General features: G+C 37.9%; 3 protein-coding genes across 4 annotated transcripts; 2 read left to right on the top strand and 1 right to left on the bottom strand.

The window, feature by feature from the left end:
- Nucleotides 1–27394: 27394 nt before the first annotated feature.
- LOC107790100 (CASP-like protein PIMP1) lies at nucleotides 27395–29350 on the top strand. Its single transcript, XM_016612004.2, has 3 exons — nucleotides 27395–27817; nucleotides 28883–29015; nucleotides 29136–29350. The coding sequence occupies exons 1-3, from the start codon at nucleotides 27603–27605 to the stop codon at nucleotides 29319–29321; spliced, it is 534 nt and encodes a 177-aa protein (XP_016467490.1). The 5' UTR covers nucleotides 27395–27602; the 3' UTR covers nucleotides 29322–29350.
- Nucleotides 29351–30437: 1087 nt separating this feature from the next.
- On the top strand, nucleotides 30438–31131 carry LOC142168388 (RING-H2 finger protein ATL70-like). Its single transcript, XM_075229076.1, has one exon. The coding sequence runs from the start codon at nucleotides 30515–30517 to the stop codon at nucleotides 31040–31042; it is 528 nt and encodes a 175-aa protein (XP_075085177.1). The 5' UTR covers nucleotides 30438–30514; the 3' UTR covers nucleotides 31043–31131.
- Nucleotides 31132–36495: 5364 nt separating this feature from the next.
- Nucleotides 36496–47904, bottom strand: LOC107763970 (nuclear pore complex protein NUP1). 2 transcript variants are annotated; one of them, XM_016582485.2, is made up of 9 exons: nucleotides 47454–47904; nucleotides 44959–45005; nucleotides 44559–44674; nucleotides 43574–43763; nucleotides 43175–43477; nucleotides 43005–43091; nucleotides 42253–42909; nucleotides 40416–40798; nucleotides 36496–39185 (listed from the first exon to the last, which is right to left on the bottom strand). In XM_016582485.2, exons 1-9 carry the CDS (start codon nucleotides 47728–47730, stop codon nucleotides 36857–36859), a joined length of 4389 nt encoding a protein of 1462 aa, XP_016437971.2. In that variant the 5' UTR covers nucleotides 47731–47904; the 3' UTR covers nucleotides 36496–36856. The 2 variants fall into 2 exon arrangements, with proteins under 2 accessions (XP_016437971.2, XP_075083912.1); XM_075227811.1 differs by lacking the exon at nucleotides 47454–47904 and having other exon boundaries at nucleotides 44559–44658.
- Nucleotides 47905–72089: the final 24185 nt, after the last annotated feature.

Here is a 72089-nt window from a genome sequence, read left to right as displayed (position 1 = left end):
TACATCTGGCTGGATACACAAATTTTCGTAGTTTAAACCTTTAACACCCTTCCAACCTTCAACACTCTCGACTCTGCCTGTCAGTTTCTTGAGTTCATCCACCATGTTCCGAATGAGCAGGTCTTTCTCGGTCAGCTCAGGTATGTATAGGGTTTGTTGCGGGGTATGAGGTAAGGTTTCCACGTATATCGTGTTTACTTGATGAGTTACTGGAACTTGGGTATATGGGTGATCATTGGTTGAGATTTGAGGGGGATCGAGAGTAGGTTATGGTGCATTTTGAGGAGTGTGATAAGTGGTGGTTTGCGGATATTGTGTCGGGTGATGGTGGTGGTGTTGAGGGGTTTGCACTGGTGGTGGTTAAGGTTTTGTGGAGGTACGGGATTGTGATACTGGTGCGGTGCCAGAGGATTTGGAGCTATGGGTGGTGGATTCTGGTTTTGTGTGTTTTGTGGTGGTGTTTGGTTCTTAGTGGTTGTGTTTTGCGGGTTGATATCGGAAATATTTAGAGTAAGGGAAAGGCTTTCCAGATTTTGGACATGCTCAAGCTCACCCTGCAGCTCCAATATTTTCTGCTCCAAACGTAAGACCAACTCATTTTTTCCTGGCATACTTCTCCCGTCTAAGGTTTCAACATTTTTTGCCACAGTAGCATTGTCTTTTTGAATACCACTTAAATCATCCATATTCCCTTTGCCTTTGCCGTTACTTTTCGGGTCACTATGTGGAGGAGGAGGTAGAGGACCTTTGGATCTGGTGTGGTATGCCGATGATGTCAGTATGTACGAGCCAACCTTTAGGAATGATAATAATCAAAAGAAAGAAAAATAAAAGGTAATTAAGTCAGTAAGACGAAGTAAAAGAGTATTTGCAATATTTAAACATGTATCATATAAGGTCATGCAACAATTCGCGTCCTAACTTTGGGGACCTCATTGTGCCTGAGGTAGGACTAAGCGACACATAAACTTGGAGAAAATTCATGCCAACGTTTGCCTTATTTCATCAGTGCGAAAATATGCCAAATCAATCTTTCACTAAATTGACAATAATAATAAAGTTACTAATGGCATTAATCCTTATTACACCGAAATCTAATCTAATCTAGAAAGCAGTAAAGGATATTATCTCCTAGTTTACTTGGTCTCTGAAGGACCTTCTCCATGCTTGGCTCTCTTGACCCCATCAATCACATTCCCCATATAGTAGTACATATGAATGGCGTGATACCTGTCTGGTTCAATAGTCTCTCCTTCCATGATGATCTTTTGGTTCCACATGTGTTGCGCTTCAAACTTGAATGGGATGATACCCCCTTTGAAATCTGCTTTATCCTGAACCATGATGGAAACCCGAGGAATGACTTGTTTCCTTCCAGCTTTCCACATCACCCTTATAGGAGCATAAGGGTAGATGCCTCGCAGCCCGATCAGTACTAAGTGAGTAGTTCCTTTGGATCTGATAATGAACTCACTACTTGGAAACCATTCAAACATCCAATGCATTTGCTCATATATCAGATTGCTGAAAAAACGCACCTAGCCTACAATATTTCCAGGCTTTGCAAACCTGTTTGGAATGAATGTCATCTTCTTTGGATGATGACTAGCTATGTAGTCATTCAGTGGACTTCGCAGAAGCTCCTAGCAATACTCACCCCTTTGAAAGTGTTCCAGCAGCCAAACTTATAGCAAGAGATTACAACCTTCAAAGTGTACATACCTATGCTTGCACAGATCGAGAGCACGGTACATCTCAACTAAGATCATCGGGATGATAGTGTACTTTTACCCCTTGATACCCTCCTTTAAGGTCGTGGCGACCATGGCTAAGAGAGTATGAATTCTTCCCCCTTGCATCGGAAAGATAACAGACCCAAGAAGCAGACTATGAAAACATAAACTCGGCGGTGCACCCATCCCAAAGAGGTAATAGATAGCTCCTCATGATGAAGGCGATATGATTTGATATGCCCATAATGCTCATAGAGAAATTCAAAGGGGATGTATGATTTCTTCAGACAAACCAGTTCATCATTCTTCTTAAAACCCAACATTTTCAGAAAACCGCGTGGAGTATGATTCTCTGGCACCAATAGTCCTGGACTATCCCATAGTAACTTGAAGAAACCCCCTATTTCTTCCAGGAGATGAGTCATTTCTATATTGCCAAATAGAAAAATAGCTCTCTTCTCATCCCAGAACATGGTGGCAGCCTCGATCAGTTCCATGTTTGGTTGAATGTTCAGCAAAGATGCCAGGTTACCTAATACCCTTCTCATATGATTTTTATTACAGGGCGCACGGTCATTCCACCAGTCAATTAGCAAAGGAAGGATATTCTGGACCATAGCGAACCTGGGGATTTCATGTTTCATTTTCTACAAACAAATAAAAGTTAGCCCTTCCCCCTCCACCCCCACCCCCCCAAATTCGACTCTTTACGCAATAATGATCAACATTTTGACACGTTTTCTCCAAGTAATGCACATAGTATGATGGTGTCCTTTGGGATTATGGAAATCCCGTTGGACTTTGGGCAAGGTTCATCTAAGCGGGTTGTTATGTTAATAACGTCTCAATCTGTACTAGGTTTAGCATGATGCATATACAGTTCAAATCGGAGTGTGGTTTTCTAGAAAGGTCTAGACTAGTACTCTCAAGTGGACAACTTAAGAGGGAAAGATTGCACCGTTGATCGACTAGTCTACCGCAAATAAGCCTTTCTGGTTTAAAAGGGTATTTTCAGGGTGCGGATCGGATAAAAAACGAATCGAGTTTGGGCTTGGAAGAAGTGATGAGGCAGCTGGGATCTGTTGCAATCACACCTGCGTAGAAAGGGCTGCAGGTGCGAGCCCGCAGAACCGGCGTCATGGTCGCAGAAGCGGCATTTGGACAGAGTTGGGACGGCCACAGATGCGAGGTAATTTCTGCATCTGCGAGCCCGCAGATGCGACGAGTGTTCCACAGAAGCGGAAGAGGCCAGTTGGGTGAATGGCTGCAGGTGCGGAGTTTGGATGTGCAGATGCGTATCCACAGAAGCGGAGGAGGCACCGCATAAACGGGGATGGGCCTTTGGTGCTGGACCGCATGAGCGGTCGGGGCTTCGCAGAAGCGAGACCGCAAGAGCGGATTTTGTCCGCAGAAGCGGACTTGGCTTGGCTTAGTGGGAACCGCACCTGCGATGAGAATTTTTGCAGGTGCGGAGCTGCAGAAGCGGCTAATGGACCGTAGGTGCGAAGATCGGGCTTGGTAGTGTGTTCTTTTAAAATGGGGGTTTGGCACAATTCCACTTCATTTCGTCCATGGGAACCGATTTTGGAGCAATTTTGGAGTGCCATCTTCATCATCTATTGTGGGGTAAGTGATTTCTTCACATTATGAGTTAAATACATGATTTATATATGGATTTAAGCATGAGAATTTGTAAAAATTTGGGATTTTGATGAAAAACCTAGAAATTTGTATTTTTGGATTTTTACCACGAATTTAGATATGGAATTAGGAATAAAGTATATATTTGAGTTCGTAATGTTATGGGTAATGATTATCTTCAATAATTTTCAGAATTCGGGCACGTGATCCCGAGGGGTGACTTTAATGACTTTTAGAGCAGAGTTGGGGATTGTTAGGAATTGATTAATTATAAGCATTGGAGTATATTCTGACTGAGTTGCACATTATTTGACTAGTTTCGGATCGTTTGGCTTTGAGTTGAGGTGTTAGAGAGGCGTTGGAGCAGGTCATGGAACTTCGAAGCGAGATAAGTCTCATGTCTAACCTTGTGAGGGGGAAACTACCCCATAGGTACTATTTATTGTTATGTGCAACTAGTTGTGGGTGGTACGTACGCACGAGATGATGAGATTCCGTACGTAGCTAAAGCTTGTTTATGTCCAGGTAGACTTAGGACTTTATCATGTAATAATTGAATTATGTGAACTCGTTATGCTGGCTTAACTAATTAAAGTTATAACTGAATTTGATTTAGAAATAAATATATGTATACTAGGCCGAGCCTTAACACTTTGAGTTGTGGGCGAGTTATTTGAGAAACGGTAAAGATTATATTCATTTTGTGATCATGTATTGTATCGTAAGCATGTGTCTCGTAATTCGGTAACTTCATTCCTTTATTGTGGAGCGGGCTGATCGCATCGGTAGTATAATAGATGCATCTATGGTTCGTGCCGCTCGACCCTCGGTAATGTACACATTATTCTGGATCGGGTTGAACGAACTCGGCAGAATCATGTGTTATTTCGCTAGTAGTCCAAATATTCACGAGATAATCTTTCCACTGATACCCGACATTTTATATGGTATTCCATATGTATTTGATATTGGCACTTGCCCTTTTCTGAGCTATTAAGGTAGAATACAAGATCAAGAAATTCATACTTAAAAAGAAATATTTGGAAGATTATGTATTTTACATATTTACCCCACTATCGCTGTGCACTTCATATCTGTTATGAATTATTATATTATTTTATTGAACCTCTAGTAAGCGTCGATGTCAACCCCTCGTCACTACTTCTACGGGGTTAGACTAGATACTTACTGGGTACGCATTGATTTACGTACTCATGCTGCACTTCTGCACTAAATGTGCAGGATCTAACAGGTTCATTTGACGATCATCTTGGCACATAGGCACACCTGTTGAGGGGACTTTATGTGAGCTGCATTTTAGGATACGCATCGTAGTCCACCGAGTCTCCATCGTACTATGTATTTTATCCTGTCTATTTACATTCTGGATAGATGTTGTATTACTATTATTATTGAACTCCTTAGAAAATGCTCATGCACTTGTGACACCGGGTTTTGGGGTTATACTAATTGATGCTTATTGTTTGTATATTATTAACGCCTTTATATTCTTTTATAAACTACAAATATTGTATGTTTCCGTGGATTTAATAGTGTAAAACTCCTTCCTTATTAAAATCTATAATTTTGGAAGTAATAAAATAAGTAATTAAATTGGTAAATCATTGTTGGCTTGCCTAACGGCGGTGTCAGGCAACATCACGACCTATAGTGAATTTTTGGTCGTGACACAACTGGTAGGTGTCTTTGGCTATGTCAATTTCATTCCTTCTCGTTTTGTTCATGTTTTGTACATCTATGTCACTTAAACTTTGTGAATTTATATGCTACTGTGTTACCCCTGTCAGTTTATGACTGAGAACTTTTCTAGCATCTGAATTTCTCCAATTTCTGACTCTGATATATGCCTATTGTATGTGTTCAGCATGAATGATTCTCACTACCTTAAGCATGCCCTGCCTAGTGTATTTTTGTGTGTTTGAATGTTTATACATGCCACTCATCTTGAGTTTATCTCTCTGCCTTGTTCTGTATCTTTATGATAAATTAATTCATGTGTTCTAATTCCTATTGGATCATTCATGTGTACTTAATACCCTACTAGAGTTAGTTCTTAGCCATGTTGTTAGCCAAATGTATTGCCCTGCTAATTGTGAACTTTAAGGTGTGTTCCCTGCTTGGATTAATCACATGTTGTTTAGTACTACCTATGGTTTACAAGGTTAAAGTGCAACATCCAGCTTTTCTCTTATGTGTAATCTGATAATCTAGTTTTGATGTATCATTGCCTACCAAGTTCTGGTGTTGCTTAAGCATTTTGTTCTATGACTGGTACTTGGCATGTTCAAATTAAGTTTTGTTTGTAGACCATGTCCACCAACTTGTGATTATGCTATTAGTTTCTCATGTTAGACATCCTTATGTGAGAACTATACTCTGATTGGCTTTCTGTCCATGATTTTATTAGACTCTCATGTTTAAAATCTCATGACTAAGTTCTTTATGCTAATCCTGGACCATGTTTGCTTTAAAATTGTACTTGAAGTAGTATGCTATCTCGTGTTAGTTAATCATGTCACCGTAGCTTTGTTCTCAAAGAATGCAAGCATGAACCTGCGTTATGTATGCCCTATGAACTTGTCAATATGCTTTAGTGAAAACTGTTGTTAGATACATTTTTGAGAATTCAGTGTGTAGACTTCAAAAGGCTATTTAATTAAACCCATGTGTAGTTTGTTACTTGTATGGTTAAGTTTGGCATTCGGCTGGGTAAGTAAGTCATCCATTTGGGCATAGTTTTGATCCATGCGTGTTGTTGGAGTTGTACCTTGTAACTGGCACACTCGGATGCCTTGGGTGAGGCTGGGATTTAAGTCTATTGTTTGTGCAAAGAATGGGGTCGCTGAAGTCCCAAAAGTGTCACTAGGTTATTTTCTTTGGGCTGACACTGCTTATTGGGCCTGTATTTGTTTCAGCTTGTAACTTGGTCATATTTGAAGCATGTATTCTTCCACTTGGGCCTGTAATAACTTGTAATAAACAACAGTTGGGGATTAGTGAAAGCTAGGGGCTGGGATACTCTATCTTCGCATGAATGGGTAGAAAGTATGTCTATAGGGCTCTAATTGCTTATTTGCTTTCCATGTTCCACCTCTGGAAATTATCTGCACAACATGTCAATTAACTTGTCTATTCACTTAAAAAGCATGATCTAGGGTTAATATAATTCCTTAACTTGCAAACGTTAGTAAGTATGCCTATAAGGTCAGAAATTCGATTTGTTGCGCTTAGATATCATGCCTATAGGAACTCAATGCAATGACTGGAAATGCATGTTTTAACGTACTTCTTTCAATCACTTGATTCATCTAGATACCATGTCTATAGGATATCGAATTGATTAATTAAAATTGTTATTGTTGTTGTTCTCTTCTTATTACATAGTTCACCTAAAAATCATGCCCATAGGGACAAAAATGAGTAATTCTATACTTTCAATGGCCTCACTGCCTAGACGCAAATCGTGAAGAGATCATGTCTATAGGGTGCTGTCACTTTATTAGAAATCATTACTATAGGATCTTTGATAGAATCATATGTTAAAATCAACCGCTTTGTCAAAACAATCTGTCTAGAAATACTGCCTATATGACTTTATATCAACTTTTGAATCATTCAATCACATAGAAATTATACATATAGGTCTTGAGCAATTTAATATACCTTGACTCCAAGCCTGCCTATATATTGTTGCCTACCTAATAATCTGAGCGTCATTAGCATAAGTTCATAACTGCCTGCGTGCATCTGTGTCTATATGAGGAGGCAAACTTGAGCCCTTATGTGTTGATTATGTGTAGTCCTATATTTTTTGAATGTGCGCTAGTTTTATCACTTTTGAGCATCCTAAGTAGAGTCTAGAACTACCTAATAGTAGGTCCAAAGCCTCCTAGACCATGGGCATGGGACGGGTAGTGCACGCATAGGACACGACTTAGAATTGAATCAGAGCGCCTTTAAGTAAACAACTTTAACATAGTAATCGGGTAGTAAGAGATGATGGTCTATGCACGCTGAATAATATGAGCAAACCCTACCCTAAGGGAGTTGCGAAGTATTATTTATGTTGCACGGGGTGATCCTTTAGGCTAAACAACTTAGAACCCCTTCCCTTTATATGCTTGTTGTTCACACTTAGTCATTAAATATAGACCGACGCAGTTGTATCCCTGTAACCTCTAAGACTTGTACTGATTTAGTTTAAATCTTATGTTATTTTCTTTACACTTGTTATAATAGAACTTCAAACTTCCATATCTTTTTTATGACCAATTAGCTTAATTATAACTCAATAATCCACATAGCATAAAACCGGGACCCACCGCTGTGAATCTCGAAGAGTACCTAACACCTTCTCTTCGAGGTAATTTGAGCCCTTACCCGATCTTTGGTGATGTAGACTAGTTGAACAGAGTTATTTGCAAATAGGTTCCCTAACGTACCTTTAAAATCGTTAGGTGACGACTATTCTCTTTTAACGCTCACTTAAAAGAGTTGTCACACGTCGAAACCCGTTTTCGTAAGAAAACGGGGCACAAAAAGTACGCATTTAGGTAGTTGTTAAACCACATCACTCCTAACGTATTTGAGAAATCAATACGGGGGGTTTAAAGCTGGGATATAGATAACTAAATCTTGGTGCGATCGTAGTGAGCGGTAAATTAGTGTCAGCTAGCATAGTTCGAGAGAATACGTTTAGTAAATTGTGGTAGTTGCTCGAGAGATCGAGAGAGAGAGAGAGAGAGAGAGAGAGAGAGAGAGAGAGAGAGAGAGAGAGAGAGAGAGAGAGAGAGAGAGAGAGAGAGAGAGAGAGAGAGAGAGAGAGAGAGAGAGATCTACGACACCCAAAGTAGTCAAGATCTGTATAGAATACTTAGGCGAATTTATAGGAAACATAGCGGAGGAGATTCTGACAGTAGGGGAAATCATAACCCTAGACTTTTCCAAATCTTGTCTACATCATTTGTTATGTTAGTTTTAAATTATTTCATTTTAATTACTTTTCCCTTAGTTAATTAACACTCAAATCATTATTTAATATTTCTGAAGGTTGATTACTTGAATTTTTGAGAAACTAGTAGTTGTGATTAGTAGGTTAACTCCGTGTGGGATTCGACTCCGGACTTATAAATCGGATTATATTTGCAACGATCGCTAGATCTCTTAGGAGGTATAGTTAGGCATGATAAAATTTTGGCGTCGTTGTCGGGGAATTAATGGTGTTATTAATTACGGCTAGAAGAATTGCTAGAATTCTTAGTTTAGTCAGCTTTCTCGACTTGAAATTCATTATATTGAAACTCCAACGTTTGTAGTCTTGTGTGTTACAAGTGTATGCCTAGAAACTCCTCAAGAACTGGCGAATTGCATGAAGCATTACCGGACCCTGAGAAAACTTTTAAGGCACTAAATCGAGCAAACAAGAAAGACAAACTACAACAGAATTCAATAGAACGAATCGAACTAGACATGGTGACATCATAGACAATCAAAACAACAGAAACAATGGAAATGACCCGAACAATCAGGGTGCGACACTTCTTGTGCCATAAATAACCTTATATGATTGGGCACAACATAATGATAAAAATCTGACAACCGCAATTGCAGTCCCTTATTACAAGCAGAATCATTTCAAATCACAAACCATGCTATATTTATTGCATAACAAGGTATTGTTCTCGGGGTCTTACATTGAAGATCCACAACAGCATCTGAAAAATTTCCTGTCGAGTTGTGTCAAACAAAGGCAATCGAATATGACACTGGAAGCAATAAGATTGTTGTTGTTTCCATTCTCAATGATGGGAGATGCTCAAAATTGGCTCTATTCGATCCCCATAAGCTCCATCACTACTTGGGAGGTATTAGTCAAGTAGTGTTTGAACAAATTATACCCACCCAATAAGACTGCCAAGCAAGTGGATATTAAACCTTCGAGCAGAAACCAGCTGAAACACTACAAGAAACGTGGGAGAGGTTCAAGGGGATGTTGGTCAAGTGTCCACACCATGGCATTCATGATCAAATTTTGGGGCAAAGGTTCTACATGGGATTGGCAGACAACTTGAAGGCCAATGTTGATGCTTCAGCAGGTGGAGCATTTTTGAGCAAATCATTTAGAGAATGTAAGGTCTTACTTGATAAAATGGCTTAAAACTCAGGATAGATTACAAGAGACTCTACAATCACTATTGTATTTCACTCAGTAGCTCTAGACCCAAACAACTCCATGGCTGAGGATATGGCCACTCTGATGATGCAATTGAGTATACTCACCAAAACGATTGATGAGTCGGGCCAAAAGCAGGTGCACTCCGTCATTAATCAGCTATATGACGGGTAGTCCAAAATTAAAGGAATGTTGCAATAACTCATTGGGTCCAGCAGAAAAATAGAGTTCGCCTACAACAACAGCTATCAGTCGAGCATCCAGATAGCTCCATATGGGGCCTTATATGGGAGGTGATGTCGTTCGTCGATTAATTGGTTTGAGCCCGGAGAGGCTAGATTGTATGGCATTAATTTGGTCTGTGATGCTATGGAGAAGGATAAGGTGATTCGAGAGAGGCTTCATATAGCTCAGTCCAGACAGAAGAGTTATACGGACAGGAAGGTTCGAGATGTAACTCACATGGTGGGTGCAAGAGAAGGCATTAGAAAAAGTGCCTGAGCAGGATCTAACTTAAGCCACAGGAAAGAAGCGACCTCCAGCACCCTTCCCCCAGAGGTTGGCCAAATATCTGAAGGATGAGCAATATAAGAAATTTATGGAGATGTTGAAACAGATTAAGGTGAACACCCCACTGATTGATGCCTGGAAGAGATGCCCGGTTATGCAAAGATGATGAAGGAATTGATGTCTCGCAAGTTCGACTTTCAATACTTGGCAACTATGACACTGACTCAGACCTATAGTGTTGTCGTGACAATACCCATAGTTGAGAATCTATCTGACCCGGGGAGTTTCACAATTTCGTGCACCATAGGCAGCTATGCTTTTGCTAAAGCATTGTGTGATTTGGGGATGAGCATAAACTTGATGCCATTGTCTATCTATAAAAGGTTAGGCATTGGAAGGGCAAGGCCCATATACATGTTACTACATCTAGCCGAACGAACAGTGAAAAGGCCATCAGGTATACTTGATGATGTATTCGTGCAAATTGGAAAATTTGTGTTTCCGACAGATTTGTTATTCTGGATTGTCGAGTTGATAAAAAGATTCCCATAATTTTGGGAAGGCCATTCTTGGCCATGACACTAAATGATGAAGAAATAACGTTCAATGTACAAACATCAATGTGGAAATCCAGTGAGTTTGCTAATTACTCTCTAATTGAAGCAGTGGAAGTGATTCTGGAGGAGGAAGATGAGGCACTGAATACAAAAGACCCCCTAGCAGTCTGCCTCATGAACTTAGAAGAGGTAGATGGTGAGGACTTGGCAGAATAGGTTTTGGCTCTTGAAGGACAAGGGTACTGGAAAAGAGAGCTCGAATTCGAGCCTTTACACTTAGAAGAGAGAAAGACCCCTCCAGCTAAGCCATCAATTGAAGAGCCACCACAGTTGGAGCTAAAACAATTACTGTCTCACCTCAAGTATGCTTTATTGCGACCTAGCTCGACCTTACCTGTTATTATCTCATCTGGGTTGTTAGATATGCACGTAGAACAGATTTTCCAGGTTCTGAAGGAGTGCAAGACTGCAATTGGTTAGACCATTGCAGACATAAAAGGTATCACCCCAGCCTTTTGTATGCATAAGTTTCTACTGGAAAATGGGCACAAACCTTCCAGAGAACATAAAATAAGGCTGAACCCCAACATGAAAGAAGTGGTGAAGAAAGAAGTGATCAAATAGTTAGATGCGGGAATCATCTTCCCCATCTTTGACAGCAACTGGGTCAGCCCAGTTCAGTGTGTGCCAAAGAAGGGTTGAATGATTGTAGTGCAAATGACAACAACGAGTTGATCTTAATAAGAACAGTCACGGGATGGCGACACCACTTATACCAAAAAGGTCTAGTGATCTGGTGGTTAATTAAGAGCTACAAATCTCTACTTGAGATCGTAAGTTTGAATCCCAGTGTTGTTTTTATCATTTTGGATTAACATATAATTATGTATTAGTGAGGCTTGAACCACTTTAAGGAGCAACAAAACCACTCAAGCCAGCATCCATTCCTTAGTTAAAATTGACAATAAACTAAATCAAATCTAGAGAACAACAACAATAGCAGTTTTAATTAATAAATTCGAGATCCTATAGACATGGTATCTAGATGAGTCAAGTGATTGAAATATATACGTTAAAACATGTGTTTCCAGTCATTGCATTGAGTTCCTATAGGTATGATATCGAAGCGCAACAAATCCAATTTTCGACCTTATAGGCATACTTACTAACGTTTGCAAGTTAAGGAATTATATTAACCCTAGATCATGATTTTTAAGTGAATAGACAAGTCAATCGACACGTTGTGTAGATAATTTCCAAAGGTGGGACATGGAAAGCAAATAAACAATAAGAACCCTATAGACATTCTTTCTACCCATTCATACGAATATAGAGTATCCTAGCCCCCTTAGGGTAGGGTTTTCTCATATTATTCAGCGGGCACAGACTATCATCTCTTACTACCCGATTACTATGTTAAAGTTGTTTACTTAAAGGCGCTCTAATTCAATTCTAAGTCGTGTCCTATGCGTGCACTACACGTCCCATGCCCATGGTCTAGGAGGCTTTGGACCTACTATTAGGTGGTTCTAGACTCTATTTAGGATGCTCAAAAATGATAAAACTAGCGCACATTCAAAACATATAGGACTACACATAATCAACACATAAGGGCTCAAGTTTGCCTCCTCATATAGACACAGATGCACGCAGGCAGTTATGAACTTATGCTAATGACGCTCAGATTATTAGGCAGGCAACAGTATATAGGCAGGCTTGGAGTCAAGGTATATTAAATTTCTCAAGACCTATAGGTATGATTTCTATGTGATTGAATGACTCAAAAGTTGATATAAAGTCATATAGGCAGTATTTCTAGACAGATTGTTTTGACAAAGTGGTTGATTTTAACATATTATTCTATCAAAGATCCTATAGGCATGATTTCTAATAAAGTGACAACATCCTATAGACATGATCTCTACACAATTTGCGTCTGGGCAGTGAGGCCATTGAAAATATAGAATTACTCATTTTTGTCCCTATAGGCATGATTTTTAGACGAACTATGTAATAAGAAGAGAACAACAACAGTAGCAATTTTAATTAATCAATTCGATATCCTATATATATGGTATCTAGATGAATCAAGTGATTGACGGAAGTACGTTAAAACATGTGTTTCCAGTCATTGCATTGAGTTCCTATAGGCATGATATCTAAGCGCAACAAATCCAATTTCTAACCTTATAGGCATACTTACTAACGTTTGCAAGTTAAGGAATTATATTAACCCTAGATCATGCTTTTTAAGTGAATAGACAGGTCAATTGACACGTTGTGCAGATAATTTCCAGAGGTGGGACATGGAAAGCAAATAAGCAATTAGAGCCCTATAGACATGCTTTCTACCCATTCATGCGAAGATAGAGTATCCTAGCCCCTAGCTTTCACTAATCCCCAACTGCTGTTTATTACAAGTTATTACATGCCCAAGTGGAAGAATACATGCTTCAAATATGACCAAGTTACAAGCTGAAACAAATACAGACCCAAAGAAAATAACCTAGTGACACTTCTGGGACTTCAGCGGCCCCATTCTTTGCACAAATAGCAGACACAAATCTCGGCCTCACCCAAGGCATCAGAGTGTGCTAGTTACAAGGTACAACTCCAACAACATGCATGGATCAAAACCAGGCCCAAATGGAAGACTTACTTACCCACCCAGATGCCAAACTTAACCATGCAAGTAACAAACTACATGTAATAACTTGACCGGTCGTTTTGAGCTCTAGCATGTCGTTCGGCAGTTTTAGGCTTTGGGTAGCTTACGCTCAGGTATTATGACTTGTACGTGTGGTCAGAATTGAATTTCGGGAAGTTCGGAGTTGATTTGGAAAGAAAATTCTCATTTCGGAAGATTTAAATTGGAAGAATTGGCTAAGGTTTGACTTTTGATCAAAAGACCTCGGAATTGGCTTTTGAAGGTTCTAATAGGTTCATATGATGATTTCAGACTTGTGCGTATATTCGGGATGAGTATCGGATCATCGGGAGTAATTCGACACTTATTGTGGGAAGTTGGCATTTGGAAGGCTTTAGAATTTCCTAAGTTTGGTTTGAGGTGCACTTTGGTGTTGTCGATGTCCGTTTGGGATTCTGAGCCTTGTAATAGGTTCGTATTATGATTTATTACTTGTGCGTAAAGTTTGGAATCATTCCGAAATATTTTGGCATAGTTCGGACGCGTTCGTCGAAGTTTGAAAGTTTGAAAGTTTAAAGAAGGACTTCGATCATCGATTCGTAGTTTCGTTGTTGTTTGGCGTGATTTGAGGCCTCAACTAAGTTCGTAATGTGTTTCGTGACATATTGGTATAATTGGTCAAGGTCCTGAGGGCCTCGGGTGGATTCTGGATGGTTAACGGATCAATTTAGGACTTGAAGAAATTGCTGGAATTCTGCCTTCTGGTGCAATCGCACCTGCAGAATTTTGCTCACAGAAGCGAGATGGGCTTCGCAGAAGCGGCCAGGCATGACTGAGGCAGGGGTCGCAGAAACGGGCAGGTGGACCGTAGAAGCGGAGTCGCACCTACGTCGGATCGATCGCAGAAGCGGAAAGTGAGAGGGAGGGCTGCTTCGTTGAAGCGGCAGTGTTGCCGCAGAAGCAAGGGAAGCCGCAAATGCGAAAGGTAGTTGGGCAGTGTGTTCTTTTAAAATGGGGGTTTGGCCCATTTTCACTTCATTTTGTCCATGGGAGTCGATTTTGGAGCAATTTTGGAGTGCCATCTTCATCATCTATTATGGGGTAAGTGATTTTCTCACATTGTGAGTTAAATACATGGTTTATATATGGATTAAAGCATGAAAATTTGTAGAAATTTGGGATTTTGGTGGAAAACCTAGAAATTTATATTTTTGGATTTTTACCACGAATTTGGATATGGAATTAGGAATAAATTATATATTTGAGTTCGTAATGTTATGGGTAATGATTATATTCAACAATTTTTGGAATCCGAGTACGTAGGCCCAAGGGGTGACTTTAATAAATTTTAGAGCAGAGTTGGGGATTTTTAGGAATTGATTAATTATAAGCATTGGAGTATATTCTGACTGAGTTTCACATTGTTTGACTAGTTTCGGATCGTTTGGCTTGAATTGAAGAGTTACAGAGGCGTTGAAGCCGGTTTTGGATCTTCGGAGCGAGGTAAGTCTCATGTCTAACCTTGTGAGGGGGAAACTACCCCCTTGGTGATATTTATTGTTATGTGTAACTAGTTGTGGGTGCTACATACGCGCAAGGTGACGAGATTCTGTACGTAGCTAAAGCATGTTTACGTCAGGGTAGACTTAGGACTTTATCATGTAATAATTAAATTATTTGAACTCGTTCTACTGGCTTAATAAATTAAAGTTATAACAGAATTTGATTTAGAAATAAATATATGTATACTAGGTCGAGCCTTAACACTTTGAGTTATGGGAAATTTATTTGAGAAACGGTAAAGATTATATTCATTTTGTGCTCACGTACTGAATTGCAAACACGTGTCTCGTAATTCGGTAACTTCCTTCCTTTCTTGTGGAGCGGGCCCAATGACTCGGCAGTATAATAGATGCATCTATGGTTCGTGTCGCTCGACCCTCGGTAGTGTACACATTATTCTGGATCGGGCCGAATGATCTCGACAGAATCGTGCGTTATATCGCTATTAGTTCGAATATTCACGAGATAAACCTTCCACTGATGTCCGGCGTTTTATGGTATTCCTTATTTATTTGATATTGACACTTGGCATTTTCTGAGCTATTAAGGTAGAATACAAGATCAAGAAATTATATTTTAAAGGAAATATTTGGAGGATTAGAAAATTTATAGATTTACCCCACTATTGTTGTGCACTTCATATCTATTATGAATTATTATATTATTTTATTGGACCTTTAGTAAGTGTCGATGTCGACCCCTCGTCACTACTTCTCTGGAGTTAGGCTAGATACTTACTGGGTACGCATTGATTTATGTACTCATGCTGCACTTATGCACTAAATGTGCAGGATCTGAGAGGTTCATTTGGTGATCATCTTGGCACATTGGCACATCTGCTGAGGAGACTTTATGTGAGCTGCAATCCAGGCTACGCTTCTTAGTCCACCGAGTCTCCATCGTACTATTTATTTTATCTTGTCTTATTTACATTCAGGATAGATGTTGTATTATTATTGTACTCCTTAGAAATGCTCATGCACTTGTGACACCGGTATTGGGTTTATACCAATTGATGCTTAGGGTTTCGTACATTATTATCACCTTTCATTTCTTTTATAAATTACAAATATTATGTTTTCCCGTTATTTAGAAATGTAAATCTCCTTTTCTTATTAAAATCTATGTTTTCAAAATTAATAAAATGAGTAATCAAATTGATAAATCACCGTTGGCTTGCCTGGCGGCGGTGTTAGACGTCATCACAACCTATAGTGGATTTTGGGTCATGACAGCTTGGTATCAGAGCGTTAGGTTCACTTAGGTCTCACGAGTCATGAGAAAATCCAGTAGAGTCTTGCGAATCGGTACGGAGATGTCTGTACTTATCTGTGAGAGGCTACAGGGCCATTAGGATCACTTTCCTTCTTGATTTCCTCATCGTGCGGTTGATTCCATTGAGGCTTGTGCCTTTATATCCTTCCTACTCAATCTTACGCGATGTGGGGCGCTTGTTGTCAATTGGGCATCGAGGAGTTGTATTGGTACTGCAGGCGTGGTGTAGGATGTTTTTTCCTGCGTGTTCGGGCAGGATATTATCGTCGCCTTGCGAAAGGATGTTCTTTTGTTCCAGCTGAGTATCTGTATTCCTTATGGTTTTGAAACTGTGCACGGATGGCTATGATATCTATGTATTATTATTGCACAATGTTGGTGTGATGGTAGGGCGCTTGTTTATGTGTCAAGGTAGTGAATGACTTGAAAGGAGGATTTCTCAGTGCATGATTTAGAAGTTCGGCATTCAATTCTAGCAAAGGAAAGGCAATCGGACTATGGATGTTCAGGCCTTGGTTAATGAAGTAATGAAACTTGGTATTTTCGAGCGTGGTGGAATTCTCATTTGCGATGTGGTATCTTTGTCCTTGTTGGAACACATTAAGGTTTGCATGTGTTATAGTCTTCTTTGATTTTTTCCTTCGGGGAAGGGTGTTGTGAAATGGTGCCTGAAAAGCTGTTGTTAGAGGTAGCGGTGTGTAGCGGTTCAGAATCGAATTGGTATTTATAATGTTGATGGCTCGAGAAAAATGATCTTCTAGGAGGTTTAGGGTTGGTAGAAATTTATCAGTTCAGGTACTATAGAGATGGGTTTTGATTTGAGGCAATATTTGGGGTAGCTAGGAATGATGAAGGACATGGCGGGAGGTGTTTCGTAGTGGTTAAAGTACTAGCAGGTCAAGTATGAAAAGCAGAGGTCGAGAAGTTTCTTAAAGGAGATGGTTCGACCGAAGTGGGAATGGTAGAGTAGCATATGGATTCTGTGGTAGGATAGCCACGTACCTTGAGAAATATTAGAGTGATTTGGGAGGCATGGTGGAAAGTGACTAGGTCCACGGATTATAATTAGAATAGTGGTTACTGTACGGAGAAAGATTATATATGGCAGAAAGGAATTTGCTTGAAATAAAGAGGGGTGTTAAGATTTGATTATCGTTATGGATGCAATATGACTTTGAATTTGGAAGGTATTATTAGACTTTCAGTTGATGTCAATGGGGAGGGAACATACTTGTACAGCTGGTGGATGAGCACGGGCTCAGGAGGGTTTACTAATTTTCGTAGTAGTTGTACTTGGTGCAGCGTCGTTGGAAGATGTCGGCATGGAATACAACATGTGGGTTACCTCCTATGAACAGATTAGCGGTTGCATGATTTTGATTAGGCTTCTACGAAGAGTTCTACTTACTACCCAACAGAAGGTCAAGTATGCGACTGTGGCTGATAATTCGGAATGTTTCTTGAAAAGCTTAACAAAAGGCTTCGAGAAATTTGGTGGGTTGAAGGTGCGAGATCATGGTATTGAGAAAGAGGAATCGTTATGGGCTCTACATTATGTAATGGTATCTTAAAGCTAAGTGGGGAAGCCCACCATCTATGATTGGATCACGTGGTCGTCTACTTATGCAGTTTCTGGTTATCGATGCGTTGGTGGATTATTTATGGCTAAGAAAAGAAACTATCAGGAGTAATTCGATCAAGGAACTTGATAAATGTGCACTATATTCCGCCTTATCGATTCATGTGCAGGTTTTGGGAAGACTCTGAGTTTATGCTCCTTGTGGATGTGATGTATAAGGGAAAGAATTCAGCCGGGTTCTTCTTTGAGAGGGTGTTCATGTGCTAGCAGAGCGTTGAAGTTTGTTTATATTCGGGATCAGGTCAGAGTGGGTGACTCTCAACAACGGTTCTAATGGGTTCAAGAATTAAAGTGCAATGCCTAAGGATTTCGGGTCCGTTGTGTGGTTAAGGATCGAGTTTTTGCAGTGGATTATGAAAGGGACTTGGAGTGTTCTATGTTATCATCGGGTCTGCGGTGCAGTATCGAAGAAATGGGAGAAACAGTTTTGGATTCATGGAAGGTCTTTCAGAATGAGTGTACCAGTTGGAGATGCTATTGTGCGCATAAGGAGGGTATGAGAGGGTTCATGGGTATTAAGACGATATGGTCTCGTGATTCAGGTCACTCGGGATGAGTGTTGATGGAGTTCGTTATGCTTTTGAATGGAGCTATTATTATTTCTAAGGCAAGTCAAGAATAAATTGGAAGAAGTTGGGTCGGTTAGTAATGGTTTGAATCAGCGTGATTGTGGCAATGATTAGTTCCTTCGGTATGTTAAGCTATACAGGTGATTTGTGGTTATACGTGCGGGATTGACAGCCACCGTAATTTGGTTGATTTGGAGGTATTTGATTAAAATGGCATGTTATGTGTAGATGGATCCCGTATGAGTTATGGTGGTTCAGACCACAACTTAAGGTTTGTATTTCTGCAGTTATAGGAATTTGATTGCGTGTTGCCATCGTTCCTCTTAAATGTGTTGAGTGAAAGGGGTTCTAGATGATGAAGTGTTTATCCTATTGGTGGTTCAGGAGTTATGATAAAATTCTTGTATCTCGCGTAGCGGCATGATAAGTTCAGTGAGCAGTATGGAAATTGGAAGTGGAGGATCAAGGTTGCGGTTCGGTATTGACAAGAATGTCACAAGCTCGGATGAGCAGGAAAGAATTCAGATGTTCAGAGTAAGCTGGCACTTTCTTTAGTGTCACCTGAGAACGGTGTCCTATGTAAGAGGCTTTGGGTACTGATTTGCGGAATCTTGACTTGCTTTACAAGATTAGTATGGTTGGTGGTATGGAGGTGCACACCTTGCTACCTGGTGTGGAAGGTCGTGGGAGCGTATCCCACGGGGAAATTTGTATAAGTATGGCATGTTAGTCACTTAATTATTAAAGATTGAAATCAAGCATGGAGATTATGGTACTATCGTTAATGTGAGAGTTTATGCCTGGAAGACGCTCTATTTCTTTGGTTGTGGACTGTGGAAGTTTGTTCCAAATTAGACGGCTTCTCATGTGTGGCATGAATAGGTCCATTGCGGATCCTTGAAAGGTTGTTGGCCCAGTATGGGATGATCGGAATCGGCTTGGGGTCCGTTGATGGGTCTAATGTGAATGTGTGCCCTACATCAGGTCGGATGTGTTCATTCATCATAGCATTGCTTATGGAGAGTCTTCGGGCATTGGATGTTATTCCCGTCGTCAGTTATTCCATGTAATACTCTATTGTGCCATGTGGGTTGTGAGACGGCCTAATTATTTCGCACACGTGTTGAGGTCCCGTGTAGCTTGTGGTGTTATATGAGCAGGATGGCTCTCGAGATGCAGGTCATTTATTGCACCTTAGCTGTGCTAGGGTTTCATAGCATATGGCGTTGTCCGTCTCCCCATGATTTGTATTATGCACTTGGCGTGCTTATGGTCGATATTCAGGCATTTCGTAAGTATAAGTGTTACGGCTTGATGTGTGTGTTTTCTTCTTGATTGTTATGTGTGGATTGGGTGGCACGCCGCCACGGGTATACTGTTTGGATCGGGTGGCACGCCGCCACGGGCATGTTGTGTGGATCGGGTTGCACACCGTAACAGTATCATATTGGATCGGGTTGCATGCTGCAATAGTGATATGTTGAGCATAGTTCTATATAATTATTTTGCATGCCTTGTTTTTCATCACTGAGGTAGGTTCATAGCATCTAATCGACTGTTTTATTCGTTACGCAGGATGGGTAATTCCCTGTCAGAGTTCGTTCTTCCTTATGAGTCATATTCTAGTGGTAGCTTGTTGGCGCTTTGATGGTGCTACATAAAATCTTGGTCAGTGTTTGAGGTGACTCAATGCCTGAGTAGTTTGTACTGGGTGAGACGAGATTATTGGACCTAAAATTAGTGCAATCAGATTTATGTAAGGTATATTTAAGAGCAAATATCGTTATTCAGTTCAGAATGAGGTAATGGTCCTTATCATGAGGAAAGACTCCATGATTTGTTGGTTCGGCAGGTGGTTATTAGTTTCCACACATATCTGCCGTCGTGGCATTATTTCGATAGTTGGAATAGGACTTATATGCATCATGAGATGTATTGCGGGCATCAGATTCATGAAATTTCAGCTAGTGTAGTCGGAGGATGTTATTATGGGCAACCGACTTATGTGGTGCATGGTGTGATTTCAGCATGGGTGCATGATCATGTTTTGGTACAGTGTGTACTAATTGATACGGTGTTCATATGTTAGAATCGGGTCTTGTAGAGAAATTCGGAGGTTGGAATTTGGTTCTAAGGCTTATTGACTAAGTAAAAAGGGAGGATCTTCAGTATGACTCGAGCTAATGTGTTAAACTGGGTTGTGGTGGCACAGGTAAGTGCACGAGGTGTTAAACAGTGATTTTGGACAACTCCAGAACAGTTCTTAGCACCTTCGGGGACGAACGTATGTTTAAGTGGGGGGAATGTAACGACCCGACCGGTCATTTTGAGCTCTAGCACGTCTTTCGAGGTTTGAGGCTTTAGGTAGCTTCCCTTCAGGTATTATGACTTGTACGTGTGGTCATAATTGAATTTCGGGAAGTTCGGAGTTGATTTGGAAAGCAAAATTCTCATTTCGGAAGCTTTAAGTTGGAAGAATAAGCTAAGGTTTGACTTTTGAGCAAAAGACCTCGGAATCGGGATTTGAAGGTTCTGATAGGTTCGTATGATGATTTCAGACTTGAGCGTATGTTCGGGTTGAGTATTGGATCACTCGGGTGCAATTCGGCGCTTATTGTGGAAAGTTGGCATCTGGAAGGCTTTAAAATTTCCTAAGTTTGGTTTGAGGTGTACTTCGGTGTAACTAGTTATGGGTGCTATGTACGCGCAAGGTGACGAGATTCTGTACGTAGCTAAAACATGTTTACGTCCGGGTAGACTTAGGACTTTATCATTAATAATTGAATTATTTGAACTCGTTCTGCTGGCTTAATTAATTAAAGTTATAACTGAATTTGATTTAGAAATAAATATATGTATATTAGGCCGAGCCTTAACACTTTGAGTTGTGGGCGAGTTATTTGAGAAACGGTAAAGATTATATTCATTTTGTGCTCACGTACTGAATTGCAAACACGTGTCTCGTAATTCGGTAACTTCCTTCCTTTCTTGTGGAGCGGGCCGAACGCCTCGGCAATATAATAGATGCATCTATGGTTCATGCCACTCGACCCTTGGCAGTGTACACATTATTCTGGATCGGGCGGAATGACCTCGGCAGAATCGTGCATTATATCGCTATTAGTCCGAATATTCACGAGATAAACCTTCCACTGATGCCCAACATTTTATGGTATTCCTTATTTATTTGATATTGACACTTGGCATTTTTTGAGCTATTAAGGTAGAATACAAGATCGAGAAATTATATTTTAAAGGAAATATTTGGAGGATTATGAAATTTATAGATTTACCCCACTATTGTTGTGCACTTCATATCTATTATGAATTATTATATTATTTTATTGGACCTTTAGTAAGTGTCGATGTCGACCCCTCGTCACTACTTCTCTGGAGTTAGGCTAGATACTTACTGGGTACGCGTTGATTTATGTACTCATGTTGCACTTCTGCACTAAATGTGCAGGATCTGGCATGTTCATTTGGTGATCATCTTGGCGCGTAGGCATATCTGCTGAGGAGACTTTATGTGAGCTGCAATCCAAGCTATGCTTCGCAGTCCATCGAGTCTCCGTCATACTATTTATTTTATCTTATCTTATTTACATTCGGGACAGATGTTGTATTATTATTGTACTCTTTAGAAATGCCCATGCACTTGTGACACCGGGTCTTGGGGTTATACCAGTTGATGATTTGGATTTCGTACATTATTATCTCCTTTCATTTCTTTTATAAACTACAAATGTTGGACGTTCCTGTGATTTAGAAGTGTAAATCTCCTTTTCTTATTAAAATTTGTGTTTTCGAAAGTAATAAAATAAGTAATCAAATTGGTAAATCATTGTTGGCTTGTCTCACGGTTGTGTTAGGCGCCATCACGACCTATAGTGGATTTTGGGTCATGACACTACACATGGAGTTAATTAAACAACCTTTTGAAGTCTACACACTGAATTCTCAAAACTATATCTAACTGCAGTTTTCACTAAAGCATATTGACAAGTTCATAGGGCATACATAAGGTAGGTTCATGTTTGCATTCTTTGAGAACAAATCTAAGGTGAGAGGATTGACCAGCATGAGATAGCATACTACTTCAAGTACAGTTTTAAAGCAAACATGGTTCAGGATTAGCATAAAGAACTTAGTCATGAGATTTTAAACATGAGAGTCTAATAAAATCATAGACAGAAAGCCAATCAGAGTATAGTCCTCACATAAGGATGTCTAACATGAGAAACTAATAGCATAACCACAAGTTTGTGGACATGGTCTACAAACAAAACTTAATTTGAACATGTTAAGTACCAGTCATAACACAAAAGGCTTAAGCAATACCATAACTTGGTAGGCAAGGATACATCAAAGTAGACTATCAGATTACACATAAGAGAAAAGCTGGATGTTGCACTTTAACCTTGTAAACCATAGGTAGTACTAAACAACATGTGATTAATCCAGGCAGGGAACACACCTTAAAGTTCACAATTAGCAGGGCAATACGTTTGGCTAACAACATGGCTAAGAACTAACTCTAGTAGGGTATTAAGTACACATGAATGATCCAATAGGAATTAGAACACATAAATTGATTTATCACAAAGATACAGAACAAGGCAGGGAGATAAACTCAGGATTGGTGGCAGGTATAATCATTCAAACACACAAAAACATACTAAGCAGGGCATGCTTAAGGTAGTGAGAATCATTCATACTGAACACATACAATAGGCATACATCAGAGTCAGAAATTGGACAAGTTCAGATGCTAGAAAAGTTATGAATCATAAAATGATAGGGGTAACACAGTAGCATATAGATTCACAAAGTTTAAGTGACATAGATATACAAAACATGAACACAACGGGAAGGAATGAAATTGACAGAGCCAAAGACACTTACCAGTTGAAAATTATCAAACGAGTAAACAAGAAGAATAATTCCAACAATACTTCAGTCGTTGGCAGCAGAGAGAACGGCAGAACCCAAAGAACTCTAGCTCCCAAGGGTTTCAGATGAACCCCGGGCAGTGCTCGTACTGAAAAGGTCAATTAAACGAAATTTGGTGGCCTTAGCTTTCAGCCGGCCAAGAGCCAATAGTGTAAAAAGTATAGAAGATTCAAAGTAGTGGTAACAGTAGTTGAGTAATGAATTATTTTTTAGGGGAACGGGCAAGAAGGGCTTATATAGTAGTCGATTAAGAAGACAGACAAGGAAAGAAAATCAATCAAGTTCAAGCGGAGAAAAGAAAATTCACATGCATAGCCTATTTCGAATCAGAATAAGTAAAAATCAGACAAATCCTAGTTTGACAAGTAGTCAAAATTAGCCAAGAATCTCCGTGAATCAGACCTATACGACCTAGTTGAGAGTGTATAAAGATAGATTTTCGTCTGAATCATGTAGGTTGAGGACGATTGCACTCGATTCGGAGAGATAATATTTGCCAAAATCAGGCAAGTACTAAATAATACCACGAGCGTATGAATGATAACGAGATAGTGCAATTAAGGTAAGCAGGTCGTGAAAGAGTTTTATGATTTAGCTGGGTTTTGAAGAGATTTGGGAAGAGGCGGCTAGGGTTTGGTATGAGAGTGGGGAGATGAGGGAACGTAAAGGCGGATGGGCAGGAGGAATGGTCGTTAAGGTTTGGGATGAGGGATATAAGAAGAAAGGGGGGAAGTGTTGTGAGCCGTTGATCATTTTTTATCAATGGCTGAGATTTAGATAACTTGGGTCGGGTGTAACGGGTCGTGATATTGGGCTAGGGGTTATTGGGCTGGAGTTTAAGGTGTGGAATGGTGAAGTGGGTCTGAAATTTGGCCTGTTTTGGACAAGATTTTAAATACAAGAAATTAAGGGAAAATTAATTTAATAAAATAGATATATAAATATAAAAATAATATTTATAAAACTTAATACTTTAAAATAATATTTGAAGATTATAAAAATATAAATAATTATTTTGGCCCTGAATAAAAATGACAAATGCAATTAATTGTAAAGTATAGGCTATTATTGCAAAAAATGTGTAAATAGTTCAAAAATGCAGATGAATTATATAAAATAAAGTAAAATATTTTAAATCATATATGTAGGTGTAAGCAATAAATTTGTATGATTAAGTTATCACAAAATAATTTGAAGGAGTAATTAATTAATATTTGAATAATTTAAATATAAGAAAATCAATTTTAAAGCCTTAAAAATTATGAAAAATTACAGAAAGTACTTATATGACTCTTGTAAATTGGTGATGATGCAAGAATGATATTTTGAAAGTATATAGGATATTTATAAAAATATGAAAAAAAAAAATTGGGTATCAACAGTACTCTCTCTCTCTCAAGCAGTACACACTAAATAGGCACAGTTAATTGAGAGTTCTTCAATCAAAAATAATGAAAATATAGTTGAACAAGTATAGAAATATCAACGACAAATTTATAATAAACATAGTAGAAAATCATCCTTCAATAGGTTCCATCAAACCCTAGATGAGAGAGTTTAGCCGCTCATAAATATATAAACAGTCATCATGAAGAAATTAGTGTCCACTAGCGTCATTCGAAGAACGAACAAGAAAAGATTTATTGTTTAGGATAGATGGATGTGGCCCAATGGCTAAAGTCAAAGACATTAAACTACAAAGTAAAGAGAGAAACAGAGGGAAAACTCGTTTGATTCTTGCTCCACAGTGCTCTGTAGCCTTTTTCTTCTCCAAAATAATGTCCAACCCTTTCTCAACTCATTTAGGGAGTATTTATATGTTAGGGTCGAGATCCTTGAGTCCAAATCCAGGTCGAAGTCTTTTAATTCAAGCACTTTTGATCACCGGGCTATAGACCTCGTGAGGCTAGGCTTATAGCGCGGCTACGCTTGCCCTATAGCGCGGCCAAGCTGATTGCGGAGTTGGCTATGCCTGGCCTGTAGCACGGCCAAGCTGGCTACAAAGCTAGCTATGCCTGGCATGTAGCGCGGCCAAGCTGGCTACGGCTGGCCTGTATCCAGGTTTGAGTACTTTGTGTTTTTGTGCTCTTTTCTTGCAACTTTCATTCGACTCTTTCTTCTGATGCTCCTACACATAAAACAACATAATTTAGCTCAAATGTCGCACAATTAACCACTAAACTAAGAACATGTAAGGTGAGTAATGTATTAAAAATATACTCCCTCCGGCCAAACATCAGGTAGCAAACAAGGTGATGAAATACAAAAAAAATATACATACAAGATTCTAAAAATCTAAGCACAAAGGGACATTTTTCAATGGGTATGGTTGAAATTCATTGAAAATATATGGATGAGTCAATATACAAAATTTAAGGAAGATTTGAGGTGATTTGGACTGATTTGGTATCAAAATCTGTAGTTAAAATCGAGTTCAAAAAATTTTCTGCGACACATGTATCACCATATATCTCACACACATGTATACATGGATATACATGTGATACACATTTGATACAAATATGACCAGGGGCGGCTCTAAGGCTAGGCCAGTGAGGCCGTTGCCTTAGGCCCCCAAAATTTAAAGGCCCCAAATTTACTTTAAATAATTATTATTATTATTATTATTATTATTATTATTATTATTATTATTATTATTATATAATTTATATAAATAATTATTATAAATAAAAGTGTTACAGTATTTTTTTGGTTACTATTTGATTAACTGTAAATTCATAAATTTTAATAACTTTCTTCACTCATTAATTAGTATATTTGCTTCACTCTTCAATTTTAGTTTTACCTTTTTTATATAGAAATTAAGTTATATACATCGACAATATAATGAATTTCTTTTACAATCTTCTCTGAAACGGTATGAACACAAAAGCATTCATGCACCGATTTTCTTTTAGTGTAATTCAACATATTGTATAGGTTATTTACATTTATTTTAGATATTTACTAACAAGTGCAACTTAACAGAATGAACTACAATTATTGTTTAAATTAATCAGAAAGGTATAAATATTTTTGACATTGTCAATTCTCAAAACTTAAAGTATCACGTTATGTGCGCTCATTTCTTTTTCTTGTTTGTGATGATAGCCGAATCAAAAATTTCACTTTGAATTTCGGATCTCAACATCTAATAATCCATCACTTTATTCTTTGTGCTCTTCTTCCTATTTTCTTTTATTTTTTGAAAATTCGCTATTTTTGTCTTAAATGATTAATTTGTTGTTTAGAAAGTAATTTTTTTAGTTTGTGTACAAAAGAAATTTAAGGGTCTCTCAATATGATTTCGCCTTAGGTCACGAGATCCTTTGAGCCGCCCCTGAATATGATACATATGTGATACACAGTGTGATACACACATCATCTTTTTAAATGTTCATTTTCTACTTCGAATTTTCAATCCAAACCACCTCAAAACTCTACCAAATTATTCCAAAACTGAGATTTAAACTCCTTAAGATGTATCCAATCTATTGCAACAATACTCATTCAAAAAAAAAAAGCAAAATTTGATATTTTCTTGCTACAAATAGCTAATTGGCTAATATTTATAATATTTTTTAAATTGGCTAATTTCTGTACCGACTTACCTATGGCCTGACATAACTGATAATTTTCCATTAATAAATGCATGATATGATATGTGTTTTGTGCATACACTTCTTCCTCTTAACCTCGTAATTTAATTGTATGTACTTTCACTTCATTTCACAATGGAATTGATGTAATTTCATATAAATATTAAATGCGAGTAAATTTTTTATCAAATGCGATAGACAACACTGGACTTAGAATCCCGAATGACTTGACCGACCTGTCTTACCCGCGGGCCCTATAAATGGAAGAAAAACCCCGGAATTGATGGTATAACTTATAAGCAAACTCTTGCAGCCGGCTCGCGATTTCCTTTGTTCTTTAAAAGGAATTATGTTTTATAGATTGAGACACATTTTGTGAACAACTTTTGCAAACAAATAGAAAGCTCCAAGGAATTGAGTAATAATTTAAAAATCTTACGCGAAATTATTGACAAAGCAATTATAGCATTAACATCAAGATTGTTTGGTTTTCTTACTCTATGTTCGATATTTGTATTGGGTCCCCATTAATTCTGATTTATGCCACGTAAGGTCCATTAAAGAGGTGGGAAACACTCCCTGCCATATATTTTTTTCATTCCAGAGCGCAAACTCGAGACTTATCGGTATCTTCCATTTCATCTCAACCTTTAGCGGTATCAGTAACATTAATTATAAGCACCATAAAAGGACGTTGATTAGTAGTACAAGTACAAGGCAACCATGGATCAAAACCAAACATCATCAACGGCAAACATGGACGAAAACCAAAGATCAGCAGTGGCTGTTGGCTGGTGGCTAGTGGTATCTCTGTTGATGAGGTTCCTTACATTCATTTTCTTGTTAGTATCATTGATTGTCCTTGTTACTGATAGTACTGTTGAATCAGTTGATATCTTTGGTTTTCCAGTCAAGGCCACTGATTTCTATGCTTATCGGTAAACTTCCTACTTTCCCCTTTCAAATACTTGAGCGACGTTTGTTTTTTCTTTTCCCTAAAAAAGATTAAGATTAAGATGTCCTAATATGATGCATATTTGATTATTAAGATATTGTTATAAATCTTAACACTGAATAATAGATTGTTTGTTTTATCAACATATAAACGTACGTGAGGGACAATATAATGATGATTGTGTATTGGTAGTGGTTGATACTATTGTGGGACGGTGAATGGTATTGTTTGTGGGTTATGAGTACGGTGAACCAATTTTTCTTATACTAATATAATTTTCAATAACCTCAAGAACATAAACCATATAAAAATATTAATATTGATATTATTCATACTAATAGCAATGAATAGAAGACTTTACTTATACAAAAAAAAGAAAGAAAAAAAAAACTAATTTTTACTGTCTCATCAACATTTATTCGTACGTACATTTACTTGTTAAATCATTAAGCGATCTATTGACTCTAGCTCCTTCATACATACACGCCTTTAAAATATAAAATCTTTTTCTTAACTAATAAATAAAGAATTTAGTGAACTGACGAATAAAATGAAGAGAAGAAGTATTAGTGAGCCAATTTCAGATCCTTAGCTATCATTAGAAAAGGGAATATAGAGCTCCAGTAAAAAATAAAAAATACAACATTGCAAAGTGCAATAAAAATAAAAGAGCCTAAATGGGACAGTGCTTGATAGGGCAGGGCAAAATTTTTAAAAATGCTAAATAGGGCAGGGCGGGTCAAATGTTAGTTGGTCAAAACTTGCCCCGCCCCGCTCCAATTGCCATCCCCGTAACCAATTCTGATTCAAATTTCATAACATATTAAGTGGAACACAAACGGGTCTTCTTCAATCACTAATACTACTTTGTTAGCATTTTGGTGTTTGGCCAATTACTCCTGGCTGAACTTGGAACACATAAGATCAAATAATCGATTATTATCCTTATATATTTATTAGTAAATTGGACCAGATTCAACATTTCAAATGTGTATATGTGCTTTTTAGTGATTAAATTCTTTATTTTTGTTGAATATTTGGGATGCAGTTACATGATATCTGCAATTACGATAGGAATGGCCTACACACTGCTATTAGTTGTATTAACAATCTTCCACACCATCTCTGCAAGTCCCATTGGCGGTAAACGCGTTGCTTATTTTGAATTTTATAGTGATAAGGTACGCCAAATAATTGTTCGAAAAAATGAAAAATATTACTTCAATTCCAAAAAAGAATGACAAAATTTGAAGTACGAAAATCAACACATCTTTCTCAATGGATGTAACGTTACATTTCAGGTTATTTCGTACCTATTGGCAACTGGTGCAGCTGCTGGATTAGGATTCAGTGTGGAATATAACAGAAATCTGGGCATAGATTTTTTCAACGTAGCAAATGCTGCTGCTAGCTTGCTTCTTCTTGGATCTTTTTTCTCTGCTTTATCCTCTGTCCTTTCTTCTCTTAATCTTCCAAAAAGATCTTAAGCTTTAAGATCTACTACTGTAAATTATGAATACACAAGTTCTCAAGAAATTGGTTTTAATTTGGTTAGGATCGTACTAATGCAATTTACAATATATCTTTCTTTTTCAAAATATATGGGTTTTGATCGATGGTTTAGTGCAATTGATAATATATGATGCAGATTCATGCATGAGTGGCGAAACCAGGAATTTATTAAAGGGTGTTCAAACTTGAAAAAGTGAAAAATATTTTCCGATAAAGAGTGTTCAATATATTTTATATACGTCTAAAACTTAATATTTTACGAATATACGTAGCATAAGTTTTGGACAATGGGTGGTCAATTGACCCTATAAGACATGTAGTTTCGCCCCTACATGCATGAGATAAGCCCTGCATATATGTATAATAATCCAAGCTTTTATACTACTATAGTATTTTTCTTGTTACAACCGGGTATTTACTTTACTTTTTAGGCTATCAAATTCAAGCTGCTAGTACTTTATGTTATATGTAACTTTAACTTGATTACATAACATTGTTTTTCACATGGTTTGTTCATAGAAGTTAAATTCCTTAACAATGGACAACTTGGACAATCAAGTTACCTAAGTCATATTAACGTGGTTAATTAATACATATTCTCAATGCATGTTGCCAACTATTAGCATGATTAATTACCACAATGTATTTAAACAACCTAAATTGCAAACTAGGACATAGGCCAACTAGCTAGGATGGTATAATTTGGAGAATAGTAACTGTCCAAGTGGCAATGTTGGAAACAAAAATTGAGTGACACACTCAATTAGTTTCGAATTTTTATGCACTGAAAGTATAAAAATTATTTACGCAATCATTGTAAGTAATTCTATGTAATAACTTCAAATGCAAGTAATTAACCTGTTATAATATATTACATTACACTGATGATATAGAAATTCTATTGGATATAATACAAGTCTTTTTTCCCACCCACCCCCCCCCCCCAACCCCCCCAAAAAAAGAACCTTTTTTGCCTGATCAACACTCTTTTTAAGTTGCTTAATCCTGCATGACATAAAGGTTATCTTATTCATATGACTATAAAAGCTTCCATAGCTAGACAAATCTTCCCTTTCCTTAGCCTCCAAAGTACAAAAAGCCCATTTTTCCTCCACCATATCTCTATCTCAACAACAAACAAAAAAATCAAGGTTTAATTTCAAGCAAAATGAACAGCACTATAGGGGAAGCAAGTGAAGGTCCAGATCAATTTAATGAAAAAGCCTTTGAAAATTATGGCTATGGTATTGGATTCTCCCTATTAATTCTTGTAATTCTTATACTCATCACCTATTCTTCTTACTTATATATTGGAAAAAGATCAACCAATAATTCCTCTTCCCATATTGGAAATTCTAACACCACCACCAATATATTGGAAAACCATTTGATTTTCATTCAACAAGGTATTGATGAAGATACCTTAAAAAGCTATCCAAAGTTACTTTATTCACAAGCCAAAGCTCATAAAAAGGACTTAGTTTCTTCTTCAGGTTGTTCAATTTGTTTGGCAGATTATAAAGATAATGATAAGCTTAAGTTATTGCCTGATTGTCACCATATTTTTCATGTCAAGTGTATTGACCCTTGGTTAAGGCTTCACCCAACTTGTCCAAATTGTAGAAGTTCTCCTTTTCCATCTCCTTTGCCTACTCCTTTGGCTGAAGTGGTTCCATTGGCAACAAGGCAAAGCTGATTTTGTCTTGTCTTCTTCTTTTTGTTTGTTTCTTTTCCTTTTCCTTGTATGTAAATGATCCACATTAATGTACATGTTAGGTTAATTAATTGTTTTGATGGATTTAACAGTGTCAATATATTTTATATTATCAGTATACTTAAATATGTGGTAACAAGTTAGTTTCTTTACTAGGCTTAGTTATATTATTATAAAGGTTTATTGCAATTGTTTTATCTTATAAGTGACCTAATTGTACACATACTTTTGCACGACATAAAATTTGAAGTCTAGTTTATTAATTGATGAAGTCCTACAAAGGGGAATTTTTAACAATCCTAATATATCTTTCATTTTCTTCAATTTGCTTTACTGAAATTTTATGAATTTTATAAATATTTCTTGGTTCAGTTTACACAATTATTTATCAGTGCAATCATGCAAATAGTAAATCACGTGTATGGCTTAGAGCTGGCATGAGGGTAAGGAAGTTGCCAAATAAAATTGATACTTTCGTAATAAATTTCTATTTTTATTATTTTGCTAACACCGGGGTATGAACAATGTAGGATCTATTTTTGAAAGTCTCAATCGATAAGAGGTCTTTAATTCCAGTTACTACTATATCATTTAGAGCATGTTTAGAAAACCACATAGGAATTGGATTTGAGTATAATTATACAGTTTGGCATATTTGTCTGGCCAAGTAATTATTTGGTCAGCATGAAATTGGGTGTAATTGAAATTGTATTATATTTATGGTTCCAATTTACTTGTTTTAATAGTATCGGCTTGTTATTTCACATGCATGTAGTTCGTTTTTTAGTTAGAATTGATAGATTATTCTTGTCAAACATTTGATAATGTTATGACATTATATTTATAAATATTAATTTATTTTATCAAACATGCATTCCATGATATTCTTACAAGATATATGTTTTTAGTTTCTATAATTAGTTAAACTAAATATTATTTAGAAAATATATATCAATTATTTTTATAATATTTGTTATAAATATATGATTACTAATTAATTTATATTCAAGAAAAAATATGCATCTTAAATACTAAATCTAATATCATTTATAAAATTATTTGTAGGCATATATTTACTATATTAACTTTTGAGTTTTGATAATTATTTCATTTAAAAATGAATTTAACTGTGTAATTATACTTGTGCAACCAAACAGTACGCTTGTAATTATTTTGTAATTATATTCTGACGCAATTACTAAATTGTGTAATTACTAGGCTGTGTAATTACTACCCTAGTAATTATACCAATTCCAATTATCAGGTGACTTTCCAAACAGACCCTTAAAGATTCTTGAATATGATTCGTTAATTTAGAAATATTGGTTGGTCTTCTAGCTAATACCTCCTTAATTATGAGCATTTTAAAAAGGAGGCAACACAATTTTGCTGACACAAACAGAAAATAATTGAATAAGGCAAAAGTGCTTTTTCTATTAGAACACTTATTTTAGAGAGTTGAAGTATTTTGGCCAAATTTTTAGAAAAAATTAAGTGCTTTTGATTAGTAGTAGAACTTGTTACAGAAGCTGAAAATAATAGTTTTTTTTTTCTCGTAAGTACTTTTTGAACCTTAGCGAAGCATAAATTGCTGCTCTAATATTGGCAAAAAAAAATTTTAAATTGATTAGTCAAACACAAATTGTTAATCTCCAAAAAATACTTTTTACAGATAACACTTTTCAAAATATACTTTGAAAGTTTGACTAAATACGCTAGCAGTCGCATTAGAAGCAAAGGGGAATTAGGTGATTGACACTTAAATTAGTCTGTTTCTATTAAGTGATTATATTCCTCGTAGATCAACATTAGCCGGGAGAAATTCAAAAATAGCCAGGTTTACAAGTAGTAATTGAAAAATAGTCACAGTTTCAAAAGTAATCAAAATTTAGTCATTTTTCATGTAAAGATAAATCTGAACGAAAACACTGTTCAAAATCCGAAAAATATTCAAGCATAATATGCTGGAACTCCAGTATAATATACTGGAACTCCAGCATAATATACTGGAACTCCAACGTATTATACTGGAGTTCCAGAATAATATCCTGGAACTCTAGCATATTATACTGGAGTTCCAGAATAATATACTGATCCAGTATAATATGTTGGAAGTTCATACATAGGTGCTCCAATCTCCAATATATTATGCTGGAACTTTTCGCGTGTTGGAGTTCCAGCATAATATGCTAGAAGTTCATACACAGATACACCAATCTCCAGTATATTATGCTGGACCGGTCCGTGTTGCAGCAAAATAGTGGTTATTTTTCAATAACTTTACAAACGCCGGCTATTTTTGAATTATCAGTCCGAAAACTAGCTAGCTCGTGCTATTTTTACACATTAGTTGGATGTTGCAAAACTCTATGGTAGCATCTTATTAATATATTCAGTAGTTTTGTTTTTTCCCGCTCCAAATTATATGGAAAGCAACTTAGGATAACTTAATTAGCTATTGTTGCAAATAACCTGTATTAAAAGGCTGAGTATATATTCCTAGTGGTAACTGCTAAGATATTCCTAATCCATTATTTGCTATTATAGATTCAAGAATGTTGGTTTCTTAATTTTTGGTTTAAGGATCGGATAACTTCGATTTCCAAATACGCTGTGCTTTCCGTAACAAGTAAATAAATGATCTGGTAGTTAGTTTTCAATTGAGGAATTTATTTTTGTCCAAATAGAATCCTCCACCAAATGTTGCATGCCAAATGATGCAACAATGCTGCAACTTATTTTTTATATGGTGTTGTTCGGATTAACTTGTCAGATTATTCTATCTTATTTTTATTTAATTTCACTATTAGTGGTATTGGTAGGGTTCTACGCACCAAGACTTATTGCATGTTTGGCTAAGCAGGAGAAATCAGTTTATTTTGAGAATTATTTTTTTCAAAAGTACTTTTGGACAGAAGCAGTTTGTGTTTGGCTAATCAGTCTAAAAAGTACTTTTGAGCAATAATTTGTGTTTGGCCAAACTTTCAGAAAGTGTTTTTAAGTATCAAATTACGAATAAGGACATGAATATATTTACTTAATAGTTAATATTATAAGTAAATAAATAATCTCAAAATTTTGTTATTACAGGCAATAATTAAATCTTTTTATTTTATTTAATTAAAATATGAAAATAAAATTTAAAAGTACTTAATTCTTTTAATATAAGTTAAATATATTAAAAATCATTCAACAAATATAAAAGCATTCACCCCTAAAGTCACTATATATTAGAAAGTTATCCTAAAAATAATAAGAAATATGTATACATTAATATCCCAAGTATTAGGTTTAACGGTTATTTTGGTATATACTATATTTTGTTAAGGGTATTCTTGGTAAGAAGAAAAGTCAAGACTGCTTCTGCTTCTACTTTTGGGAAAAAACTACTTTTTTCTACTTCTCAGAAACTGCTTTTGTTTCTTCCCAAAAGTATTTTTTTCCCCAAAAAAAACTTGGCCAAACAACTAAGTTAGGAAAAAAAGTACTTTTGGGGGAAAAAAAAATAATTATGGCCTCTTGAGATGCTTGGCCAAACGGGCTATTAGGCAAATAAGAATAAATCAATTATTTTTGCCTTTCTTGAAACTTTAACTCTAGTCTTTCATAATTTTCGTTTCCTTTATTGACCGTGAGGCTACACCATTAGGTGCTATATTAATTATTATGCTAATATTACCAAGACTTAACCATACAAAAGAAAAGGCTCATCAACCATGTCAAATTGTTGGACTATATCCATTTCTCGGTTCGTGCATGCCATTTTTGTAGAGATTTAGTTAACTTTTTTTTTTTTTTGTATTATTCCAACTGTTTAGCAGATATACTTGGAGGAATTAGTTAGAGTATTAGATTGTCATATATATTATTTTAGCTATACTTATAAGTGAAACTTATTTAATTTATCAGAGGCCGGAGGTTTGGAGACAGGCTATTGAAGGGTTTTAAGCTGAGCAGGACGAAGACGTAATATCTGGAGTGTAAGTTCAGTGTTGAGCCGGGGGAAGTGAGCGTGGATGTGAGGCTTGACTCACAGGTCATCCCAAGTAGAGACAGCTTCAAGTACCTTGGGTCGGTTATCCAGGGGGGAGGGGAGATCGACGAGGATGTCACACACCGTATTGGGGTAGGATAGATGAAGTGGAGGTTAGCATCTGGAGTCCTGTGTGACAAGAGAGTGCCACCGATACTCAAAGGTAAGTTCTATAAAGCGGTGGTTAGACCGGCCATGATGTACGGGGCTGAGTGTTGGCCTGTTAAGAACTCGCATATCCAGAAGATGAAAGTAGCAGAAATGAGGATGTTCGGGTGGATGTGCGGGCACGCCAGGATGGATAAGATTAGGAATGATGATATTCGGGAGAAGGTGCGCGTGGCTCCCATTGATGACAAGATGCGGGAAGCAAGGCTTGGGTGGTTCGGGCATGTACAGAGAAGGAGCACAGATGCTCCGGTAATGAGGTGTGAGCGGCTGGTTGTGGAGGGTACGAGAAGAGGTAGAGGGCGGCCGAAGAAGTATTGGGGAGAGGTGATCAGGCAGGACATGGCGAGGCTTCAGATTTCCGAGGACATGGCACTTGATAGGAAGATGTGGAGGTCGAGTATTAGGGTTGTAGGTTAAGAGGTAGTTGAGTCTTGCCTTATTTCGTACACTTGTAGTATTTGTCAAAGCTAGCTAGTGGCAATGTCGTATCTTACTATTTTGTGTTTCAGTGTCGGACCTATTTACTAACTATCGCTTTTGCTTTGCATCTTTCTTCTGGATTTCATGTTGTTCCTATTTTTCCTATGATTTTTGTGGTGATACTGATATTGTCTCCTTTTGTCTTTTTGTCCTCTTGAGCCAAGGGTCTTTCGGAAACAGCCTCTCTACCTCTTCGAGGTAGGGGTAAGGTCTGAGTACACACTACTTTCCCCATATCCCACTAATGGAATTTCACTGGGGTTTTTTTGTTGTTATTTAATTTACAACCCAAATTGACTTTTGAATTGCATTCAATCCAAACAGCTCAAGGAAAAGAAAAAAACAATTCCCCTCTATTGCAGTAATCTGTTCCGGACAACTGAGGCTTGCTCAGTTGGTAAAAGCACATCCACCTACGACCGTTAGATCCTGGGTTCGAGTCACGCTAGAGGGGAAGTGTGAAAACACTATAGATCCTCCTAATTTAAGAGGAGTTTAAAAATAAAAAATAAAAATAAAAAAAGTAATCTGTTTCGACATATCAAAATACAATGATAGAAAAAACATTCTTAACACAACCAGTGCATATAAGCTAAAACAATCTAAAATAAACACTGCAGTAATCACCCAAAAGAAAATATGAACGTTTAGGGTTAAAATGTAAACTAAACAAACGGCAGCAATGCTTAAGATGGTTAAAAAACTTTATTCAATATTAAAATTACCCAAAAGCGTATTGATGTTTATCATCTTCTTGAAAATAAGTCCCCGATAGAGACACCTTTCATTACAGAAGCATACATTTCCTTGTCATGTTACATGTAGAAATACAGAAATCGAATATAGAGAAAGAAAAATGGCTAACTAGGCCCTTTACAACAACCCCCCACCCCCCAAATACAATACAAACACTTCACTAAAAATGTTATCCAAAATTGAGATATTTTATGTCAGAATTGGGCCAAAAACGGAAAAGCAAATAGGATTACAAGATTTTCATTTCCTGGAGACACAGATACAGTGACCAAAATTCCAACAAAAAAAAAAAAGGAAAGTTGCACAAACCCACAACCCGTGGCTGCCAATCTGTCATCAAAAATTAATCCGCTTGCCTACCAATATCTACCATGAGGATCAATGTCTTGTTGCCCAACACTTGACTTCTTTCTATTCTTATTTCTATTAGGTTTGATGATCCTTCGACCTGATTTGTCGGGACCACTGCTTCCCAATGAGAAACTCCCTCCAGCGCCAAAACTGTTTGATGCTGCAAATGGAGATGGATTCTGAGTAGCAGCATGACTCTGCTGACCACCATACTGGAATGGACTAGGCGTTGAACCAAACATGAAACCACCTGGAGAAGGCGAGACAGAAGGTTGACCAAATGAAATTGCAGGGGGAGATGCCTGTGCAGGATCCTCAGCCATGCTGTCTTCCATGCTCATCTGTCCATTGTTCATGGGGGCCGCAGTAAAAGGAGTGGAGTTCCCAAATATGGGCTGCGAAGATGATACTGTCGGAGAAGTTGAACAAAATGAAAAGGCTGGTGCACTAGGGGTACTGGGTGCTGATCCAAAGACTACCGCAGTAGTGCTTGGAGTATTAAAAGACGAAGATGCTCCAAATGTAAACCCAGAAGGGGTGCTAGAACTAAAACTAAAATCTGGTTGAAGCTTTGGGGGCTGTAAACTGGAACCAAAAATTCCAGCACTACTGGAAGTTTGTGAAGAAGAGGAAGTGGCTCCAAAAGCAAATGGATTAGGACTCACTGTGCTGCCAGCATTGACGGCATTTGTTGATGGAACTGAAGAGCTAACACCGAAACTAAATACGCCAGGAGAAGCAGTAGTGGAGGCCTTGATGACATCTGTTGAGGAAGCCGAAGAACTACCACCAAAACTAAATATGCCCGTGGTAGCACTAGTGAAGGTGCTGACAGCATTTGTTGAGGAAACTGAAGAACTACCACCAAAACTAAATACGCCAGGAGTAGCACCAGTGGAGGTGCTGACAGTATTTGTTGAGGAAGCTGAAGAACTACCACCAAAACTAAATACGCCAGGAGTAACACTAGTGGAGGTGCTGACAGAATTTGAGGAAGCTGAAGAACTACCACCAAAACTAAATACGCCAGGAGTAGCGCCAGTGGAGGTGCTGATAGTATTTGTTGAGGAAGCTGAAGAACCACCGCCAAAACTAAATACGCCAGGAGTGGCACTAGCGGAGGTGCTGATAGTATTTGCCAAGGAAGCTGAAGAACCACCACCAAAACTAAATACACCAGAAGCAGCACTGTTAGACGTGCTGACATTGCTCAATAAGGAAGCCGAAGAACTACCACCAAAATTAAATGTGCCAGGACGAGAACGAGTAGAGGTGTCGACGGCGTTTGTCGAGGAAGATAAAGAATTAACACCAGACGTAAATACACCAGAAGTAGCATTGCTGGAAGTGGCAAGTGCAGTGGTTACTGCTGTAGAAACTGCAGGACTAGCACCAAAAGTAAAAGCCAGCTGAGTGGTCCCACTGCTAGGACCGACTGAATTGCTCAATGTAGATGAGGCTGGAGAACTTGCCACAATACTAAATTTTCCAGATGCAGCAGTGCTGGAGCCAGCTGGGTTGCCATCTGAAGAAGCAGCAGAAACTATGCCAGTATTACTGGAAGCAGAACCAACTGAGGAGAAAGATGTCATTCCAGAGTTTTTAACTTCTGGTGATGAAGTAGATGATAAAACATGAGAAGGAACAGTCTGTGAGACTCTGGCATTGTCTGATCCAGCTAGAGAAGTTCGAGCACTAACAAGCGACTGACCTCCAGTGCTGAAAACAGAACTCTGAGACTGGATACTAGCTGTATTATCTGTGGACATTCCTGGTGAACTAAAACCTAAAATACTATTTCCAGGACTTGTAGATGCAAATGATGAGCCCGCAAAAGGTGAAGTGCTACTCAAGTTGCCAAAATTAGTTGCTTTTGTTTTCAAGTCTGCATTGTCTGCACTAGAAGTTGTTGATAGCGCCGACACTGTTGGTGGATCTTCAGACAGCCCAAATTTGATAGGAGGTCCAGTTGATACTGAAGATGCTGCAGCGGAACTAAACAGGCAGCTACCTGAGGTAATGGAGTTGCCTGCTGTGCTGCCAACAGCAGTTGAAATGCTCGTGGAAGGAGCACCTTCGCTTGAGCTACCAGATTGAACATCCTTTGGGACATTCCTTGATGCCAAGAGGGAGGTGGCTGAGATAGCAGGACTAGGTGCAAACTGTCCATTACTGAAGCTAGAAGTCCTTGATGGAGCAGCAAATGAAGTTGAAGGTGATAGACCAGATGATAAAGCTTCTAACTTTCCATTGCTCTTTCCATGCTTCTGTGAGTTATCTGACTCGAAGAGTTCCGACGGACCACTGGCCAGGCCAAATGGAGGGTTGCATAAGCTGTAGATAAGTGAAGAAACTTGTTACATGCTTTCAAGTAGCTTTAAAAAGGGATGCATAAAACTCAAAGGACCTCCAACTAATTTCCTTTTTCACTTGATTTTCTCCAGCAAGCTGCTAAGCATTCTTAAAATCTTCATTATCCTGTTCCCAACTTAAAGTCTTCATTGTCCTGCTCTCAGCTTAAAGTCTCTTTGCAAATAAAATTCAACTACTTGACTTCTTTTAACAGGTGATTAACCTTTCACACTAAGGTCAGGCTTGACAATAATTACTCAACATTTTATTCTCCTGGGTTTTCATCAATCACATTAAAAAAAATTATAGAGTGTGAGTGCTAGTCAGAAGAGCTTCAGATGTTCAAATAGGGGGAGGGTGGAACGGACGAATTATAGAGAAAACAAATAGTCTCTTCTCCATTGTGTTCATAAGTTAAAGGGGAATAAAGGGAAATGTACTGGTCACCAATTATTAAGCATAATTTCATTTCAATACCTTCGTATTTCTCCAGAAAAACATACATTGAAGATTACAAATCCCTATTCCTTTATCATTTACTTCAAAATCAAGCAAACTGAAAAGCCCCTTCACCTCAATTCTGCTCCCTCTTCTCCAACTCCAACTATTTTAGCTCCAACCAAACATTGGTTAAAGTCGGCAATCACACACAAATTGTGAACCTCAGTGTACACATTCCCTTTTGTTACAATATCTCTTAATTTTTTTCTTTTGAATTACCGATTCAGGGCTAGAAAACTTGATATGATCACAACAAATCAGCAAGTACAATTCAGAATCCTAACCCTTTCTCTAAAGGTTAATTATTATGTGGCCTATTCTTCTGCCATCAGTTTGGCTAATAACTGTCTTTAACTTCTGATATTTCATAGTTTAAGAAAATAGTCTTATATATAAGCAAAAAAGTACACAACAGCATTGTACATGAACAAGGAATCATTAGCGATCCCTTGAATCATGTGAAAACAACATTGGAGGAAATGCATAGAAAGGTAAAAAAAATTCTGCATCTGTGCACTGACACATGTACATGAAAAAGTACAAGTAGGAGAAAAAAAATAAGTCAGGTACTCTTAGCAAGGTATGTTCAACAATAAGCACTTGCATAGCTGCTAACATTATCAGTAGACACAAATGGATGGCAGAATATAAGGTGACAAAGCTGGTCAGGATTATTATATATCTGAGGGATATAATAAAGTAGGAACCAACCTGCTCGAGCTTTCTGGCTCTATCCCTGTGAGTGGGGGTGACGATGAAAATAGAAGTGCTGGGACCTTATCAACACTTGGCTTTTTTGATTTGTTAGACCCAAATGATGGCAGGACAACCTCTGGTGACAGGAAATTGGCACTGGGCAGGAAACTGGTGCTATTGACGCTGATAACAGCAGCATCAGGAGCCTCCATATCATTTCTTTTGTTCAAAATCCCCAGAGTAGCCTTCGTTTTAATAAAAGCTGCAGGTTTGTTCAGGGCTCCATCAGTAGATAGAGACTTCTTTTCAGCATCAGATGTACCCATCTTATCTCTCCCTTCAGCCACTTGAAATGCAGACTCATCAGAGTTTATGTCCTCATCCAGCTCAAAAAAGTCCTGCAAAGATGAGGGGGAAAAAAACAAAATGACTATGAACTGAGTTTGTTATGGTCTGCAAAACATCAAGCTTAAAAGAGTCCTGGTGAAGAGTGAAGACACAGATGACTAAAACTAAAAAGGCAAGTAGCCCAAACTTTAAGTGAGTAATGGCCATGAAGCAGAAAAAAGTACTCCCTCCACTTCATTATATGTGATCGAGTTTGACCGGACAGAGAATTTAAGATGCTAATTTGACTTTTATAACATAGTAGTGATTGATGAAAGAGAACTAAAGTAGTGGTTGAAAATAGAGCAAACAATCAGGTTAATGTGTGAATAGTTAATGAATTTAAATTCTTGAAAGTTGTAAATTTTGCTGCAAATGGAATAGGGTCAAACTTTTTGGAACATCTTAAAATATAAAGAATGTCATATAAATTGGAACTGAGGAAGTATAGGCAACACAAGCAAATATTAGGACACAATGCAGTCCTGACACAGCAGCAGTGGCATCAGCTGCAGAGCAAAATTAAATAGCAACCACTTAAACAGACCTCTAAACCTCGAGTACCTTGAGTATCTACTCATATATGGAATTGGACAATAGAGAAATAGTCATTGAACAACAGGGAACTGTCTGAAAAGTGCAATACAAAAATCAAGATGTTCAAAAGCATTCACAAGATACACCAACAAGGTCAATTAGGGGTGTTCATAAAAACCCGAAAAATCGAACCAAACCGTAAACCAAACCAAAACCGACCAAGAAAACGGACACTTTTTTGGTTTGGAATTTTAAAAACCGATCAAATTTGGTTTGGGTTTGGTTTTAATCAAAAAATACCCGAAAAAAACGAACCAAACCGACTATAGAAGTAGCTATTTAAAATTTATTATCACACCATATAAAGTTTTTAAAATTTTATAGTACATGTTGATCATTTGCACTTTTAATCTAGTTCTTTGCTATTATAATAATTTAGTTTCTTGCCTTTACATTCTAGTTTGATTGGTAGTTTTCTTTTGCTAAGTACAAGAATCTATTTCATGTTAAAAATAATATATTTTTAATCGAGTCCTTAAAATATTCATCAATTCAATTATCATTAATATATCTTGGTAAATGATAGATTTCTCAAAAAAAAATCAATAGTGTTACATTGAAAATGTAATCGGCGGAATATGTGTTTGGTAGTGTATGTCTCATATTTAAGAAAAATCGATAAATAATCAAAAAACCCGAAAAACCTGACAAAAATTGACATAAACTGAATCTATAAAAAACCGACTTAATTGGTTTGGTTCGGTTCCAATATTTGAAAAATCGACTTGGTTTGGTTTCTTTTTAGGGGGAAACCGATCCAAACCGAACCATGAACACCCGTCAATATATGTTGTAACACGGTATACTCAAATTCAAAGCTAGTAAAGACAGTCAAAGATTCCAAGTGAGTTGAAAAAAGGGAATGAACCTCATGTGCGCTCATCCTAAAAGCTTGCTTCTTCTGAGGTTGAACTGCAGACGTTTTATCCAGGGAATCAGCATTTTCCAAAACTAGTTGAGCATCTTCGAGTGAACATTTTGCATCATTCTTTCGTACAACGGTGGACTCGTTAATAGATCTCCTTTGCCCATTTTGTTCTATTTTGCCGTGCTTCTGCAAACTAGAATCATGGGCATCAGTTGGAAAAACCTTAGACAAATTTTCCAGCTTATGGCTGTTGTCTTGTGCACTATGAAGCAGCTTCAGCGTATCCAAAGACTCCAAGCTTTTAAGAGCTTGTCCGTGAAGCATGTTCAGTGTCAATTTCTTGGGTGTTTTATCGTTCCCTGCAACTTGTTTTGATTCTGATGACTTCTCCTTTGGGGTCAGATATTCAAGATGATTCAATATCTTCGCAGCTGTCTCACTGGACTTGGAAGGAATGTGAGCATACCTTGTCGGCACATTGTTATCTCCAACAACTTTCGCGACCTCCTGATAAACGACAGAAGAAGAAGCAACCCCTGCTCCTGGACTAGGATGAGAAACTCCATTTGATAGGAGATTGGGTTTCTGTCGAGTCCTACGCATGGGGCCAACAGATCCCAGATCATCTTCTAGAACAGAACTTCTCCGTTTGAGTGGCTGAAAGAGGAAAACGTGAAATTCACTCACAGATGGTAATACATAAAAATAAAGAATGCAAATCAGTTCAAGACCACAGTGATTGCAAAGTATACCTGTTTAGAGCCAAAATATCCATCATGCTCCAAGACTGACTCAGATAAAGAAGGCCCGCTATATGCATTGTATGTGGAGCTACTAGCCTGATAGAGGACCAAAGTTAAACCAAAAATTCAAACAAATTAAATAATTTCCAACAGTAAAGTAGGCAGAGAAGCAAATGCACCATTTGACCATCAGTTTGACGAATTCTGGAGTATGGAGCGCGCGCCATGTTGTATATTGCAGATCTTCCACGAGATCTTGGAGTGGTAAATCCATTTGCTCGAACTCCAACAAGATCAGCAATCTTTGTTGTCACTGATGTAATAGGTAAATTTTGGGAATATGCTATATTCTTTAGCAGTGGTGTATCTACTCTCACAACTTGACTTTGCGAACTCAGAATTGATGATGACATCTTTGAAGGCATAGTATCCATGTAAACTTTTGCCAGTTTAGCAGGAGATGCAACATCACCTTTAGGGACCTGGAACCATCAACAACACAGATGTCAGACTGACCGAATTTTACAAATTGTCACAAAGCTAATATGCGGAGTACCCAGGCAAGGCATTCATCTTACTCTTGAACTTGTGGCAGGAGTACCAACAGCTGCATCAGATGTAACCTTCTCAGCCCTATTTTTTTCAAGTAAAGAGCTAGAATAATTGGCTAAAGGCCTATATTGAATGGATTCAGCCCTCTTATCATTCCCAACAGAGGTATCTACAGTTTTGGAATGCAAAAGTTCTGTCAAACGGTCAATTTCAGCTCTGCACCCACCAAATTTCATATTAGTAAATATCACATGCCACCTTGAAACCAAATATGAATATACTAGAACTGTCAATTCTTTCCTTTTTTGGGGGGGGGAGAGGGGATAAGTTTCTAGAAACTCAATTCGATTGAACAAGATTCCTATAAGAACATTAGCCTCCCAGCAATCAGTTAAAAGTACTTAATAAGAAGGATGCAGTGGCTACCTCTAAAAGTAGTTGCTAAGACAAAAATGAGACGATGAAACCAGAGCGTATGTTTACCTAACCCTCCATCCAAGATATAGAGACCTCATTTGAGGCCAACATCAAGAACATTAAAATTCAGTTCAAAAGAACATGTTTAATCAAAATAAAACAAAAGAGTAATTACTAGGAAAAAACATCACAAGATCTAAAGTATTTTTAATAATTGCGAAATCGGTTGTTTACAGCTTCGAAATTTGAGTGAATAATTGGCTCCCAAATCTACCCTTCTCCACTTAAATACCAGAATCAATCAAGAAGGATTCGAAATGGTGACATGCCCCTACCACACATCTCGCCTTTTACTACCTTTACATTGAACCAAAGTACGGGGGCAACAGCAAGATCAAAATTCTATGACTTCCAGTTTGCTATTGTATGTTATTACGAAAACACACATTAGAAAAAATGGCAGATTTAACCACCAATAGAGTATGCAGCAGCGCAGTCAATTTACATTTGATAGACATGCAGAAATACCGAAACCTGAAACAAGAGATAAAACAGATACAATTCTAACAACTGCTAGGTTATCCCAAAGCTTACCTGGTGAATGTCTTCTGTTTTAACAGTTGCTCAAGCTCTGAGAATGCACTGCCCTCAGAGCTGCACACCGCGTTGCAAATTTCATGTCCGGTGACTACTACTGCTCCAGCATGATCCTTCACCAAAAAGAAGAATTGTTCCAGAAGAGGAAAGGACGAAGGGGGAACTTTATCAGGATATCATACTATAAACTTATATCAAGTTATTATTCTCAATAAACAAATGATTGAAGTCTTGTGAAACATTGGACCACCAATACAAGTATATGAGCAAGAAAAAAAACCAAAATTGTTGTGTCTAGGAAGATGGACAATTCTTGTGATCCAAACACGTGAAAAATAAAATATATAAGCACCAGGTTTCAGAAGCTTTGAGGACAAAATTTGCATAATAAACTTACATTAGGACAAGACCCCTGCTGCAGATCCTCTGGTTCTTGTCTTGCTTCTGTTTATACCGAAAAGCAAATCAGGTCTTAACTAAAGTATGGTAAAACTTAATGAAAACAGAAAAAGAAGCAAACAAAGCTCATAGGAAGACATTTGTCTAAGAAATGTTACAGAACAATTTAGAGCAACCCGCATAACAGAGAGACAATAGATGCAAAAGCCACATTACTGGTTTCCCGTGACGTGGAGGAAATATGAATAGCGCAGGAATGTTTTTTGATAGGTGATAGTCCAGGAACTAAAATTTCAGAGCAATCTCCTTCCCAAAAGAATTTCAGAGCAAATAAACTTAACCATACATGCCACTTGCAATGTCAGTAATTTGTCTCAATTGATAATTCGGATAAGGAGTGGTTAATAATTAACACGGGTTGCACAAGACGAATTTAATTATGCTGGAACTCAGACATGTTATCCATTTCAAAGAGACACAAAACAGATGATGCAGCTTTTCTTCAATAGCCAGCATAAGATATATAAACCTCAAGCGTTTGCCTAATGGTCAATATTCGTCGAGCTCCAACCATAAACTCGGGTAACTTGAGGCTAAGCCTACTCCAACCCTTTCAGGCAACCATTACATCACTTTAAAATGACAAAAAAAAAAAGGCTACCACTCGTTAGACATAACTAACTAGCTCCCAGGCTGTTTATGATAAGGAAATAGCTCCCAAGTTATGTATAAAATGGGAGATCGATGATTTTAATTAGTGCAGGCAAATGAACCAGTAGGCTGGGCATGTTCAGCTTGGTTAGATCAGTGAAAAAAGACCAGACTACATCAGCTAGAAACAATAATATAGTTTTACTTCAAAAGCTCAGAAGTTGTCTAACCACTATGTCTGGAGTGGCTATCATGCACTTAGTAGGAAAAGGGTACCAAATATGTTTCCCTAGGAGCGGAGTAATCTGATCCTTTCAAAATAATCAAGAAGAGCAGTTCATTATGCCTCTAACTTAGCTCCTTGATGATAGATCACTTCTATTCTAAAAGAAATAGGGTTTGCCCATACAAGAACTACAGGTCCCTAGCCTAAGGCTAAAGCCGTGAACTACACCCTCATGAGAGCCCTCTATTTGACTAACATACTCCCTTTTTTATCTCCATCGTACCTTCATGTCAAAGCTGGTATTAAAAGTAGAATTAGCATAATTCGCAGAATTAGAAGCCTTTGAACAATTTGCTTCTGATCTCGATTAAGCTACTATAATCAATTGGCAAGAGGTGAAAGATTACGTGAATTGCTTACCTCTTAATTGAGATGAGACAGGAGATTCAATCCTTGAACGAAGTAAAAATCACTTTGACTCAATCATACTACTTCAAATCAGCTTAAGTATTCCTTTTTTCTTTTTCTTTTTAGCCCATTTTATCTAATTTATATCTAATCAATTTTTCTGGAACGAAGAACATCTGAGAGGGAAAACCTCAATTCACATACAAATAGACCATACAGAAAAATGTATACAGGAACAAAGCAAACTTTTTCTAATAAACTTTCTGAATTTACCAAAGAAAGAAGGTAAAATTTCCAACTAGACATTACCAACTGATAACATGAAACAGCTTGAAACATAACAAAAATCATTAAAGCATTCTGCTTTTTGGACATAGTTACAAAAACTATTACTACTAAGTACTAACTGCCTCATTTCAAAGTTTTAATGAGCCAAATTTAAAACTACAGCATACATCATAGTAATAGAATTCTGTTATTTACGAATTCAAAAAGAAGAAATGATAACCAGTACCTTTACAGCTCCATCCCAAACTAGTTATAATTCATTGTAGGATTTAAGTTATATACATTGACAGTGTAATAAATTTTCTACTCCGTCACCTTAATTTAACATGTCATAGCAAGTAACTTACTACTCTGACTGTTTTTTATATGAACCTATTTTCTTTTTAGTCCGTTTCAAAAAGAAATGAACCCTTCCCTAATAAGGAAACTCTTAATTTTCCAATTCCAATATTATCTTACTTAGAAGGTTTCACAGCCACACAAATGGTATGTCATGTTTTACATCAAAAGTTTCAAAAGTCCCGTGTCCATGGAGGGAGTATTTATTTTAGGTTAACAATCAATGTTATTAACTAAAGTTACCAGCAATTTTCAAGTTTAGGACTAATGTCTAAACTGCATACCTTTCGTTTTTGAAAGAGCTGTACATATTTTCAAGTGGTAATATAAAATAGTTAGTTACCAAAAAAGCGAAAGTTACCTGCAATTACTTTTGATTGGCCTGTGTAAAAAACTCAAACTCTTAATTATAAGACTCATTTTTATAATTATCGAGCTCCACTAGACGTAACAAAAAGGAAATTACAACTTTTAACAACAAAAATGCAACGCAACAGAATAACAAGCAAATTCAGAGCAAAAACCAAGCAATTTCAAATACGAATATATAGTCCAATAGAGAAAATGTGCAAAAGGAGAACCTGGAGGAGGAAGTGGTAACGGCGTTGGGGGAGGGAGAAGACGTTTCCGAAAGAGCGACGAAAAGAACCGTTGAGCACCGGAAGTGATGAGCTTAGTGGCGGGATCAACGACGAGTTTTGTGAGCCAACTAGGGTTCCGGAGAGCCGTCGGAGGGCGATCGTATGGAGTAGTTTGGTTCTTAAGGAAAGGTCGTTTCCGGAACTTTCCTCCTGCTCCGCCGCCGGCGCCTTCGTGGGCTGAGGAAGTTGCCGTTCCGCCACTGCCAGCCGCCGCCATTTATTCAAACCTTCCGAGAGAAAAAGACGAGGGAAAAAAATTGGAGAGGGAGGGAAAATGGGAAATTAGGGTTTTATTTCGTGGATTGAAACACGGAAAGAGAAAACAAATATCGGTGACTTGACATTGGCGGGCGTGTCGGTAATTAATCATTGTTCGACATTTCGTTTTGCCATTTAAACTCTCCTACTAATTTTCAAAACTTAGTCCAACTTGTTTGGATGGCTGTATTGTTATTTTAAATATAATATTTATTTTAATTATTATTTAAATTTTATTGTATCGTATCGTTAAATCTATCGTTACGTAACGATGAAATGTGTCACTTTATGTAACGACCGATTTGGTGTGGTTGCGTCGTTACTTACTTTTTTCTCATCTTGGCCTTCATATTATTAAATAATCATATTTTATCATTTATACTACTTTTCTATATAATAATTTTACTGCATATCCTATTTTTTCTTAATAATGTTGCAAGTTTATTCTTTACATTGTTTGGTGCGTGACATTATGGAACAACGTCAAACGATACAATCTATCCAAATATTATATTCATCAAATAATACAATACAATACAATACGATTCATTATAAAACGACATGTAACAACTATCCAAACAAGCTGTTAGTGGGCGTTTGGACATAAGAATCGTAAAATTCAAAAAAAAAGGTGAAAATGGTATTTGAAAATTAGAGTTGTGTTTGGACATGAATATAATTCTGTGTTGTTTTTGAATTTTTGAGTGATCTAAGTGAAAATTTTGAAAAATAATTTTTTAAAGTTTTTCAAATTTTTGAAAAATTCCAAAATTTATCTTCAAGTGAAAATTAAAAATTTTATGGCCAAACACTTATTTCGAAAAAAAGTTTAAAAAATTCGAAAAAGGTGAAAAAATCCTGATGTCCAAACGGGCTCTTAATTCACGATATTTGCAGAAATTTAAGGGTCCGTTTGGCAATTAAAAAAACTCTTCTTTATGGTGAATTAATGGGTGGCTATAAAAAAAATAATTTTTACTTAAAGTTAAAAAAAATTAAAAATGAAAAATTGAAAACTCCGAAAAGTTGTTTTTCAAAAATATCACTTCAAATAACTCACAAAACTTAAAAACGGCTATAAATTGTATTAATATCCAAACACAACTATAATTTTCAAATGTCATTTTCACTTGAATTTTTTTACTTTTTCCCGGAATTTCACAATTTTTATATCCAAACGCCCACTTAAGATATGAGGATTAAGAGCTTCTACTTCAGATTTTGTTTCTTTATTTATGTATTATACCGTAAACTCTTGAGTTTAAACATTCTAAGATGACAACTTGAACATGACACAAAATTAATATATTTGCACTTCACTCCAAATACGTCTTGCGTTTATCGAGTGTCTAGTGATTTCTAGATTAGTTTGATTTGTGAAATTGTGTGATTTACAAGTTAGTTATTCTATTAAATTGTTTCGTCTTATGTAGTTTTGAAAATCATTTTTTTTAGAATTTAGTACATATTTACACATTATTGTAATAATTACATGTGCTTTAAATTAAATCTATAATCTATAACTATATTAAAAGTACGAAGGTACTTAACGAAATGTTGTTCGCATTTTTTATCTTTTAATAACATTTACAACAGACAAACTTGTAATTTAAATTATTTTTCTAACATTTAGAACTTTATAAAATCAATTAAAATTTTGCATATTAAATCTTTCTTTATCAAACTAGGTAAGAATTCCTAATATTTAGGAATTTAATATTAATAAAGCTTTTACCTTTTATAAGTTGTACTAATCTAAAATAACTTCTTTGTGCAGTCTTATAGAATCAAGATAAGAACTAATACGGTGACATCAATGATTTCTAATAAAATTGTAATATGAGGACATAAAATTGCATATTAAATTAAAATTATTTAATACAATAACATCTAAACTAAAATTATTTCAATGCAAAATAATTAAATATTTATTTATAAAATTCTCCTTTCAGTCATGCAAAATAATTAATCCAATTCGATTAAGCACCCAAAAATATTATTTTGATACCATATTTAATCATACAAAATCATATAAGCCTAAATCAATGTTATAAAAGTATGTAATCTCTATACGAAATATTGATTGAATTTTTTACCTTGAAAAGTAAATTTTATATTGAATAAAAATATAATATAAATATTTTACTAATATTTAGGAGTTTAAAAATAATTAATTTTTTACTTACTAAATTATTTCTTATTTAAACCATGTAAAAAGTTCAAATATTTAAGACTTTAAAATGAATAATATATCTAAAAAAATGTCTAACTTAATATGTATGCACACTCAATGAATTCAATAGCTTTTCACAGTAACTTGTTCGTCCTATTTAATTTTCATGTTTTAGTAATGATTTCTTTGCCGATGCACGTTTCGACAAAGTTATGAAACTATAATTTTTTTTCTTGTTATTTCAACAGCTAAAATCTCAGTAAATGAATAACATTAAAACTTTTGAAGGGAGATATATTGAAAAAACATAAGGCTCAAATTTTTAATTTATGTTATTTGATAAATCTTTAAAGAATCGTAATAAAAGTCTATACCTTATTATGTCTTTTCGAATGAACTTGAGAATATAATTTGAAGAAAATTTCAGAACTTAAATACACTTGAGATGGGAAACACGCGCAACGCGCGTAAATTAAAACTAGTTACTAAATAAGTGTATCTAACTAACTTCCACATTATTAACAATAAAAAGAAGAAACAAAACACTTTTTGTCTGAATCCATTAGTTGCCTTGACTGTTGAACACTAACTGTAACTAGGGGTGTTCATGGTTCGGTTTGATCAATTTTTACCTAAAAAGAAACTAAACCAAGTAAGTCGGTTATTCAAATATTAAAATCAAATCAAACCAATTAAGTCAGTTTTTTATCGATTCTGCTTTTGTCGATTTTGCTCAGTTTTTCGGTTATTTATCGTTTTTTTCTCTTAAATATAAGATATAACTACCAAACACATATTTCGGAGACTACATTTTCAACGTAACACTATCAAATCAATTGCTCTTTGAGAAATCTATTATTTACCAAGACATATTGATGATAATTGAACAACTAGTGATGAATAATTTACATACTCAATTAAAAATTGATTATTTTTAACATGAAATAAGTTATTGTACTTAGTAAAAGAAAACTACTAATTAAACTAAAATGTAAAGGTACATAATTAGATTATTATAATAGCAAAAAACTAGACTAAAAATATAAACAACTAATATGTACCATAAAATTTTAGAAACTTTATATAAAAATATACATATATATAGGTGTAATAATAAATTTAAATAGCTACTTCTATAGCCGGTTTGGTTCGGTTTTTTCGGTTATTGTTTTTATTAAAACCAAAACTAAATCAAATTTGATCGGTTTTTAAAATTCAAAACCAAAACCAAATCAAACCAAACCTAAAACGTATCAATTTTTTTGGTCAGTTTACTTTAAATTAAATTACTAAAAAAGTGTATTTAACGAACTTTCGCATTATTAACAATAAAAAGAAGAAAAAAAACACATTTTGTGTGAATCCATTAGTTGTCTTGACTGTTGAACACTAACTTTAACAATACAATTAGCAACTAGTTGAAAAAAATCTATGATTTATGATTTATAGGTTGCTGTTTGATTTAATGTAACATAGGACACACATTGTATCACCAAGATCTATGCAGCAAAGTCCTTGACGGTCCCATTAGTATAGAATAGTAATTCATTAATGGGAAAAGGGTTAGATATACTCATGTACTATTGAAAATAAGTTTGTATTTACCCCAGGTATATTTACCATGTCATTTTTCTTTACAATATTTTTTAAACAAATGACTAAATCTACCCCTTTTTTAATAAAGCCTTATTCTTCTCTAAACTGAAATCTAAAGATTTTTTTTCACTCTCAACGGAAAATTTGCATAAACGAGAACCGTACATAACATAATGTTCAAAATAAAAAACTGTACTATCTAAAATTGAGTTTATGGACAACGCTCTATTTCCACTACCTTTCTCTCTCACAAAAACCTCAAATGGGTCATGTCTCAATACTCCTTCAGTACTCATCAGACAAGTAAATAATAACCGAATCACCATCGATTTCCTCCTCCTCCCTTTATCTCTTCCTCCTCCTCCCTTTATCTCGTTAACCATAGGTTCGTGTTTTAGAAATCTTCGTCAATCACCTTAGGAACTCCAAATCTTTTCTTTGGCGGATTTAAATTCTAATCTTAATCAATATTCACACCATACTCTTGGCGGGATGAAAAGGGGAGAACCAACAACTTATTTGGTTGTTCACTTTCTAGGTTTTCTTCTTTGGGGACGAGCTTGGCGATGAGATACCCATTGAAAACAGACACATTGGTGGCACGTAGATTGCACAATATGGGTTTTTGGTTTAGTCATTTATTTTAAATGATATTGTAAAAAAAATAATGACATGGACCTCATCCACCTAGATTTAAGAATTGATGTGTCCCGTGCCACTATGGATTGTTGTGATGTTTTTAAAATTGGACAAATGTCCTTTCAAGTGGCAATGGAGAAATGTTTGTGGCAATCTTGCATGAAAATTCAAAACAAGTGTTATACAATTGTCATGTTTCAAACCTGTCTTAAAGCTTATAAGTAGGCATTCAAAATAGGCATCAATCGTCAACAACTTTCCTTTGCTTTTTCATTCTTCACCAACTTTCCTTTGTTGTATTTTCGTCTCAAAATTCAGTAGTCTATTTTCTTTTGTTCCCCTCTTTTAAATAGTTGAGTTTGTAATTTAAGATTTTGCCGATTTCTGTATTCTCTTAAGTAGCGATAAACTTGTTTAATTCTGAGGAAACTGTAACGACCCGGCCGGTCATTTCGAGAGTTGTAGCCTTGTTCCCCCATCTACTGCTCCATTTGTGATTTATAATTGTTATATGACTTATCGGGTTAGCCGGTTCGGGTCCAAATTTCAGAGTGAATTGAGACACCTAGTCTCATAATGGAAAGCTTAAGTTGGAAAAGTTGACCGGATATTGACTTATGTGTAAACAACATCGGATTTAAATTTTACTGGTTCTGTTAGCTCCGTTAAGTGATTTTGGACTTAGGAGTGCCCGAATTGTGATTTGGAGGTCTGTAGTAGAATTAGGCTTGAAATGGCGAAAGTTGGAATTTTGAAAAAGTTTGACCGGGAGTGGACTTTTTGATATCGGGGTCGGATTCTGATTTCGAAAGTTGGAGTAGGTTTGTGGTGTCATTTATGACTTGTGTGCAAAATTTGGAGTCAATCAGACATGATTTGATATGTTTCGGCGTCGGGTGTTGAGTTTGGAAGTTTCATAGTTTATTAGGCTTGAATCTATGTGCGATTTATATTTTTGATGTTGTTTGAGGTGATTTGATGGTTCGACTAAGTTTGTATCGTATTTTAAGACTTGTTGGTATATTTGGTTGAGGTCTCGTAGGCCTCGGGTTGATTTCGGGTGGTTAACGGATCAAAGATTGAAGTTGAAGAGCTGATGAAGTTTGAGGACTACTGGTGTAATCGCACCTGCGGAGTGGGCACCGCATGTGCGAGCCTGCAGAAGCTGGAAGGGAGCCACAAAAGCAAGCCAGGAAGGAATTAGCAGAGGCCGCAGGTGCGAGGTCATTTCAGTACCTACGAGGCCGCAGATGCGTCGAAGAGGGCGCAAAAGCGGAGTGTGAAGGAGTTGAGAGGCGTAGGTTGCTTCCGCAGAAGCGGATCATGGGCCGCAGAAGTGCCTCCGCAGGTGCGAGACTTGGAGATCAGGTGCAATCCCATGTGAGTTAAGTGACTTCCGTATGTGCAGAATTTTCACCGCAGAAGCGGATTTTAGGACTGCAGGTGCGGTTTGACTAGGCAAAACATATAAACATAAGGGTTCGCGATTTTCTACATTATCTAATATCTTGAGCTCGGATTTTGGAGGTTTTTGAGAGGATTTTCAAGGGGATTCTTGAGGTAAGTTCCTTGTGTTCATATTTCTTCAATAGTTGTGTTTTCCCACTGATTTTCCACCTAGATGGTGTGTTTTTAGGTGTAATTTGGGGGTTTGAGGCTAGGGATTTGGAGAGTTGATTCTATGGATTTGAATGACCAATTGGTGTCGTATTTTGATGAATTTAGTATGACTAGACTTGTGAGTAAATGGGCTTTCAGATTTTGTGACTTTTGTTGGATTTCGAGACGTGGTCCTGGGGGCCGGGTTTGAGCCGATTTCGGATTTTTGAGTTATAACTTCATAATTTCGTATAGAATTGATTCTTTTAGCCCGTATTAATTGTATTGTACTGTTTGTGGCTAGATTCGGGGCATTTGGTGGATGATTTGCAAGGCAAATGCGTATTGGAGTAGGAATTTATTCGGATTGAGATAAGTAACACTTCTAAACTTGGTTCTGAGGGTTCGAAACCCCGAACTTCTGTGTTATGTGATTGGTATTAAGGTGACACACATGCCAAGTGATGGGCGTGTGGGCGTGCACCGTAAGAATTATGACCTGGTCAATTTCATGGCACTGTCTAGTGGTTTTATCTTGTTGATTTCTGTGTTTTCATTATGTGATAAAGTAATTGAGTTGTCACTCATGCTAGATATCATGTTTAGGCTTTATGCCGGTACTGTTGGGACCCATAGTGGCTGTTTCTTGTTGTTATCTTACTGATTTCATTGATATTTCGTACTTAGTCATAGTCATTCATTTCATATCATACCTCAGTCTCACTTGTTATTTACTGATGCATCATGTCATTGTTTTCGGGCTAGTATCATGACATTGTGAGCCTGGGAGAAAGAGAGACTGGAGAGATTGATGACTGGGTGGGGGCGAGGGCCTGATTATGAGTGATATTTATGGGACCAGGCTGCACGTCGCAGCGATTATACTGATTTATGATAGCGCTTGGGTTGAAGGAGCCTCTCCGGAGTCTGCACACCCCTCCCCCAGTGAGCGTGATTGATTATATTGAGGGATGAAACTTCCCTGGACATGGATCTTGTCCGAAGAATTATGTACCTGGAGATGGATCTTCTCCTCGGGTTGGATTGTCCCTACTCGATACTGGGTGATAGATGGTCAGTGATGTATATATTCCGAGATGGATTTTCCCTGGGCCGTATGGGCCATATACAGTACTCGTGATTGAGCATTTGAGAGTGTGATCACATGAGGCTGTCAGCATGGTGCATCACATACAACATGTGCATTGGCATGTAGAAGTAGAGGAGTTATATTCTTCATATCATTCAGATTTGATTCATTTTTATTGTTTTGAGATATCTATCGAACTTGAAAGCATGTCTATGTTTCTGCACTGTTATTTTCTGTATTGAACTGTGCCACTCGAGTTCGTCACTACTTTCAGTCCAAAAGTTTGGATTTGTTACTTATTAAGTTGGTTGTACTCACGCTACACCTTGCATCTCGTGTGCAGATCTAAGTGCTTCTGGTTACGGCGACTGCTGAGTGAGCAAGATCTCGGAGACTATCGAGGTATCTGCATGGCGTTCGCAGACCTTGACTCTCCTTCATTATCTTTATTTGTATTTCAGTTCTTATTTCCTCAGACAATGTAGTAAGATGTATCATGGTATAGATGCTCATGTACTCGGTGACACCCCGATTTTGGGAGAGATTTGTATGGCGTTGTGGTTTTAATTCGATTTTTAAAAGGTTTTCTTAAATATTAACTGCTTCCGTTTAATTTTCAAGGCTTTTATTTGGTTGAACTGGTTGAGTAGTTGGCTTGCCTAGTTCCACGATAGGCGCCATCACGGCGGTTGGTTTTTGGGTCATGATAAGTTGGTATTAGAGCCTAAGTTACATGTATCTCATGAGTCATGCATAGGTTTAGTAGAGTCTTGCGGATCAGTATAGAGACATGTGTACTTATCTTCGAGAGGCTGTCGAACCCTTCGGAAATTTCACATTCTTGTATTCTTGTCGTGCGGATTTGTTGATTTTCGGTAACTAAACTTCTATTATTTTATTCTCTCATAGATGGTATGGACATGTACTACTGGGCAGGATGGACATCCACCAGTACCACCAGCTAGGGCCGTGAGAGGCCGAGGTCGCGGTAGAGGTCGCGGTAATGGCAGGGGTGCAGCTCGTATAGCAACTAGGGTAGCACATGCAGACCCACCAGTTACTACAACTGAGGAGAAGATTCTAGATATTGTTGAGTCGGAGGGACCAGCCCAGGCACCAACTGTGCCCATTGTGATTCCAGGCCTTCAGGAGGCTCTAGCACAATATTGACAGTTTGCATTGGCCTTGCTCAAGTGGTTTTGACTCAGGCCGCACCAGCCACTTCTTAGACCCGGGGAGGTACTCATACCCTTATTGCCCATACTCCAGAGCAGATAGTGCAGGGACTTCAGATACCGGGGGCACTACCACCTTAGCCGATTGTAGCTGCTCAGGCCCCGGTAGTCCCCGTTATGGCTGATGATGAGCAAAGGAGCCTTGAGAGATTTGGGAGGCTTCGACCTCCATCATTTAGCAGTGCTTAGTCAGAGGATGCTCAGGTATTTCTGATAAGTGCGAGCATATGCTTCGGACAACAGGTATTCTGAAGACTAGTGGGGTCTCGTTCACTACTTTTTAGTTTTCTGGGGCTGCCTTCAGATGGTGGGAGGCTTATGAGAGATGCAGGCCAGTCGGTGCAGCACCACTTACATCGCAAGAGTTCTCTGTTCTCTTATTGGAGAAGTTCGTGTCACAGTCTCGCAAAGAGGAGTTGCGCAGACAGTACGAGATGAGCTTTTCTGAGTTGGACCATCACACGGTTTGGCTGGTTCCCACTGATAGGGAGAGGATTCGGAAGTTCATCGATGACCTCACATATCAGTTGCGATTGCTTATGACTAGGGAGAGGGTATCTGGTGCTATTTTTGATGAGGTAGTTGACATTTCTCGGCAGATAGAGATGGTCCGCAGTCAGGAGCGGGTTGAGAGGGAGGCCAAGAGGCCTCGGGGGCTAGGAGGTTTTAGTGGTGTTCCTTCTGGAGTTCAGCTCCACCACGACAGAGGTCATTCTTATAGGTATGCTCAGACGGCTCGTTCAGTTTACTATGGTGCATCATCCGGCCATAGTTCATATAGTACACATCAGGGCCAGTCATCTCTCAGTGTCCTTCCAACTCAGAGTTCGTCACATGCACCTTCAATTCAGGGCTCATCGGTACTAGGTTCTTCTAGTGGGTATTCTGGTGCTCATGGCTCCCTCCAGTCCCCACCACCATTCACATGGAGGGATTGTTTCGAGTGTGGAGATATAGGTCAAATCAAGAGGTATTGTCCCTGCCTTACGGGAGGTCCAGCTCAACAGAGGAGTCAGCCTACAACTTCAGCACCTGTTACTTCACCACCCGCCTAGCCAGCTTGAGGTGGAGCTCAGTCAGCTTTGGGTTGCCCTAGAGGTGGAGGCCGATCACGTGGAGGTCAGACCCGATTCTATGTTATTCCTGCCAGACCAGATGTTGTTGCTTCAGATGCAGTGATCACATATATTGTCTCAGTTTGCCACAGTGAGGCCTCTGTAGTATTTGACCCTGGTTCCACTTATTCATATGTATCGTCGTATTTTGCTCATCATTTGGATATGCCCCATGAGTCCTTAGTTTCATCTGTTCATGTCTCTACGCCGGTGGGCGATACTATTATTGTGGATCGTATATATCAGTCGTGTGTAGTGACCATTGGGAGTCTGGAGACTAAAGTTTATCTCTTGTTGCTTAGTATGGTTGATTTTGATGTGATCTTGGGGATGGATTGGTTGTCTCCATGTCATGCTATTCTAGATTGTCACGCTAAGACTGTGACATTGGCGATGCCGCCGAAGATTGAGTGGAGAGGTTCTCTAGACTATGTTCCCAGTAGAGTGATTTCATACTTGAAGGCTAAACGGATGGTTGGGGAGGGCTGTTTATCTTATCTGGCCTTTGTGAGGGATGTTAGTGCCGATGCTCCCACTATTGATTCTGTTCCGGTGGTGTGGGAGTTTCCGGACGTATTTCTTGCAGACTTGTCGGGCATGCCGCCCGACGGGGATATTCACTTTGGTATTGACTTGGTGCCGGGCACTCAGCCTATTTCTATCCCACTGTATCGTATGGCGCTAGCTGAGTTGAAGGAACTAAAAGAGTAGTTTCAGGAACTCCTTGATAAGAGGTTTATTCGGCCTAGCGTGTCGCCTTGGGGTGCACCAGTTCTGTTTATGAAGAAGAAGGATGGCACTATGAGGATGTGCATTGATTATAGGCAGTTGAACAAAGTTACAATCAAGAACAAGTATCCTTTGCCGCGTATTGATGATCTGTTTGACAAGCTTCAGGGAGCGAGGGTGTTCTACAAGATTGATTTGAGGTTTGGGTATCACCAGTTGAAGATTCGTGACTTGGATATTCTAAAGACAACCTTCAAGATCCGTTATGGTCATTATGAGTTGTTTGTGATGTCTTTTGGGCTGACCAACGCTCCAGCAACGTTCATGCATCTGATGAACAATGTGTTTCAGCCCTATCTCGACTCGTTTGTTATAGTGTTCATTGATGATATCTTAGTGTACTCTCGTAACCAGGAGGAACATGCCCAACATTTGAGGATTGTGTTGCAACGGTTGAGGAAGGAGAAGCTTTATGCCAAGTTTTCCAAGTGTGAGTTTTGGCTCAGCTCAATGGCATTCTTGGGACACGTGGTGTCCAGTGAGGGTATTCAGGTAGATACGAAGAAGATAGAGGCATGAGGCGGAGCCAGAATTTTGAGTGTATGGGTTCTGAATTTTAAGACAGGATCGCGACCTCAAGTTAATATACAATAATAACAAGACAAGGAACAAGTACCATTTTTTAATAGTTTATATTCAATAAGTAACAAACAATTTAAATACAATATATGAATATAAATATTATCATACAATTGAATTCGATGACTTGTCATTTTTTGGAGAACGATAAATGATTGCAGCACCAAGCACTTTTAAGTCTTCGTACTCTATATAACAAACTAAACAATCATTTAAACATTTATCACCAATGCTAAATCATTTTTAATAAATTTCATCAAAGAAAATACTCGTTTCATCATTGCAATAGCGACAGATAACATAAAACTTAAACAAATAAACAAGTCTCAATATCTTGTGCATGTTTTTTTAATAGTTCATTGCACATGATAGTAGATACATAGAAAAGATTTTTTGGTTTTCTTTATTTTTTCCTTATTGATATGAGTAAGGTACTTTTTTGCTAATATATGGAGAAGGTTATCAGATGATGCAAAGTTTCCTTGTCAGTTTAATGCGAACATTCTTTTCTCGCTTAAAAAAAATATTGCTATACAAAATGAATTTTTTTAATAAAAACTATTTGTAGTCTATCATTACAAATTAAATATCTCACTATAATTTGATCTTGCACTATAAAAGCAAATAAACATAAAAAAATTGAAGATTTAAATTGCTTAATATTTGTCCATTAAACATGTGAAGCCATGTATATAAAACTATTAAAATTTATAAAAACTAGAAATAAAAAAGAATAAAATATTTGGTCCCTATCCTCCGATTAATATACAAATCATATTCACATGAAAATTGTGAGAGAAAAAAAGTAAAAGAATCGGTCTAATATTTTAGGAGAAGCATTGCGCAACAGTGGAATTATAAGATTCAACCTAAGGAATCAAAAGTTTCAAAATAAAAGTAACATCTACGTAAAAATCAAAAGACAAAAGAAAGGCAAACAAGAAAAAAAAAATATCAGGGATGATCCTTGAAGAAAAACGTGAGCGGGAGAGTGGGCCTTCTTTGTTTGGAGATTTTATCTTTTTATTCTTTGCCTTAATTAATTTATGGATCTTTTTCAAAAAAGAAAAGAAAAACGTCTCTAAAAAATAAAGGGGTTCATTTTGGGAATCGAACCCGCATGTGTGGATTCGGAACACATAGGCCTTACCGCCGAACCCAAAGCCTCATTGTCACTGGGTTCAACGTTAAAATATTATCTATCTTCATTGAAAATTTCAATACAAATACAAGCTCTGGGCAAAAGTCACTGGGTTCGCTCGAACCCACACTCACTACTGTAGCTCCGCCCCTGATAGAGGCGGTTTAGAGTTGGCCCAGGCCGTCCTCATCTACGGAGATTCGGAGCTTTATCGACTTGGCCGGTTACTATCGACGCTTCGTGGAGGTTTCTCGTCTATTGCATCGCCCTTGACCAAATTGACCCAAAAGGGTGTTCCTTTCAAGTGATTGGGTGGGTGGGAGGAGAGTTTCCAGAAGCTCAAGACTTCCTTGACCACATCTCCAGATCTAGTTTTGCCATCAGCTTCTGGTTCTTATACAATATATTGTGATGCTTATCGGATCAGTATCGGGTGTGTTTTGATGGATGATGGTAGAGTAATCGCTTATGCTTCACGTCAGTTGAAGCCTCGCGAGAAAAACTACCATGTTCATGATTTGTAGTTAGCTGCCATCGTTCATGCATTGAAGATTTGGAGGCATTATCTCTACGGTGTGTCTTGTGAGGTGTTTACGGATCATCAAAGTCTCCAGCACTTGTTCAAACAAAAGGATCTAAATTTGAGGCAGTGGAGATGGTTGGAGCTGCTAAAGGACTATGATATCACCATTTTGTATCATCCTGGAAAGGCCAATGTGGTGGCCAATGCCTTGAGTAGAAAGTCGGTGAGCATGGGTAGTCTTGCATTCATTCCCGTTGGAGAGATATCTTGCAGTTGATGTTCAGGATTTGGCCAACCGGTTCGTGAGATTGGATATTTCAGAACCCAGCCGGGTTCTAGCTTGTGTGGTTTCTCGGTCTTCCTTATATGATTGCATCAGAGAGCGCCAGTATGATGATCCCCATTTGATTGTCTTTAAGGACACAGTTCAGCACAGTGATGCCAGATATGTGACTGTTGGGGATGATGGGGTATAGAGGATGCAGGGTCAGATTTGTGTGCCCAATATGGATGGACTACATGAGTTGATTCTTGAGGAGGCCCACAATTCGTGGGATTCCATTCATCCGAGTTTCGCGAAAATGTATCAGGACTTGAGGCAGCACTATTGGTGGAAGAGAATGAATAAGGATATAGCGGGGTTTGTAGCTCGGTGCCTTAAATGTCAGCAGGTGAAGTATGAGCACCAGAGACCGGGTGGGTTTCTTCAGAGGTTAGAGATTCTATAGTGGAAGTGGGAGCGGATCACCATAGATTTTGTAGTTGGGCTCCCACAGACTTCGAGGAAGTTCGATGCTATTGGGGTGATTGTGGATCGGCTGACCAAGTCTGCACACATCATTCCAGTTGGTACTACTTATTCTTTAGAGTGGTTAGCTGATATTTACATCTGAGAAATCATCCGCCTTCACAGTGTGCCGGTGTCCATCATTTCAGATCGAGGCACGCATTTTATATCACAGTTCTGGAGAGCAGTACAACGACATTTGGGCACCCAGATTGAGTTGAGCACCTCATTTCACCTTCAGATAGATGGACAGTCCGAGCACACTATTCAGATATTGGAGGACATGCTACGCGCTTGTGTCATTCATTTTGCGGGTTTTTGGGATCAGTTTCTGCCACTCGCGGAGTTTGCCTACAACAACAGCTACCAGTTGAGCATTCAGATGGCTCTGTATGAGGCTTTGTATGTGAGACAATGTAGATCTCTAGTGGGTTGGTTCGAGCCGGGGGAGGATAGACTATTGGGTACTGACTTGGTTCAGGATGCATTGGACAAGGTTAAATTGATTCAGGAACGGCTTCGCATGGCGCAGTCCAGACTCAAGAGTTGTGCCTATAATAAGGATTATAGGGGATATGCTGCCCGTTTTAATACAAAATAAGCTTGTCGTTCGTTGTGTGATACCTATACCTTTCGTAACTTAATGATAGTATTATTATCGTTGTTGTAGATTAAGGTGCAAAGATGCGAGTTCAACTTGGTGATTGTAAATATTGTGATAAGATTTGTTAAGGCTAAACCCTTCCTTCATTTTGGCATGATCTCATAACTACATATTTTTGATAATGAGACATAGAGAAAAGTTCGTATTCATGAATTTCTTCACATTATCCTAGTTTCAGAAGTTACTGTATTCTCCCTTATCGGGACTTTATATTCAATTGAGTATTGTCTTCTTCCAGTGAAGAGAGCAAAGAGTCTCTCTCTCTCTCTCTCTCTCTCTCTCTCTCTCTCTCTATATATATATATATATATATATATATATATATATATATATATATATATATATATATATATATATATATCGAGCTATAATCGATGGGCATGCCCCTATTGGGCAACCTTTGATCAGATGGTAAGTTATACACAGAGCCTACTCTGGGCGAGCGCCTATGAGCGAGCCCAGTATGGCCGAGATACAAAGCCTAGTATGGCCGAGCGCCTATGAGCGAGCCTACTACGGCTGAGTAGTTACACGTACCGAGTCTTATAGGGCCGGACATTTATTTTACTTACTATATTGAAGGAGTTGAGTCAGTATCATCAGGTAAGTATATCTCCATATCATATTTGACTCCCAATTACTTTCAGTTATTATATTATCAGTTCAGTTTCAGCTTTCAGTTATGTTATTGCCTTATATACTCGGTACATTATTTCATACTGACGTCCCTTTTCTGGGGACGTTGAATTTCATGCGTGCAGGTTTAGATAGACATACGGGTAGACCTCCTCAGTAGGTGTTTTCCGAGTTTATCCTGATCGGTAAGCTCCACGTCCTTCAGAGTTATCAGGTCTAGGGTTTCGTGTACATCTTCTGTATGTATGTATATATGTTATGGGTAGGTCGGGGCCATGTTCTGATTATAATACATCTATCAGTAGAGGCTTATAAACATATCCTGTAAACTAGTGCAGTATGTTGGGCTTGTAGGCCTGGTATGTATAATTTGTTGGTTTGTCAGCTATAGTTGTTATGACGGCATTGTCGGCCCAACTGTATATTGATGTTTAGTCAACTAGTTTCCGTTCAGTTTTATATTTTGCTTCGCAAAGTGTCTTGCAATGTGGCCCCATGGCCAAATCATGATATTATATGTTCAGGGTCCCTTAGTCGCAAGTTGGTACGCTAGGTTAGGTGAGGCACCGGGTGCCGGTCTCTCCCCCACGTTTTGGGCGTGACATCATTGGGCCTTTTGAGGTACTTCAGAGGAATGGAGATGTGGCTTATAAGCTTGCCCTACTGTTACACCCTGTGCATCCCAAGGTGATGTATAATGATTATGAGACTTGTTAATCATGATTTAAATGAGTTTAAAGTCATAATATGACTATATATGATGTTTGGATAAAACATATAAAGTTTGGAAAAATCGGATTAAAGTTGCGGAAAAACCAACTAAGGATTTGCCCTATAAAAGAGCTTTTTGAGAAATACATTTCGTATGCTATATAAGATCTTTTTGGGACATATTATATACCAAATTGAAGGTCTTGGAATGTAGTTTCCAACGCTCTTAACTGTTCATTCATATAACATCCGGATAAAAAGTTATAAGCGTTGGAAGAAGGGCCAATCATAGGGTGCCAAGTAGCACCTTTTTTACTTTTAAATAAATGGGACTTTTACATCCCATCTCGTATCTTTATCCTTCTTTCTAGGGAGCACCAATAACCTTACCCTTAATCTCTCTACAAGAGCTTAAAATAAGATTATCATTCCAGGCACGAAATCAAGAAGCGATAACATTAAAACGATCCCTACGACGTAAGTATCGCTACATCGCCTATCTTTTTCTTTGTAGTTTGAGTTTTGGAATGTATTTAATAGTTAATAAAAGTCCTAATTTATGTATTTAAGCTTTAAAATATCAATAAAGGTTGATAAATTTATTTTCTAATAGTTAGACCTCACAGGACGGTGATCAGAAACCGTGAGTTCGAGTTATTTGACTTGTAGTGGGCTATTTTGTGAGTTGTTTCGTGTTGCTTTTAGGCTGTCTTTTGTGCTGTTAATTTATGAATTTCGGAAGGATAAAAGGGCGTGGATAAATGTCACATGTGGTAGGGTAGTAGGTTGGTCGTGTTATATCCCGCATTTCGTAAGTAAAAGTTTCGTCATAAGTTCTACTCGGGGATGAGATTATCTTGAGGTTATACGCATTTATGCTACCTATAAAAAGCGATAAGTAAGTGCCGTGAAGGATAGAGGGTAAACGAATAAAAGAGAATGCGTTTCGTTGAAGGTTGTCAATTTGGGATAAAATACGGTCCGAGTCATAATACCCAGTATTTATGGACTAGTGCCATATAAGGTACTCCATGATCACGATAATAGGGTACGTAAAGTGTATTAAAAGTGAGTAGTATTTTAAGTAATTTGAGATAATTTTTAATTGAGAGGATTATTGGTTAATGGGGGAATTAACAAGTTAACTAAAATTAGTAGGTAATTAATCAATAAACTTGGGATAAGCTTAACCCCTCCCCAACGTGGCAGCACCCCCACTTTCCCAATTTATGACTATTGAAAGAGACTTAAATGTGTCACAATTGGAAAAGTCATGTGACACCAAGCTTAATTATGTGGGTCCTACCTAAAAGTAAGGATAACATTTATAATCTCTTAAGAAAGGATTTCAAGGAAGTAACGTTCTGTCTAAGAGTTTCAGCCAAGATTCCTTACATAGTAATGTTATTTCTTATCTCTTAAGAAAGAGCTCAACAAAGATGATTTTCCAAATAGCAGCGTTATTGCTAAGTTCTTAAGGGAAAGCTTTAGCCAAGATTTTCTTTGCATAGCAACATTATTGTTCGGGTATTTCATACGAATTGTTCCGTATTTCGATCTCGTTGTTACGTGTTTTGTCGCGATTGGCGTGTGTTAGAAGGATTGTCTGGAGGATCGGTTCAGGTATGTTAAGGCTATCCCTTCTTTCTTTTTGGCATTATCCAAATGATACAAATGAAATGAGCAAAATACACAACTTTCATAAATAACTCTATTCATATGAATATTAGAGGTGCCTATGTTCTTGAATTCCCATGTATCTTATTATCACATCTTCTGTTCATGGGTCTTAGAAAATACGTAGTTGATAAAGTTTGTCCGAATTGATCACATTAACATATTTTTATGCATTTCATTCATTTATACATGCACATTGACCCATGACCAGATGGCGTATATATATATATATATATATATATATATATATATATATATATATATATATATATATACTCATATGTATATTTTTATGCATTTTATTCATTTATACATGCACGTTGACCCATGACCAGATGGTGTTATATATATGTGTATATATATGTACTTATATATATATGGGATATGGGAAAAGGTTACGACGTTATATACGCACCACCACCTGATTAGCTGGTATATGTGGATGATTTTGCCCACAGTGGCCGAGATGATATGATGGGATGCCCTCGGATGCTTGATAATGTTATGTACACCTATACCTATGCATGCAACGACATTTATACGCATGTGCAGGACATTATAAATGTTTCAGGATTTACAAAGTGATTTAGACTTACAATTGGAATTATTTATTCCATATTTCATTTATGCATGTTATGTACTGATTTTTATGCCTTACATACTCAGTACATTATTCGTACTGACGCCCTATTTCCCGGGGCCTGCGTTTCATGCCCGCAGGTGCAGGTAGACAAGTTGACGGTCCCCCTTCTTATGATCCTTGATCAGCGAGAGTTGGCGTGCTCCATTTGATCTGGAGCTGCTTTTGATTTTGGTACGATATGCTTGTATGCATATATGGGTATGACGTGGCCCACTCCCATCCTTTTATAGTTATATATTCTAATAGAGGTCTGTAGACAGTATGTATAATTGGATAGTATGTGGCCTTGCCGGCTTCCAGTTTTGGGTATATAGTTGTCTATAGCAGCCTTGTCGACTCGCCCTACGTATTCTGCACGTATATGTACATATGTCTTTTGGGCAAATTTCCCTCATGTATGTTATTCTTGTAATTCAGCAGATGCTATTCATGTTTACATCTTATACGTATGCTCATGGGTATTCGACAGGTAGGACTCGGGTACCCGTCGCGACCTATCAGTTTGGGTCGTGACAAAAGTGGTATCAGAGCAGTTTTGTCCTAGGGCTGTCTACATACCGTGTCTAGTATAGTATTATTTATGGGTGTGTTGTACACCACACTTATAGACAGGAGGCTACAGGATATATAGGATGTTATCCTCTCTTCTTATCTTAGATTGTGCGCTATAAGAATTCATGTTCTTAACGATATGTTACATTTTCAGCGATGCCTCCAAAGACTACATCCGCCCAGAAGGGAAAGTCCGTGGCTGGTGAGACTACTAGTCGAGCACCATGAGTTACCAGGGCTTGGGGAGAGTCTCATAGTGAGATTCCATCTCATACTTCACATACCCCGCCCTTTCCAGAAGAGCTCCGAGAAGCACCATCTCCAGCGCCTGCCCCTGTACGTCCAGCTCCTCAGGCAGATGCACCGGGTTAGGAGATGAGAGATGATATTCAGCTATTAACTCGATTAGTAGTCGTACAAACTCGGTGGTAGGAGGTAGGAATTGGTCATGCAGATAGGTCTGTTAGTGCGAGGGTTCGTGATTTCATTAATTTGGACCCTCTGGTATTCACTGGGGCAGATCCAAACGAAGACCCTCTGGTATTTATCGATACAATGTATAGGACTTTGAGGGTAATGAAGGCCACTGTGACTGAGTCAGTTGAGCTAGCTTCCTATAGACTTCAGGATGTTGCAGTTAATTGGTACGAGTCTTGGGAGTTGTCTAGAGGTGAGAATGCCCCTCCAGCAGTATGGCCGGAATTTATAGAGGCTTTTTTTCGTCATTATCTACCACCAGAGCTTAGACGGGCCAGAGTTGATAGGTTCTTGACCCTTCGACATGGTAACATGAGTGTTCGAGAGTACAGTCTTCAGTTTGATTCGTTGGCTAGGTATGCTCCCACTACCGTATCTAAGATGGAGGATCGGGTTCACCGGTTCGTGATGGGGTTAGAGCCGCACTTGCTTAGCGATTGTATGTCGGTCTCACTTCAGCTAGGCATGGATATTTTTCGTATTCATGCATACGCTCATGGTGTAGAGGAGCGTAAGTAGAAGTAGAGAGCTGATCGTGAGCATGATAGGGCCCAGAGTAAGAAAGCGAGGTCTTCGGGTCCTTCTGGTGAGTTTCGAGGCGGTCAGAGACAACAATACCCGATGCATCTAGCCTAGCCATCAGCTAGCGCACCCCTCAGTTTGGCGGTAAGAGATTTGATCGTTCCACATATTCAGGGCATGGTTAGAATTCCAGGGCCTCAAGTTCTCAGTATAGAGGCGAGTCAAGTCAGATAAAGCTACCATTGCCATGATGTGCCCAGTGTGGTAAGCAGTATGCCGGGCAGTGTTGTATGGGGTTGGATGTTTGTTATACTTGTGGTTATCCGAGCCACGTTATGAGGGATTGTCTGACGAGAGGTGATGCAAGCATAGCTCAACTAGCAGAATCTGTAGCTGGTTCGTCATTATTAGTACGCCCCCTTGGGCAAGGTTCACAAGCACCAATGGGTCGTGGTAGAGGAAGAGGCCGAGCATCTAGCTCGAGCGGTCCTTAGAACTGCATTTATATGTTAGCAGGACGACAGGATCAGGAGTCATCGCTTGATATTGTTACAGGTATATTATCAGTCTCCTCATATGATGTATATGCACTGATTGACCCAGGTTCCACCTTATCATACGTTACTCCGTTGGTTGCTAGTAAGTTTGGAATAAAACCTGAATTGGTTAAATTTTTTGAGGTGTCTACACCTATTGGGGACTCAGTGATAGCTAAGCGAGTATATAAAGGTTGTATAATAGTAGTTCATAGTCGATCTACAATAGCGGACCTAATTGAGTTAGATATGGTAGAATTTGATGTTATAATGGGTATGGATTGGTTGGATTCTTGTCATGCCAACGTTGATTGTAGATCAAAGATGGTCCGATTTCAATTTCCAGGGGAGCCTGTTTTGGAGTGGAAAGGTAATACGGCGTCGCCGAGAGGTAAATTTATTTCCTATCTCAAGGCAAGGAAGATGATCAGAAAGGGCTGTATTTATCACTTATTTTGGGTTCAGGATGTGAAAGTAGAGTCACCAACCATTCAGTCAATCCCTGTGGTTAATGAGTTTCTCGATGTTTTTCCTAATGAGCTTCCGGGTCTTCCTCCAGAGCAAGAAATTGAGTTTGCCATTGACCTACTACCAGATACGCACCCAATATCTATTCCTCCCTATATAATGGCCCCCGCAGAGCTGAAAGAGTTGAAGGAACAACTAACGGACTTCCTTGAAAAAGTCTTTATCAGACCTAGTGCATCACCGTGGGGAGCACCTGTGTTATTTGTGAGGAAGAAAGATGGTTTCTTACGGATGTGCATTGATTATAGACAGTTGAATAAGGTGACGATCAAGAATAAGTACCCGTTCCCGAGGATTGATGATTTATTTGATCAGTTGCAAGGTGCCAAGTGTTTCTCAAAAATAGACTTGAGGTCCGGGTACCATCAAGTAAGGGTTAAGGAGAAAGGTATTCCGAAGACAACATTCAGGACCAGATACATGTACTTTTAGTTTCGTGTTATGTTGGTCGGTTTGACCAATGCCCCAACAGTATTCATGGATTTGATGAACCGTGTGTTCAGAACCTTTTTAGATATGTTCGTAATTGTATTTATTGACGATATATTGGTATATTCTCGTTCAGAGTCTGAGCATGCAGATCATTTGCGTATTGTGCTTAGAGTTCTACAAAAAGGGAAGTTGTATGCAAAATTCTCTAAATGTGAATTCTGGTTGAACTCTGTAGCTTTCCTTGGGCATATCATTTCAGGTGAAGGTATCCGGGTTGATACATAAAAGATTGAGGCGGTAAAGACTTGGCCTAGACCCACGACACCGACGGAGGTTCATAGCTTTCTCGGTTTGACAGGTCATTATAGGAGATTTGTAGAGGGATTTTCTTCCCTTTCAGCACCTTTGACAAAGTTGACTCAAAAGGGAGCAAAGTTTCAATAGACTGATGCTTGCGAATGGAGTTTTCAGGCATTGAAGGACAAATTAACTTCAGCACCGGTACTAACGCTCCTAGAAGGGACCGATGGTTATGTTATCTATTGTGACGCTTCAGGCATTGGATTAGGTCATGTACTGATGCAACATGGTAAGGTTGTAGCTTATGCTTCTAGACAACTAAGAAAGCACGAGAAGAATTACCCGACCCACGATTTAGAATTAGCCCTAGTGATTCATGCACTAAAGATGTGGAGACACTACTTGTATGGCATTCATGTTGATATCTATACGGATCATAAGTGCCTCAAATATATCTTCAAGCAAAAGGAATTGAATTTACATCAAAGGAGATGGTTGGAGCTACTTAAAGATTATGACGTTGGTATTTTATACCATCCGGGAAAGGCGAACGTAGTAGCCGAATCCCTCAGCCGTAGATCCATGGGTAGCCTGTCATATTTACAACCAGAGAAGAGGGGAATAGCCCATGAGATTCATCAACTAGCCAGTCTTGGAGTTCGATTATTGGATTCAGGTGATACCTGAATTACTATTCAGGACACGGCAACATCCTCTTTAGTAACTGAAGTGAAGGAACGCCAGTACGAGGATCCGGTATTAGTTCATTATAGAGATACGACCCCTCAAAAGGAAAAGACACCATTTGAGATTACAGAAGATGGGGTCCTCAGATATCGAGGACGATTATGTGTCCCTAATATTGTAGGGCTGCGTCGGTACATTATGGGAGAAACTCATTATTCTCGTTATTCTATCCATCGAGGAGCGACAAAGATGTATCATGATATCAGGGAAGTATATTGGTGGGATGGAATGAAAAAAGATATATCGGAGTTTGTTGTTCAGTGCCCTAACTGTCAGCTACTCAAGATTGAGCATCAAAAACCCAGTGGGTTATTGCAGGCTATGGAGATTTCGACTTGGAAATGGGAAGTGATCAATATGGATTTCATCGTAGGATTACCTAGTACCCAGCGTAAGTTCGATTCTATATGGGTGATTGTTGATAGGCTTACAAAGTTAGTCCATTTTCTACCCGTTAGGACTACATATTCCGCAGAGGATTATGCAAGGCTTTATATTAAGGAGATAGTACGACTGCATGGTGTCCCTGTATCTATTATCTCGGATAGAGGAGCTCAATTTACAGCTAACTTCTGTAGGTCCTTCCAAAAAGGATTGGGGACTCGTGTAAGTCTTAGTACAACATTTCCTCCCCATACAGACGGACAGGCTGAGCGTACTATTCAGATACTTTAGGATATGTTACGGGCTTGTGTGATATACTTCAGGGGTAGCTGGGATGATCATTTGCCGCTTATTGAGTTCGCATGTAATAATAGCTACCATTCAAGTATTCAGATAGCTATATACGAAGCTCTTTACGGACGAATGTGTAGGTCACCTATAGGGTGGTTCAATGTTATGGAAACTACGTTAGTAGGACAAGAATTGGTACAACAGGCAATCGAGAAAATTAAGCTTATACAAGAAAGGCTATTAGCAGCTCAAAGCCGTTAGAAGTCTTATGCGGATAATCGGCGGCCAGACTTAGAGTTTCAGACTGACGATTGGGTATTACTAAAGGTATTACCAATGAAAGGTGTTATGAGGTTTGGTAAGAAAGGAAAACTTAGCCCTCGGTACATTGGACCATATAGGATCATACGCAAGGTAGGCCAGGTAGCATATGAGTTAGACTTGCCTTCAGACTTGGAGTCTGTACATCCAGTCTTTCTTGTGTCTATGCTCCGTAAATGTATCAGAGATCCTTATTGAATCGTGTCAGTTGATGACGTTCAGGACACATAGCAGCTATCATATGACGAAGCTCCCATTGTTATATTAGACAGACAGGTTCGGAGATTGAGAACTAAAGACGTAGCTTCAGTGAAATTACTTTAGAGAAACAACAATGTGGAAGAAATAACTTGGGAGGCCGAAGAAGACATGAAGTCTAGATATCCTCACTTATTTTCTCTTCCAAATAAGGGTCTGACTGAGACATTACAACTTTAAGGTACGTGTATGGATTCTTGTGTTAGTTATTGTCATTGGTCGTGTGAAGACATTGTCGTTATTGATTATTTTGGTCCTATGTGGCGTTAAATTATTGAGTTTCTACAGGAAGAGTTGGTAGTAGTATTGTTACAAAGGCGACTGTTCCAAAGTTTATATAGATCCCGGGGAATTAGACATTCAAGGACGAATGTTTCTAAGGGGGGAAAGATGTTATATCCCTCATTTCGTACGTAAATGTTTCATCATAAGTTCTACTAGGGGATGAGATTATCTTGAGGTTATACACTTTTATGTTACCTATAACAAGCGATAAATAAGTGCCGTGAATTATAAAGGGTAAACGAATCAAAGAAAATGAGTTTCGTTGAAGGTTGTCGATTTGGGATAAAATACGGTCCGAGCCATAATACCCGGTATTTATGGACTAGTGCCATATAAGGTACTCCATGACCACAATAGTAGGGTACGTAAAGTGTATTAAAAGTGATTAGTATTTTAAGTAATTTAAGATAATTCTTAATTATGAGGATTATTGGTTAATTGGGGAATTAACAAGTTAATTATAATTAGTGGGTAATTAATTAATAAACTTGGGATAAGCTTAACCCCTCCCCCAACGTGGCAGCACACCCCATTTCCAAATTTATGACTATTGAAAGAGACTTAAAGGTGTCATACTTGGAAAAGTCATGTGACACCAAGCTTAATTATGTGGGTCCTGCCTAAAAGTAAGGATAACATTTATAATCTCTTAAGAAAGGATTTCAAGGAAGTAATGTTCTATCTAAGAGTTTCAGCCAAGATTCCTTACATAGTAATGTTATTTCTTATCTCTTAAGAAAGAGTTCAACAAAGATGATTTTCCAAATAGCAACGTTATTGCTAAGTTTTTAAGGGAAAGCTTCAGCTAAGATTTTCTTTGTATAGCAACGTTATTACTTCGGGTATTTCATACGAATTGTTCCCTATTTCCATCTCGTTGTTACGTGTTTCATCGCGATTGGCATGTGTTAGAAGGATTGTCTAGAGGATCGGCTCAGGTATGTTAAGGCTATTCCTTATTTCTTTTTGGCATGACCCAAATGATACAAATGAAACGAGCAAAATACGCAACTTTCATAAATGACTCTATTCATAGGAGTATTAGAGTTGCCTATGTTCTTGAATTCCCATGTATCTTATTATATCTT

This window comes from Nicotiana tabacum, chromosome 13 (assembly GCF_000715075.1).
Source record: "Nicotiana tabacum cultivar K326 chromosome 13, ASM71507v2, whole genome shotgun sequence".
In the NCBI taxonomy this organism is placed as follows: domain Eukaryota; kingdom Viridiplantae; phylum Streptophyta; class Magnoliopsida; order Solanales; family Solanaceae; genus Nicotiana; species Nicotiana tabacum.
Note: the sequence above shows the minus strand (reverse complement) of the source record. Positions and strands in the feature narration are given on the sequence as shown.

Coding starts and splice junctions, on each gene's coding strand:
- LOC142168388 (XM_075229076.1), top strand. CDS start 30,515: ATGAACAGCACTATAGGGGAAGCAAGTGAAGGTCCAGATCAATTTAAT.
- LOC107790100 (XM_016612004.2), top strand. CDS start 27,603: ATGGATCAAAACCAAACATCATCAACGGCAAACATGGACGAAAACCAA. Junction 27,818..28,882: donor ACTGATTTCTATGCTTATCG/GTAAACTTCCTA, acceptor TTTGGGATGCAG/TTACATGATATCTGCAATTA. Junction 29,016..29,135: donor TTGAATTTTATAGTGATAAG/GTACGCCAAATA, acceptor GTTACATTTCAG/GTTATTTCGTACCTATTGGC.
- LOC107763970 (XM_016582485.2), bottom strand. CDS start 47,730: ATGGCGGCGGCTGGCAGTGGCGGAACGGCAACTTCCTCAGCCCACGAA. Junction 45,006..47,453: donor GTTACCACTTCCTCCTCCAG/GTTCTCCTTTTG, acceptor CGGTATAAACAG/AAGCAAGACAAGAACCAGAG. Junction 43,764..44,558: donor AAACAGAAGACATTCACCAG/GTAAGCTTTGGG, acceptor TGGTGGGTGCAG/AGCTGAAATTGACCGTTTGA.